This window comes from Palaemon carinicauda, chromosome 8 (genome assembly GCF_036898095.1).
Source record: "Palaemon carinicauda isolate YSFRI2023 chromosome 8, ASM3689809v2, whole genome shotgun sequence".
Classification (NCBI taxonomy): Eukaryota; Metazoa; Arthropoda; class Malacostraca; order Decapoda; family Palaemonidae; genus Palaemon; species Palaemon carinicauda.
The window spans coordinates 13,569,366-13,641,454 of NC_090732.1; the positions used below are offsets into that span (position 1 = coordinate 13,569,366).

Below are 72,089 nucleotides of genomic sequence, written 5' to 3' on the forward strand. Positions count from 1 at the left end.
AATAGTAACAGTACTGTATTGTATCTGAATCTGCGGCATCCTTATAAACATCAGTGCATTATATGTTCAGTATAACTTTTGAATTAATGAAGCCCTATAGTGCAAAAACAGTAATACTGTACTGAGAATTCTACCAACCAATGGATTTCCTTAACTCCTTTCATTTAGTTATTAATACTTAGAGAAAATAAAAAGTCCAAAACATGTATGAAAAAGTGAATAATTCACATTTTTTAAATCTTAATAGAAAAAGTTTTATCATTTCTTTTTTTATCATCACAAAACTATAAAATTTATGCCAACAGTGCATAGCAAGTATTTCGTTTAAATGAAATAAGCTTTAAATTTCTTAGAAAAGGATAAGAGGAAGAAACATGCTCTTATGGATGTGAATGCAATCCATCTGGAAGTATTAAGCATAATGTATATGAAGTTTTTAGCAAAGGATTCACTAGAATATGTTAAGAAAGGTTATTTACTCCAACAAAAAAAAAATCGGTAATTTGTATTATTCCTAGCCATACAAGCCAGAGTCCTTTAATTAGGGATATTGTTACTGCGCGAGCTGTCATCAGTCGTAAAAGTTGGATAACGAGCAGTTAGCCAACTGGTTAGGGAGTGGAATGAGGAGCCCCAGCCCCTTTCCAGTCGTAGATTCTTCACTTCTGATCTTTCGGCCCAGGACTGAGAGGGGTGGTTGAGGAGGGAAGTTGTATTAAAGAAATCAGGGTAGTGTGGTCAGAAAAAATACAAATTACTTTAAAAATTTGTGATTTGTTCCCATGCATCATACAAACCCTTTTCCTTTAATTATGGAGACTAATTGCTTGGTGGGCTTTAAGTCTCCTGAAACCAAACTGGAAGATTCAATTCTTTCCAGGAAGTGATCAATATTCTAACTGAATGGGCACGAAGCACGGACCCGTGCCACCTATTATCTGTCTATCATATGGATGAAAGATTGATAGGCCCTCCTGAGTTATACATGAGTACATGTACTCGATCAACAATGGAGAAGCCATTCCCCTGAAGGGGACGTCAGTTGGAGTCTGATACCAAGTACTGTATGATGACTAATGGATTAGTACAAGACCCATCATCTTCTCACTCATTACAGGAGAATGGGGAGAGCTACTGTACTTCCTTATATCTAAAGAATGGCCCTCGAAAGAGAAACTTACCAGCATCGGGTCCAATCCGCTTGTAACATTTCAACCACTTTATTCTCATATGGATCAAAGATTGATAGGCCCTGAGTTATACATGAGTACATGTACTTGATCAACAATGGAGAACCCTTTTCCCTGAAGGGGACATCAGTTGGAGTCAGATACCAAGTATGATGACTAATGGATTGGTATAAGACCCATAATCCTCTCACTCATTACAGGTACTTCCTTAAATTTAAAGAATGGTGCACGGAAGAGAAACTTGACAGCAGTAGGTAGGTAGTAGGTTGGCCAGGGCATCAGCCACCCGTTGAGATACTACTGCTAGAGAGGTATGGGGTCCTTTGACTGGCCAGACAGTACTACATTGAATCCTTCTCTCTCGTTACGGTTCATTTTCCTTTTGCCTACACACACACTGAACAGTCTAGCCTATTCTTTACATATTCTCCTCTGTTCTCATATACCTGACAACACTGAGATTACCAAACAATTCTTCTTCACCCAAGGGGTTACTGTACTGTAATTGCTCAGTGGCCACTTTTCTCTTAGTAAGGGTAGAAGAGACTCTAGCTATAGTAAGCAGCTCTTCCCAGAGAAGGACACTCCAAAATTAAACCATTGTTCTCTAGTATTGGATAGTGCCATAGCCTCTGTACCATTGTCTTCCACTGTCTTGGGTTAGAGTTCTCTTACTTGAGGGTACACTCGGGCACACTATGTTATTTCTCTTCCTCTTGTTTTGTTAAAGTTTTTATAGTTTATAAAGTTGTTTATTCTAATATTACTGTTCTTGAAATATTTCATTTTTCCTTTCCTCACTGGGCTACTTTCCCTGTTGGAGCCCCTGGGCTTATAGCATTCTGCTTTTCCAACTACGGTTGTAGCTTAGCAATTAATAATAATGATGATAATAATAATCTGGTCCGACTCGCTTGTAACGTTTCGACCACTTTGTCCCCGAGGGGAGGGACAGAAGAATGAAGGAGAAGGGCCAGTTATACTACCATTCATTCCAGACTTACATCTACATGGTTCCATAGACGAGATGCAATCTTGTTCCGTGTGGAAGCTGGGCTGGTTACACAAGAACTTGAGCATCCACTACAGTTCCAAGCACAAAGGTGTCAAGGGACTGGTGGGTAAACTAACGTAAGTAAAAGGCTGTGAAGGTGGTCTGTCTCTTCCACCTCTGCCCGCAAGGCCAAGGCTTTCGTAGATGTTGGACGCTCCAACGGAAACTCTATCAGAACTAAAGACAGGGGAGGCCAGTGGTCCAGGAAGGGTAGCAAGTAACCATCCCGAAAGACACTCACCACCCATGACTCAGGCCATGTCTTTGCCAAGTGACCAATGGTGAGGCAATCAATCCCTTACTCTTGGCTGCAGGGATGAGGGAGCAGTTCTCCATGATTCCATCGATGCATGCACAGGATTCACTGGTAGGAGAGAAATGGCACCTCGCACTGACGAGTTCCTCAGTGCCAATGCTACTTTCGGAGTAATTTGCCTTGAGAAGTGAAAAAGCAATGCATCTCTCCTCTTCAAAACTCAGTTAGCCCACAGGTTTGCCGACTGTTGAGCAAGGAAGGTAGCCCCCTTCCAACACAACAACACAAGACTTTTGTACAGTACTTCTACAAAGCCTAAGGTGTTGAGAACCTCTTTGACTTTAAGAAGTTCAGTAAGTAACTGCTCCTGATCACTGATTGAGCTAGGATACAGTATGGAGATAGGCCAAGGGAGAAGTCTCCATGGCCGCTGACTTGAAGACTGAGAAAGATGTGCCTTCCTCTTGAGTCTCCATGAGAGGACAGGCCGTACCATTTCCCCCCTGAGCTTCATTTGACGAACAAACTTATTCAACAGAGAGAGGTCAATAACTGGTCTCCAGCCCCCAATTAACTTCTCCATCAGGAAGTGTCAAATGTAGAAGCCTGGAGACTCATCTCAAACTACTTCAAGCACTTTATTCAACATACCATCCTCCTCTGTCCGCAAGGCCAGGGATTTTGGTGAGGTTGGAACATTGGACAAAAACATTATTGGTATATGAGGTTGGAGGGGTCAACGGTCCAGAAAAAGTAGCAAGTAACCATCCTGAGGGACACTCACTACTCATGGCTCAGCCCCCATGACTCTGATAGGTTGCCCAAATGCTAGACAGGCATCCCTAACTCATGGCAGTAGGAAAGGGGGAACTCTGTCATCAGAGTTTCCTTCTACCTCCGCTTTTCCTACCAACTACATTCCTGGAGGGACCAGGTTGGGTGCTTTGAAAAGCCTCTTTTTGAAAATCAGGACACCAACGTATCGCTCATCTTCAAAACCCAGTTGGCCCACTGGTTCATTGACTGGTGTACCAAGATCACTGATTTTCTACCAGACAATAAGAGGCTTTTGTACTTCTCCAAAAACTCTGGGGTTGATAACCCCGTTGACTTTGCAAAATACGTCACCACATCACACCAATGGTCAAAGCTGGCATGGGGTCAGGGCCCCTGCCCTGAGGATTAAAAATATGGGCATAGCCCTACCACTCAGGTGTTGTTCATCCACACTGAATGAGAGGTAACATCATAAAAAGCCCTCTATTTGCAATTACAACTACCCTTCCTGGACTTCTTTAAAAGCGCCAGAATCAGAATGAAAAGTCAAAGAGGCAGACGAGGAAGAGCAGAAGGAAAATGAATATGAATGAGCATGTTTCTTCCACTTACCAACACTCACCATTGAAGGTTCATAACATTGGTGTACACTGTCACAGGGGAAGCTGTAGGAATACTCACTGGGGCTTACAATACAGACACAGTGTCTGGGGTCACAGGCACAGAGAGAGAGGGAGCCACAAGTCCCAGTCTTAGGCACATGGCAGGGCCAGCATGAACAGGAGTGACAAGCATATTTGGATTAAAAGTGCTGGTGCAACACACTTAAGGAGCACTGTATACAGGGATCACCATAGGGGTTATTGGTACCAAAGTCACTGACCTGGAATCACTCGAGTCTTTGGTACTGGCACTAGGGTCATGGGAGATGTAATTTTAGCTCCCCGTTAATTCAAAAGACACTGAGTGCCTACCTCCAAGACCTAAGGAAGGTAGGTCATTTGTTGTCGATGGTCTGCAAGAAACAGCTTTCAGCAGATGGAGTGCGGGATCCCCTCACATTTCATAAAACCTGAAAACCTTCCCGATGTAGATCCGAGTTCTTCCTGCTCCTCAAGCCTACTTCCCTTGTCTAAGCCAGGGGTATTTAATATGCAGAAGCTTGAGCGAACGGTGAACTTGAAGAGGAGAACAGCATGCTAACAGTCTCTCTGGCAATCCAAGGGCTTGCCAAGAATAAAACTAAGGACGACAACATTCTCGCTCCTGGATGCAAAGGCCCGACTACAGGAGGCCATTATTTACACTTGGTAACAAAGGGGATAATTGTGACAATTAAGCCCCAAAGCAGTGATTGGATCTAATACTGGTTTATAAAAACAAAGAAGTGTCCAATACTGTACTATATACACTTGTAATCCTGCTTCGTTCCATTATTATATACAAAGCTGATATCACCATTGAAATTAAAAGTATAAGAAAAAGATTAAACAAGACATAACAGTACGTCTATACTTGTTATGGCCAAAGTTAAGAGTTTTCCACAGGCGGGTGGGTGGGGCTACTCAGCCGTGCTCACCATCTGTTAGTAACTACTGTACCTCATTAATGAACTCAATGGCCATTTCAGCTCTGCTGAAGATAGTCCCTATTTTAAAGGATGAAATGTTTGTATATGTGTAGGAACAAACTTATCAAAACTAAAACAGAATTTAATAAAAAAAATTTCTATACTCACCTGGCATTCACATTGCTTCTTTCTTGAAGCTGGTTAAATGTCGACATCTAGTATTAAACTAAAAATTTCCTGTTTTCTTTTCTTGTAATTAAACTGCCCATCTGGTGCAGTATTAGGATAATCCTGTTGTGTATGGCAACACTACCGTGTGGGTAAATCATATCCATTTGTCTTTCAGTCTCAAAGTGAAAACTAGTTCAACAACCTCTTGACATCACTAGTCAGTGGGGAGGAAGGGGTATACAATATACCAGTATATGAATGCCAGGTGAATATAGAAATAAGTGATTTTATCATTGAAATTCTATTCATTTCTATGAACCTCCCCTGGCACTAATATTACTGAATCCCGAATTAAGATGGAGGTGGCATAAAGAAGGAAATATTTGGGAAATGTAAATCCCCACACTACTTCCTTACTATAAATAACTAGAGACTCATCTCTCCATAACAACTAGTTGAACAGTAATTCACCATAAACTAGAGAAGAGTAATAACTCATACTTATACATTAGAAATCATAAAACTAAAAGCTTCCTAAGAACTTGAACTTAATCATTTCAAGGAATTCAAAAACCTAATAACTCCTCTCAAATACATAAACAACTTCATAAACCATATTTTACTATATCACTCATCAACATTAAATCTTCCATAGATAAAATAAATACAACAAATCAAAACTTACAAAAATGGCAATGAAAAGAAAATCTTTAATTACACCACCTGTAGCTACCGCAGACCCTAATCCCAAGAAATTCTTAAATATTGTTCAGAAAAAGAAAAAAAATGTGTACACTACTGAACTGCTGTCAAAACTCTTTCCAAGGAAAAAGATTCAAAGCAACAGAGCTACCTCTGGGCTGAATTGTTTTGAGAAGAAATAGGAAACCAAGGCATTCCTTCTCTTCAAAACCCATTTAGCCCACTGATTTTCTGACTGGGGTGCATGGAAGATTACTGCCTTCCTACTAGACAGCCTGAAAGTCTTGTAGGAACAAATCAGTAAAAAGTAAGTCTATGAAGCTCACTACTGTCTATTCCTGCAAGACTGATGTGGCCAGTGTGGCATCAGCATTCTCACTTACACTAGCATCAATAGCTTAGTCTTCTCTGGCTTTTACCCTGACTTAAAAGACAATTTTATTTCAGAACTTGAATCTTTGAGATGAACAGCTAATAACTGAAGATAATCCTTCATAAGAGGGTTATGGTGCCCCATTGGACATGCCCCTAAATCGCATTCTCTTGGACAGTAGTGTCTGCAACCTCACTGTCCTTGTGATCTAGCAAAGTCTATAGGTCTAGCTGCTGATTTATCAGCAGCCATTGCCTGGCCCGGCCCTCTGTTCCTAGCTTGATGAAGAGGGGGGATTGGGCGCTGATCATGAGTGACCTTTGAACCTTTAAGTGGAACCGAGATGGAATTACACTCTTCACAATAGATATTCAAATCATACTTTTTCCCCTGGCACATGACATGAAGAAATGGGGGATCATTATTACCTACTCATCAACAAATCCATAGAAAAACCCTAACATATAAACAGAAAAACCACAAGACATACCCTTAAATTGAAATAATTCACCACTTTATGTAATTTCCTATAAGCAACATCTCAATCTGGAGCGGGGGTAGCATGTACTCAAGTACCTTCAGTAGGATGATGAGAGAATTGAAGGAAATAGGGATATGACCTACCTATGCATTAGTGTTGTCATATACAGTACTGCAATATGATCCCAACACTGCAATAAATTAGTGCGGTGATTACAAGGAAAGAAAATGGAAAATTATTAATTTAAAGGTATATGTCAACATTCAAGAGTGAAGAAATATGGACACCAGATGTTCATAGAAATAGAGTTAATGAGTCTTCTTTGAAGCTACTTCAGAAGAAAAGAAACTACAATGAAAGCACATGAAGTGTGTACCTCCACATCAAGTAGAGTGAAAGATGAGACAACAATGATATAAACCCTTGCTCGTGAGCTATTGTGATGTCAAAAAAGTGATCAAAGTTACTATACATTATATACAACTAGATGGCAATTGCTATCTATAATCAAACAAAATATTTTGAGAGTTTCTCCTTGCAAATTAACTTACTTTTCATAAACATTCACAAAATGATTTATTATGCAATTCACAGCTCTCCTATTAAAAGGTCACAATTTTGATAAACATAACCAGTCCACCCCTAGGAAATACTAAACTAAGAACTAATTCACAAATATAGTAGTAACAAGAACCTATTATTAATCTACAGAACAGCATAATGGTTCACATCATAAACACAATGAATGAAGTACATGGGTTTTTGGTTTAGTTCAGACAATCTCTGGCAAGTAAATGCATCAATAACAACTAACCGTAATGGGACAGTGCAATCACAAAACTATGCCAATTGGCTGAAGTTCTAATCTAGTGCTGCAATTCTTAAACTTTCAAATATACACTACAGTATATAGATCTTATGTAATAAAATGCTAGATTGCATTGCATTAGATTTTATATGTTTACGTAACAGACTAGAATACGGTAAAATGTTAATACTGGATCTTCTATGTTCTACAAAATCATCTTAGAATATGAATTCTAAAACTTTCAAGTATAATATGTAGTGAAATTTTACTAATAAAACGGTGGTCTTGGAACTAACAATTTTGCTTTACTCATATTATAATGCACAGCCTCAAGTAATTTCTTTCTATTGATCCTCATACACATCGGAAAAGTCCCCAATGATTAGTATATGACAGCAGTAATCAATTGTTTTTAAAGAGGATACATAATCTACTTCAATGCACATAAAATTGAAATCAAAACTAAATTTATAATAAAACCTTGTGGATTATACATTACAGGTGGTAAGTCATTTCATCAAATCTGTTATCATATACAGTAAACATCCTAATTCAGATATCTTTAACCAATTTTTTTCTAACGGGGTTTAGAATTAGATGCTTTATTCTATGCTGATGCTATGGGATCAAGTATGATTTAAATGTTCAATTTTGCTTCTAGAAATTTCTAATTTTACTAATTTACAATAAAATAAAATAATCAAAACTAAAGATAGAAAAGAAAAAAATTAGTACAGTACTGATTAATTTTTAAGTTTCATCAGTAGCACATTTTTGCTTTACACATGACTACACTTCAAGCTGAAGGTTGAGCAGACTATGTAAAAAATAAAGCTACTATAGTCTTTCAAATTTAGAGACAGTCGTGGTGTACCTATGGACAAAACCACATGTTGCCCTATTTCCAACTTTGTATCTTAAAAACAGAGAAAAAAAGATTGGTCAGGTAAGACTGTTCACCTGCAACTGATGAAACAGTGGTGGTGTAATATCAGGCTTACTATTGTTAACAGACCCTGAAGGTAGTGGTTGCTGGCACAGAGCACTCACCAAGCTAAGGAACATTCCACCATATCAAGATAGGAATGCGAAAGGTGCGTGCATACACTCCCACTGTCCCCTGGCTTACTGTATTAATGGTCGGTCTGAGTACTTCTGTTCATCTGCTCCCAGTGCAACACTGGTGACTAAAACCTGCTCACTCTCCCTTGATTGACCTGGAAGGTACCAGTTAGCAGACGAGTACTGTCACTTCCCCATGAAGGAGGAAGGCGATTGCTTAAAGTCCCAAGGAACATTTAGCGAAAGACCTTCCCATATGACTATCTTCTTTGTCTTCTTGTTAAGGAAGTAATGAAGTCCTTCCTCTTGCCAACCATTCTTCCTTACTGCCATAAAGGAGTCACGGTCTGAGTGACCAATACTGACTGCACTCTCTCTCTCTCTCAGGAGGAAGCTACAAGAGCTTCCTCTACAGCAACACAATCCATTCTGCTGTTGATTTTGTCACAAGGGGAGTACTGTACTTGGAACACTGGCACTGCAACAAAGAGATCCTCTTCATGATCACAAGAGTGAGAAAAACTCTGAGAAAGGGGGCCTGCTTACCCTCAGTCCATCACAAAGGTAAACAACAGATGGAGTTTCGAAGGTTTGTATCCTCATAAGAACAAAATTCGATACACCAAATGCTTACCTTTACAAGCACTTACTCTTACATAAATACAAACAATTTATATCAAACAAACATAAGAAAAGATCTAACAGTCGAGAGAGGAGTGCGACAGTACATCTGTACCTGCTGCGACCACAGACAGAAGTGGCTATGAGAAAGGTGGACGTGAGGGGGAGTCTCACACCACCTATTGTTACCCATCTACCTTATTAATGATTTAATGGCCCTTCCAGTCCCGACGGAGACATAGCTATTTTAAAGGATAACTTTTTATAGGTGTATGTATCAAAACCCATTAACATGGGACATTTATTAAACAACCCTTTTCAGTTATACTCCTTTACAAATTCTACAATTCTGCAATCACCGTCAATTGCTTAGGTAGAGATTTGCACAGCAGCGTTCATCTATAAATTTACGTAGAAAGAAAAATATCATTTATGTTAAAAGAATGTTTGTCTCCTTTACATAGGAAGTTGTATTTTAATTGAGAAAGTAAGTTGGAGTAAGATTTCATGAAAATTAGTAAGTAAACCATATCCGGTAACTTCTTTTTAATAAAAATCTTCCCTCTAAAGATTATCCAATGAATTGAAATCTTTTTATTCTACTGAGCATAAGAATAAATTGCCTTAATTTCCACATACTGTACTGTAAAATATATTGCAGTTAGACCCATAATTTTTGCTATTTGAGAGCTCAACCTAACAGCAGTATCAGCACTTAGTGGAAGCATTTTGAGGTAAACCAAAATGACTGTCACCCAATTGAGTGGTAAAAAAAGCATTTCATAACCATTAGTCATTTAGAAAGTATTTATGATTTTTTAATACCTTTTGAAGTAATAAACAAGTTTATTATCATTATTACTAGCTAAGCTACAACACTGGTTGGAAAAGCAGGATGTTAAAAGCTTCAAGGCTAAAACAGGGGGGTCACAGTGCTGCACAAGGCCATACACACTTTTCTCGTTTGGTAACCAGGGTAACCAGAGAACCGAGCAGTGGGGTCATGCCACTGGGTTACGACCCTGGCTTTGTGCATCGGCCATGGGGAGTTAAAAAATGGGGCCGTACACACCTGTCCTTCTGGCTACTAGGGTAGTAGGGAACTGAGCCATGGCTCTGACTTCATGCATTGTCCTGGGGGCTAGAAACACCAAGGTGGGTGCCTTTCGGGTGCCATACACCCACACGAAAGAGAGGTGATGTCAAAGACCCTTTTCCGTACAGTTATGGCAGACAGCACTTCTACAACCTCAAGAGTCAGGGTGACAGCACAGGAAAGGGGGAAACAAGGGGTGCTTGGTTCTGGGGAGATGCACAGGGAAATACCCGGCACAGAGGTAACACATCCTTTTGGGTTCAGAGATGCCCAAAGCCCAGGGGGAGTTAACCACTCTCGACTTCCTAAAAGTCACTGACAACGGGGACACACTAACGACAACATTCACCACTGGTGTCACCAAGGGAGACAATAGTACTGGGGACTCCAGAAGAGAGGTAACCTTAGCTATCTGCTCCCTAATATGTCATAGAGGGCCTACCTTAAATACCAAAGGAGGCCTAAGCCTTTTACAGGTCAAACTTGTCGTCAGTGGTATGCACAAACGAAGAGGAGCCTCCAATCTCTGATGGGATAAGGTGGACACAGGAGGAACCCTACCCATTACCAGAAATTGAAAAGCACACTGACATACCTCCAAGAGCACCTTGCTACTGACGCATATTTCCTGTTGACCGAGCTAAGTGCGTAGGTATAGGAGCAGCAGTAACAGATGCACTCAATGATTGGAAGGAGGAATCAAAGCTCTCTTTCTCCCCATCAAAGCATATGCCAATCACTGCACAGGAGGCTACGACCTACACTTTACACACAGGCATAGAGACTGCGATCAATCATGCCCCTAGCAAGAAGCACAGCAAGAGTGTGGATCTACAATTGGTTTAACATTAACTAAATGTAAAGTCCGTCCTTTCGTGTTTGTACGAATCTCATGCACAACCATAGCAATCAGCATTCACTTCCTGAAAGAAAATGGAAAGCTTGATTAAAGGCACAAAAGTATGTTTATAATAGTTGCAGCTGAAAACATAAGTGGGAAGGTTTGACGTAGTGTGGTGGGGGTCCTCACCCTCACTCACTACCAGCTTGGTAATGATTTCAACGGCAGTGCCAGGTAGCGCTGAAAAAATAGTCCCTACTTAAAGGACGAAAGGTATGTATACACGTTGCAACTATCAAGTTAAGATTCCAGAAGTGGTAACATAGTCAGGATGAATATGATGGGTGAGAATGCAGATGTTCTTGGTCCACATCAATAACAGAATGATTGCTTGGCATTTCTAGTTGACTCAGAGAGAAGCAGTTCAGTGTACTCTTAAATTTGGTGAATGGGTGTGTATCCTGCTTGCTTTGATGCTCAAAGAGATGGTGGAGCAGGGATGGGGATGGCTATCATCAGATAGGACCATCTTTTCCATGTAATGAGATAAGGAAAGGACAGAGGTGGCCCTAACATGGCAGGCAAGGAACTGGGAAGGTAAACCCTCATGGTCAAATATTTTATTTCAGCATATGGAATGACTCCTGTTCCACTAATAGTTTAATAAATCTCATTAGAGGGAACATTAATTTTTGATTAAGAATGATTGATAGAAGCTGCAAAACACCCCTTCCACCCTGACATATCCTGCATTGCAGGTGCTAGACCTTGGGCGGTACTGATAACCAGCAACCAGTGAGTCAGCGGTGGCTATCACACCGTGCCCATGGTACGGTAGACTAAATGTTTGATGAGAGGCCTTCCTTCAAGATTTCTTTTTCTTGTGAAATGAAGCATTAGACCCTCATGAGAACAAGGCAAATGAGGAGGAATTGGTAGAGAAAGAGGAAGAGCAAACTCACCTCTTCTTCCTCTAGCCAACAATCATCTTCAAGATTATGTGCAGAGGCGTCTAGGTCAGAGCGACAAAAAACGATGGTGCTCCTACAGGGAATGTAGTTATGAGAGCTTTCTCAGTAGGAACCACTACACCTGGGTTTACCAGCAATGGGAAAGCACAGGGAACACTTACTGTCACTGACATCATCAGTGCACTGGGTTGGTGAAGTCACTGGTTAAGCCGTCAAGGCCTCAAAATCCTGAAAAAAAGATCTTTACCTTTCCTCTTCCATATCTAATGTTTTTCAGACTAACTAACTGTTCTCTTCCTCATCCCACATCCACACCAACTCAATCTTTGTTCTAAACTATTTTTACTGCTATGAATCTTCACATTATAAAAGTTCCATCTTATCAAAATCTCTTTCCCTTTCTTTATCAATGACAATGGACCATGTTCCTCCTGCAAAAGACAAGTATAGGCCCCATGTACTCCTCATAGGTCTTTGCTCTCTCTACCAACATGACCCTCTACTTACCAGTAGTTTTGTTAATTCTCTCCATTTCATTTATGCTGCTGCCACTCTTATTACCTTCTTAACTCCTACTTCACATTCTTTAAGTGGGTTTCCAATGTAAGATATGCTGTACCTCTTTTAAGATCAGCCCATCTATCGCCACATGGTTCTTCCCTTTTATGACTCATTCATTTGCTGTACATTTTTGGCATATAAAATCTACTTTGTGCAGATTTTCCCACCCAGAGCACACTTTGTGACACCATCTGCAGCATTCAGTACAATATAGAGTTTACCCTTAAAATATTTCCACAACAACCACATGGCCACTTTTCTGATTGTTTTTCAAAAACTTTGCTTCCTTTTCAGTGGACATTAGCTTAATCTTGCTTATGTTAATGTTCAATCCATTACTCTTCATTCCACTCAACATCTTAAACATTCTCAGCACACTTCCTTCTGAATCTGCTTTTAACATGTCATCAGGATATAGCAGCTTTCAGAGGGCCCCTATTCAGAAATCCTTTGTGGCCTCCTCCATTACTATGATAAACGGCATAATGCTCAGCACTGATCCATGACCGATATTACTTCTGACAACCATGCTACTACTGTAATTTCATTCTTGACGTACCATTATAGTAGAGTAACTTCAGCAACCTGGCATAGCGTTACAGCAAAATTACACCAATAACTTATTTCACAAATCTCCCTGGCACCACCTGCCTATGTATTATCCATTTAAATGTCTCAGAAATATCAAATGCCTTTTCAAAAATACAAATGTATGGTACACTTCCTTACTCTTTGTGTTGTATTTTTTCTTAATTGTCTCATTATAAACACAGCTTCTCTTGTTGATCTCACTGACATGGCATAGAAGTAACAGTTTCCTTCTTTTTCGAGTTTTCCTCTAGCACCTTTTCTATTATTTTTAAAGCAGCGGATATCCTTAATCTTTGTATACTATCAACATAAACTAAGATTTTTATCCTGCTCTGGTCTTTTCTTATCTTTTACATGTATTGTAATGTTTTCACTTACTAGTAAGCTTATGGATAACAAGCTCTCCAGTTTCTCTTATTAAGTTACTTCTTATTTCCAATGGTCCTGGAGCTTTTCTTTTATCCATCAGCTTGTGGGCGTTTTTAACCTTTTCAATTGATATTCTCTCTATTGGTACCTGTTATATCATTATCCTCCAATTCATATTTATCATCCCTATTCTGTAGCTTTTCTAAAATAAAGCCTCCATTTCTCATTTTCATTTACACTGATAATTAATCAACTTTTATATCTCTTTTCTAAGCCGCTTTGTTATGCTATTTGAAATTCCAATTCTATTTCTCCTTTGCACGGTCCATCTGCCTTTAAACTTCTTTCCTCTTTACCCTTTATGAATATCTATCCTCTTTCATGACATATCTTGAAGGTCTTCTTCTCTTCAACTGCCACCATCATGCCTCTCTATACATAACCTTTTCTTGATGTTACCTCCACTCACTTATAATGCAGACATTTGTATATCTTCCTTCAGTGTTTTTCATAAAATAATTCTTGTTGATCTATCTGTAGACATTTTGAGGTGGATTTTTTTCCAAATGAATATTATCAAATGGGATGTTGTAATGTACGTGAAGCAAGCAATGCTCACACAAAAATAGAAAAATTACCTCTATACGTAGTGAATGCAATAACTACCATAAGATTGCAACCAAATTAAACAAGAAGAGCCTCTAAATCTAACACGCTAATTTCAACTCATTTTCATTACCGTTATTATATTGTCAATCTTTATGCCAACGTCAACTTTAATGACAAAAGCTGTCGTAAGTAAACATGCAATTTTCCTCCTGATATGACCCCTTGGGATCTCTAAATACCCATTTGTCACCATGAAGAATTAGTCGTTCCGGAACTAGCCTAAAGTCAAGCGTCTTTTACTCCTGTCACAATGTGGATGGTAGTGGCTATTTCTCAATCTTTTTGAATGATACTTTTACATGCTTTCGTTCTGAGTGGATGAAGACAATTAAATTCTTATGGCTGTTTGGGTTGTTGAATGTGAGCTCATGAAAAGTCTTATACTTCTATCTGGTGCAAATTCTGGTCACCTTAGAGTTATACCCAATTTGTCTATTTCACTCTTTACTTATCTGTATTTTCATGTCCAAACTGTATAATAAATTGTTTTAACTGGTGTTTTGCTCTGCTATGCTTTGCTAATCTTCTCCTGCCCTTACAGTTGATTTATATTTGGCTTTACTTTCCTATACCTTTCATCATTTACTTAACAATCTTTTTTCATTTGCTTCACAATTCATTTATGGAATATCATCATTGTATAATACATATCTTTCACAGTTCAAGTTTTGAGTAGTGAGATTTCTTTCCTTTTTTATTTTGGATAGATGTTCACCTGAATCATGCGAGCTACTGATGTCTGCAAAATGCTTTACCAGCATAATTTCTTAAATGTATCATGGAATCCTTCCCCATTGTTGAGTAGTGTATGAATATGTCTAAGCTTCAACAAATAAGAAATGGTTTTATATGATGACAGCTTCATGATACATATACAATATAATTCCAATAAATCCTTTTCTTTAGCTCAACTAATAAAAGTTTAAAAGGTTAGCAGTGAAAAATTTAAGTTAGCAAGTTAAGTTGGTGACAAAATCTACCAGAACAAGTCAGACTAAATGTCGAAAAAATAAGATCAAGATACGAGTCACTAGAATTTAAGGAATCAATCAGAAAATGCTATATGCCTTTACTACAAAAAGATTAATCTTAGATTTACAAGTACTTAATCATACAAGAATTTGAAGCTGGTAACTCCAGCTATTCATAGAATATAAATTTACCTCTTAAAAAACTGGAAATCAGACCAAATAAACTAAAATTAACACACTGAATAAAAAACATTAAATATAAGTCAGTCATTCACACAAATAAAATGACCACATACAGTCTCCTTAAATTAAACTTTCAATGTACTTTCATCATCATTTGTTTTTGTCTGATTTTACCTTTACAGAGTCAGACGTGTAATACATTCCCTCTCCTCTCTTACATCTTGTATATTGTCCTTAAAAATTCCCATATATTCCTGGTTCCTCTTAGTAAGTATTCTCCCTGATTTCATGAGCCTTACCAGTGGTTTTTGTCCATGGGAGTTTTACAGCATCAAATCCTACAATCAGAGCACGGTATATCCATTACAGTATTTTAATATCGGTTGTCAGTGAAAGGAATTTAAATTTACAAATCTCCGAATAGGTAGCTTATTACAAAAACAATCACACCAGAGTCCTATCAAAAATGGAACACTGAAATTCATAAGTGGATATATCAGCAAGAACTCACAAATATAATAGAAATCCATCCCAATCACCTTTGTAGTAAAATGGGACCTTTCTCTTGCAACATACGGCTAAAATCTTGGACATGTCCACCTAACCTGTACAGATACCAAGTTAACCAATATCAAGAATGTATACCAAAGAAAAGATTTTAATTGTAATTATTCTATATTATAAAAGGTAGAAAAAAGAAAATAATTTGCTAATCTTAGCCAAGTCCGAGTTTCAGTTTTAAAATAGACTAAAAAATTTTTCTTGAATTGTATATTTCCTGAATAATGCTGAACTTTCAACATTGAAATGATATAGTCTTAGGAGGTAAAACTATAGCCATGAAGTTCTATAGCCATTAGGCAAAACAAAAATGCTTCTAATCTGAATTAGCATGTCTTTACTGTATATGAGGATTCAACCATAAAACTATTTAAACTCTGCTACGTTTCAGGATACGGTTTCTTTGGCCTTTGATATGGCAAAATATATATAAAGGGAAAGAGGTAAAAGGTATTCTCATGTAAACCTAAGCAGATGAATTTGAGGTGACTTCAACAGTTAACATAATTGTAACCTCTGTAAAAAGAAAAGAATGGTTACGGATGAGGTGCACTTGAATCCTGGCTCTCATCATCATTTTCCTCTTCAACTGTTTCAGTATGGTCACGTTTCAGCTTCTTGGCTCGTATGTCAGCCAGAGTTTCCTCAATGGTACGTTTGTCTTTCTTCAATTCACTGCGAACTAAAAAGAAGGCAACATCAAAAAACGACTTGCATTTTTAGATGCAGAACCTATAATACCATGTATAATAAATTTCTGATGGAGGGCACATTCTTTCCATTAATAATCAGAAAATCTTTACTCTTCACAATAAATTCAATATTTCAGTGCATAAAAATGATATTTTAATTATAAAATAAATTTTTGAATATACTTACCCGGTGAATATATAGCTGCAACTCTGTTGCTCGACAGACAAACTCTACGGAAAAAACTCGCCAGCGATCGCTACACAGGTTGCGGGTGTGCCCAACAGCGCCATCTGTCGACCAGATACCCAGCTCTTATGTAAACAAAGACTCAATTTTCTCCTCGTCCCACTGCGTCTCTATTGGGGAGGAAGGGAGGGTCATTTAATTTATATATTCACCGGGTAAGTATATTAAAAAATTTATTTTATAATTAAAATATCATTTTTAAATATTTAACTTAGCCGGTGAATATATAGCTGATTCACACCCAGGATGGTGGGCAGAGACCAGTAATATATGTTTACATTTTATGAGCTAAGAGTTTTTTATTTCATTTTAGAAGTTATCAAAATAACAAAAACAAAATAAATAGGTACCTGGTAAGGAAGTCGACTTGAACAATTACTCTGCCTTTTTAAGTACGTCTTCCTTACGGAGCCTCGCGATCCTCTTAGGATGCTGATCGACCCCTAGGAGCTGAAGTATCAAGGGTTGCAACCCATACAACAGGACCTCATCAAACCCCTAATCTAGGCGCTCTCAAGAAATGACTTTGACCACCCGCCAAATCAACCAGGATGCGAAAGGCTTCTTAGCCTTCCGGACAACCCAAAAACAACATTTCAAGAGAAAGATTAAAAGGATAAGGAATTAGGGAATTGTAGTGGTTGAGCCCTCACCCACTACTGCACTCGCTGCTACGAATGGTCCCAGTGTGTAGCAGTTCTCGTAAAGAGACTGGACATCTTTCAAGTAAAATGACGCGAACACTGACTTGCTTCTCCAATAGGTTGCGTCCATTATACTTTGCAGAGATATATTTTGCTTAAAGGCCACGGAAGTTGTTACAGCTCTAACTTCGTGCGTCTTCACCTTAAGCAAAGTTCGGTCTTCCTCACTCAGATGTGAATGAGCTTCTCGTATTAACAATCTGATAAAGTCTGACCAAGCATTCTTTGACATAGGCAAGGATGGTTTCTTAACTGAACACCATAAAGCTTCAGATTGGCCTCGTAAAGGTTTAGTACGCTTTAAATAGAACTTAGGAGCTCTAACAGGGCATAAGACTCTTTCTAGTTCATTGCCTACGATCTCCGATAAGCTGGGAATATCGAAAGATTTAGGCCAAGGCCGAGAAGGCAGCTCATTTTTGGCTAGAAAACCAAGTTGCAGCGAACAAGTGGCTTTTTTCCGACGAAAATCCGATGTTCTTGCTGAAGGCATGAATCTCACTGACTCTTTTAGCCGAGGCTAAGCATACCAGGAAAAGAGTCTTAAGAGTGAGATCTTTCAGGGAGGCTGATTGTAACGGCTCCAACCCGTCTGACATGAGGAATCTTAGTACCACGTCTAAATTCCATCCAGGGGTAGCCAAACGACGCTCCTTGGTGGTCTCAAAAGACTTAAGGAGGTCTTGCAGATCTTTATGTTTGGAAAGATCTAAGCCTCTATGCCGGAAGACCGATGCCAACATGCTTCTGTAGCCCTTGATAGTGGGAGCTGAAAGGGATCGTCCTTTTCTCAGGTATAAGAGAAAATCAGCTATTTGAGCTACAGAGGTACTGGTCGAGGATACAGAAACTGACTTGCACCAGTCTCGGAAGACTTCCCACTTCGATTGGTAGACTCTAATGGAAGACGCTCTCCTTGCTCTAGCAATCGCACTGGCTGCTTCCTTCGAAAAGCCTCTAGCTCTCGAGAGTCTTTCGATAGTCTGAAGGCAGTCAGACGAAGAGCGTGGAGGCTTTGGAGTACCTTCTTTACGTGTGGCTGACGTAGAAGGTCTACCCTTAGAGGAAGACTTCTGGGAACGTCTACTAACCATCGAAGTATCTCGGTGAACCATTCTCTTGCGGGCCAGAGGGAAGCAACTAACGTCAACCTTGTCCCTTCGTGAGAGGCGAACTTCTGCAGTACCTTGTTGACAATCTTGAACGGTGGGAATGCGTAGAGATCCAGATGTGACCAATCTAGGAGGAAAGCATCTATATGTATTGCTGCTGGGTCCGGGACCGGAGAGCAATAGATTGGAAGCCTCTTGGTCAGCGAGGTTGCAAAGAGATCTATGGATGGTTTACCCCAAGTGGCCCAAAGTCTCTTGCACACATCCTTGTGGAGGGTCCATTCGGTTGGAATTACTTGCCCTTTCCGACTGAGACAATCTGCTATGACGTTCAAGTCGCCTTGGATGAACCTCGTTACTAGGGAGATGTCTTGACCTTTTGACCAGATGAGCAGGTCCCTTGCGATCTCGTACAACGTCAGTGAGTGGGTACCTCCTTGTTTGGAGATGTACGCCAAGGCCGTGGTGTTGTCCGAGTTAACTTCCACCACTTTGCCTCGAAGGAGAGACTTGAAGCTTTTCAAGGCCAGATGTACTGCCAACAGCGCCTTGCAGTTGATATGCATGCTCCTCTGACTCGAGTTCCACAGTCCTGAGCATTCCCGACCGTCTAGTGTCGCGCCCCAGCCCACGTCCGATGCGTCCGAGAAGAGAACGTGGTTGGGAGTCTGAACAGCCAGGGGAAGACCCTCTCTTAGGTTGATATTGTCCTTCCACCAAGTCAGACAAGACTTTATCTTTTCGGAAACCGGGATCGAGACCGCTTCTAGCGTCTTGTCCATTTTCCAGTGAAAAGCTAGATGGCATTGAAGAGGACGGAGGTGTAGTCTTCCTAGTGACACAAATTGTTCCACGGATGACAGCGTCCCTACCAGACTCATCCACAGCCTGACTGAGCAGCGTTCCTTCTTCAGCATCTTCTGGATGGGTAGCAGGGCTTGATCTATTCTGGGGGCTGATCGTCTTGTTGTTCAGCAACGTCCTCATCAGAGGGTTCCTCATCCGAAAACTGATGAGGAAACGGCAACGGAGTGGGCAACGTCTGGCTCGCTGAGTCCGGTCGCACTGGTGCAAGCGTGACGGAGCCGGACGCAACATCATGGAACTGCTGCACAGTCTGTGAACTGTCAACAACCATGGGTGCGCGAGGAAGCACAGCGTCCACCCGAGACTGTCTAGACCGTCTGGGTTGTGCAGTCAACACCATACCGGGTTGCTGAGGTTGACGCACTGCGTCAAAACAAGTCACCTCTGCTGGTTGTTGAACGTCCTGAACGTCAACAACCACCTCCGAGCGTCGCTTAACGTCAACGTGCGGCTGGCAACCCACACTGGGTCGCATCGGTGGAGGAACCACCTCAACTGGCAGACGCGAGAAGGTTACCTCAGCGTCAACAGGGCGCACAACCGACCGGTTGGAAGGTTGTTGGCCAGAAGGTTCGGCAGCAACCTTCTCCGCATTAAAGTCCTCTATCAAGGACGCAAGCTTGGACTGCATGTCTTGCAGCAAAGCCCATTTAGGGTCTACGGGAGCAGGTGCGGCAACAGACGGGGTTAGCGACTGAGGCGGTACCGCTTTCCATCCCTGAAAGCCTTGTTTATGCATGACATAATTGTACAGCAAAACTTCAAAGGCTCGAAAACAGCTGTGAAGTTGACCCGTAAAAAACTTGGAGCGTCTCCTGGCCAGGCGCCAGGGAGAGTCTACGAGATTTTAGAAGTCTATCTGGGCAGAGGCATGAACTCCCAAGCCGAGAACTTCTCTCGTGTCATATCAGACTCTCGCTCTATAAGCCAGTTTAAAAGAAGGGAAAGCAAAGGCTGTATCCCCCAAACTCCTCCTGGTGATAAACCAGTCGCCTAGCCAACGTAAAGCTCTCTAGGAGAGCGAGAGAGCACTAGCTTAAAAACAACAGCTTCGAAGTAGCTAGGCCTAGTGTAAGCTCTGACGTTTAGGCGAACGAGGAGCAGCAGTTACAAAAAGATCCGGACAAAGATCCTTAAAAAAAAAAAAAATCATCATGATTTAATTAAAGTCCATAGAGGGCTAAGCAGCTTTAGGCTCCTCTCCATCTGACAGAGTCCTCAAGGGAATATCAGTAGGAGGGGGAACAGCAACTTCCTCATCTACAGGAACCTTGTCCGATAAAAGCTGAGTCTCAAGCAAGGGAGAGACCTACCGTGGTGGCAATGCTTTACAAGCAGAGTCCACACTCACTGGTGCATTAGTAGCGGACCAGAACGCAACGTCATGTAACTGCTTGACAGTCTGTGAACTGTCAACAACTGAACTGTCAACCACAACAGGTGCGTGAGGACGCACAGCGTCCACTCGAGACTGCTTTGACTGCCTAGACTGAGCAGTCAAAACAACTCTAGAATGCGGAGGTTGACGCACAGCGTCAAAACAAGTCAACTCCGATTGTTAGCGAACGTCTTGAACGTCAACAGGAGCATCAGCAAGTGGCCTAACGTCCAAATGCGGCTGAAAATCCACACGAGACCGCATCGAGTGTGGTTCTAAACAACCTGACTGACGTGACTTAGCTACGCCAACGTCAACAGGAAGCACAAAGGAACGTTAGGTTGGCTGAAAGCCAGGATATCGATGAGATAAACGGCTAGACTCAACGGACTAATCGGCAGAATAGTCTTCCATAAGGGAGGCAAGCATATTCTGCATGTCTTGCCATACAACCCATTAAGGATCAACGGAAATGGTTGTGGTAAGAGACGAGGGTAACGTCTGTGACCGCAACACTTTGCCAACAAAAAAGACTCTCGGAGTCTGTGTTACGCTTTTGTTAGGCGGCGAGCAGTTATCCGATGACTGCATAGGGTCAGAGCTGTCCTAATGGCTGTAACCAGGACGCTGGACCTGTCCTGAAAGGACTGACTTTCGCTTAAGGGCTTCGAAACCTTGTGACAGGTTTCTTATGCGAAAAGCCTTCGGATGACGAGGAGAAAAAACGTCTCTCTCGTCTTATGGTAGGGGAGATCTTGGTAAGATACACCCGATACCATAGAGGGAAACGTCTGTTCGTTGATCAAGGCCTCTCGAACCCATAAGTCGTTCGACATTACTTCTCCCCTGTTTGGGAGCTTGCAAGAGGTCCCGGACTAGGTGAACGACAGGCACGAACAGACGAACCCTCGGACGCAACACTGTAACACTTTGCGCAATATCACTTTATCACTTCGATTTTCTGTTTTGCACTTATTTCACTGAAATCGAAACTTTTACTGATTTCTACCTGAAGCACGCAATTCTACCCTTATCAAAAGGTAGTAATTGCGAAATCAGTCGTATAATGCAAGCTCATTAATACCAGCAAAAAACAGAAAACATATTTTAAGATAAAAATTTCAGTGGCTGGGGAAAAGACTAAACACTAGTTCCTTCAAAACTACGTTTTCAATCTCTAACCGCACATAGCCTGGGGACGAGAATAAAAACTAAAAACGTTTTATCCTTTCTCCCCGTACCAAGACTAGTGACGAGAGCAACTCGAGAACAACGTTACCCGCTTGAACGGAACGTTTTCTCTCCTCTCTCTCCCTCCGTCTCTATCTTTTTCTCTCTTTCTCTCTTGATTTTGCACCTAAAAGAAGAGCCCAATTACATTTCGTCAAAAAAAACATGTTATTTGACCAAAGGAAAAAACTGAAAGGTTTTTCAATTAAAAAGTTCCTTTAAAATAGAATTTAAAACATTTAAGCTTAGAAAGAATGAACTAAACGTCAGAATCGATTTACTCTTTCTGCAAAGTGAAACCGTGATACACTCTCTCTCTATCGTAACGATAGAGCGCATGTTGAACGTCCTGAACGTCAACAACTGCGTAGCATAAATAAACTAAACGTTAATTCATCTTTGAAAAAGGTACGAAGACTATTCAAAGAAATTCTTTCATAAAATATTTCATTTAAAAAGTTTTAAATCCTTAGCTCTTTAAAAGCTATTTACGATATAAAGGGCTCAACGTTGATTAACTTCGGTTTCCAAGTTAGGACCGCCTACTCTCAGGAAAGGTCGCATATAAACAAAACATTAAAATTTATTTTTTATGTTTATTATAAATGGAAAGTTAATCGAAGAGGAAAATCTATAATTAATTTATAACGTGATAAGATAATTACTAAAAGCCTAAACACACTTCCGTCTAAGGGAAGGGTCGGCCATTTAAAAGTGAAAGAAAGTCCATACTCTCTTTGTCACCAAAATTAAATCTATCCAAAATGAGTTCAAGATTTAAGATGAAGATAAAACACCTGCACTGCGAAACCTCAAACCAGAATATAGTACTTCACCAGATATGATGGGAAAAACTCCAGGTTTCAACAGCGAGTAAAGTACGTCTTGTCGACACGTCGACAGAGAGAAAATTGAGTCTTTGTTTACATAAGAGCTGGGTATCTGGTCGACAGATGGCGCTGTTGGGCACACCCGCAACCTGTGTAGCGATCGCTGGCGAGTTTTTTCCGTAGAGTTTGTCTGTCGAGCAACAGAGTTGCAGCTATATATTCACCGGCTAAGTTAAATATTTAAAAACAACAATTCTGATTATTATAGTTAATTTTTGATGAATTTCATTGCAAACTTGGTTAACATAATAGAAAGCTAAGAATTAAACCTGCCCACAACTAGTATGCAAACAAAATGTAAAGCAGTCACTTTTCAACAAAAAGGCATTTGCAACTTCCTGCAATTGAAAAATAACACTTTTAAGAGTAATTTGTCCTTTAAATAAGGAGATGATTTAGGTGCAAGCTTGAACAGGTGTTGAATTAATTAATAAGTTAGTTAACGGCAGGTGGCGAGTACAGGCGAGATGCCCCATCCCACCACCTATTGGAAGTGCCTCACTTTGCAGTTTTTGCTCAGGACTGAGAGGGGGCATTTGAGGAGGAAATTTTAATTTAAGGACCCTAGATTGTATATGCTAGGAAAAATACAAATTGCTTCTATCATGGGGAATGAGTAGATTGATAGGGCCTGACCTGCCAAAGATATTGTTCATGGTCAACTGAAGAAACATTTCCCCAAAATGGAAAAATCATTCAGGAATAATAAATATGGTGTATGATGATAAATGGGTGGGTATAAATTCCACCATCCAATTTCTTGGTAGGAAGGATGGAGGAGATATTTCTTTAGCCTTAAAGAAAGGAGCTCAGAATCAGGCCAGACCTAGCCATTTCAGCTTCATGAAATGGCTATTGAGGGCCAAAAACTTTTTAGGAAAATATCATCATCAAGAGGGCCCAAAGTTTTTGGGAAAATATCGTAATCAGCCATGGACTGGTCAGAAAGAGGGATGTCTCATGGTTTGCACAAATGTGAATCCTCACTACGGGAGATATCAACAAATAAATAACTAAAGCTACATTAATAAAGGTTAAAGGCATTCTTCTCCTTATACTTACTTGAAGAGGACCGAGGCCAAGGAGTAACCGCAGGAGAAACATATGAGGCCTTCTCCTTACACTTACTCGAAGAGGACTGAGCCCAAGGAGTAACTGCAGGAGAAACTTGTTGCAAAGTTGGGAGTGGGGAGAGAAAGAAAAGCAAAAAGGTTTTTCAGCATTGATGAAGAATTATTTCCATCAGAGGATGCCAGCAAATTAATTTTTTTCCCGTTTTCTCTTTCTAGACAACCTTTTTCACTACACAAAGAGACCATGACATACATTCATCACAAGGGGAACCTTCCACACAAGAATGCCCCTTGAAAAATTAAAAAGAGAGTGGGGATCGACACACAAGTCTGACATGAACCTCCCTAATGCCTTACTTTCTTTATCAAGACACTTTTGCATTACCTTGCGATCCTCCATTATGATGTCCAAAAGTCAAGACTAACCAAATTAAATCAAAGAAAGAAAAGGTCCAACAGCAAGAAGAGAGAGACAATGAGTAGCAATACAGGTCCTCACTTGATGCAGCAAAAGACAAAGTGACTTAACTCACTCAGGCAGGTAATAGAGCAGGTACCTCAGGCAGGTAATAGAGCAGGTACCTCAGGCAGGTAATAGAGCAGGTACCTCTCACTTGTCATTACCTATCTTGTTAACAATTCAACGGCTATTGTAGCTTGAACTGGAGAACACTTTTAATCATATGGACAAAAGGTTTGTATTTGACTAGAAACCACTTCTAGTTTCAATAAAATAACTCTCAAAACAAAAGACTGCCGATAAAAACTTACCAAACCCAAATTGTTTGTTAACTTCTAAAATTCTGGCAGAATCCTTTCCAGTTTCTTTACCAACTAATCTTTCAACTTTTTCAATAAATTTATTAGAACCAGGATCATTCTTCAGTTTTTGAGTTCTGATTTCATCTTCCAAACGCTGTTGTTCTTTCTGTTGGAAAATTGGAAAAATTACTTTTATTGAATATCCCAGTGTATATAATTTACTCGCCACAATCTCATCACTTTTCTTAGTATTTTGAGCAACTATGTGCAATTCAAACACTTCAAATCCTAAAGTCACTCTGTAATACCCGTGGACCAACAAAGTTTGCATTTGGGTTCCAGAAATTACTGAAAATCCTAATCAAATCATGGAAAAAGTTAACAATTCTCCCTAGTTCAGATTTTTTTCAGGATTACCCTTTATTTCATTTTACCATTTTATATCAATTCATAGTGTTAGGAATTTTTAAAATCAATTTAGTCTGGTGATTTTTAAATTTACAATGATCTGGAGATGACCTTAATATTTTCATTGATTTTCTTTCAGAAGTGTTGTCTAAATTTATCTGACTGACAAAAGAGCAAATGAAAGGCATCAAGTTATGGAAGCATTCGATTCTCCACTAAAGTTCAGTTTATTTTACAAAATTTCCTGCATTTCTTGATAACTGTTTATGATTTTCAATTTCTAATAGTTTATTTGTATTCTTTGATAGTTTTTTTAACCTTAACTAGCTTATGGTTGTAGCCGATTCAAATTCTTGTTAGTGAAGGTTTGTTTTTATATTATATTTGATATCATGATGTAGGGTGTTAGCGCTAAGCATAGTAAGTCCCTACATAAGAATAAGATGCATTCCTAGAGGATTTTTTTTAAGTTAAAATTTGTAAGTCCAACATAATCAACTCAAGAGTCCACCTCAAAACCTCAATCCTTTATTCTTCATTATTTTCATTAACTGATCTTTCTAGCCCTTATGAGCTAGTCTACATATGTATCAAAAGTTCCTACTGCTAATATTATTATCATCATTATTATTATTATTACTTGCTAAGTTACAACCTTAGATGGAAAAGCCGGATGCTATAAGCCCAAGGACTCCAACAGGGAAAATAGCCCAGTGAGGAAAGGAAATAAGGAAATAAATAAACAAGTGAAATAATGAACAATTAAAATACTTTAAGAATAGAAATATTAAAATAAATCTTTCATATATATACTATAAAAAACTTTAAAAAACTAGAGGAAGAGAAATAAGATAGAATAGTGTCCACGAGTGTACCCTCAAGCAAGAGAACTCTACCCCAAAACAGTGGAAGACCATGGTACAGAGGCTATGGCACTACCCCAGACTAGATTGCAATGGTTTGATTTCTACATAATAAAATACTTTTAATTTGTGAATGTTTTGCACTTTTTAAATTTTTTATTTATCTATTACACACAAAGGTTCTTATCTTTGAAAGTTTAGTAGGGATGTACTTTATTTGATCTTCACTTATCTTTTCTTTTGCTATAGTTGAATTTTTCTTAAAATAAAGGAAAGCACACATTAATTTCAGGTGAGATATTAAAATAATACTAACCAGTTTTGCCTCTTCTTTAAATTTTTCGGGATCCCATTCTTCACCATTTTTGTATGCTTCTAATTCTTCTTCTGACAATGGATATTCTTTCTTAAAGACCATCACATGCCGATCAACATCCTCAACACCAAAAACGTATGTAGTGAGTCCAGCGACATCTGCAACGTCTCTCCTAGAAGTAAAATCCAATTTTAATATTTAAAGTTATCACTATAAATGTACGATATGTACGATAAGCTGTTTCACATAAATTCTTTTATTTTTAATAGCACATAGTACTGGTGGCGCCAAGTATCTAGTTTCTGTGAAGAGAAGTTCATAGACAAGTAAATTAATACAGGTAAGTGTGTACTTCTCCTTCCTGAATCCATAGTGTATAGCAGCCAGTCAGTTACTCTTTATGTTTATCAAAGAGTTCCCAAAAATGACAAGAGGGTCATTTTGCCTCTTGTTTTAGACCTACTTCAAAATAGTGCGTCTGGTTAGAACTAACAGAGGACCACATGATGGACTTTGAATAAGAACAGAACTATTCAGATAAAGCATTAGCTATGTCACAGGCTCTATTATTCTAAGCACTTGAGAAAACGTGATACTTCTGACACTGTTGTTTCCATCCAAGGAACTTGCTCTGAAATGAGGATTCTGCAAAGTAATAAATCTATAAAACTTCTCATAACCTCAGAGAAGTTAACCATTACCTCAGGTGACCAAGAAGTCTAACTCATGGCCACAGATTCCTTTTTGAAAGGTTAATCAAAAAGGCAAAGCTGAGGTTCCCAACGGTGAGCACTCAAAGAATCTCATGTGTGCGGTGAGACTTGGCTATTTTGTATTCATAGCCAGTGTCAAAATGAAATGAAAGAAGCTGGTAGTTTGGAAATGAAGAATTTATGTTAATTTTCTTGTCATCATATCAAACTTTTTGTTTCTCATAGCCCTTGGAAACCTTGGGACAAATGAAAAATGTTATTTTGATAATAAAATAAATTTTTGAATATACTTACCCGGTGATTATAATAGCTGCAGCTCTGCTGTTCAACAGAAAACTCTACGGAAAAAATCCGCCAGCGATCGCTATGCAGGTAGGGGGTGTACTTCAACAGCGCCATCTGTCGTCCAAGTACCCAGTACTCATTGTAAACAAAGAACTCAATTTTCTCCTCGGTCCACTGCGTCTCTATTGGGGAGGAAGGGAGGGTCCTTTAATTTATAATCACCGGGTAAGTATATTCAAAAATTTATTTTATTATCAAAATAACATTTTTCAATATTTAACTTAGCCGGTGATTATAATAGCTGATTCACACCCAGGGGGGTGGGTAGAGACCAGCAATAAATGTTTACATTATTATGAGCTAAGGATTTTTTATTTCATTTTAGAAGTTATCAAAATAACAAAAATAAAATAAATAGGTACCTGGTAAGGAAGTCGACTTGAACAATTACTCTGCCTTTTTAAGTACGTCTTCCTTACGGAGCCTCGCGATCCTCTTAGGATGCTGAGCGACCCCTAGGATCTGAAGTATGAAGGGTTGCAACCCATACCACAGGACCTCATCAAAACCTCTAATCTAGGCGCTTCTCAAGAAAAGAATTTGACCACCCGCCAAATCAACCAGGATGCGAAAGGCTTCTTAGCCTTCCGGACAACCCCAAAACAACAATAAAAAAAACATTTCAAGAGAAAGATTAAAAAGGTTATGGAATTAGGGGAATGTAGTGGTTGAGCCCTCACCCACTACTGCACTCGATGCTACGAATGGTCCCAGAGTGTAGCAGTTCTCGTAAAGAGACTGGACATCCTTAAGATAAAAAGACGCGAACACTGACTTGCTTCTCCAATAGGTTGCGTCCATTATACTTCGCAGAGATCTATTTTGTTTAAAGGCCACTGAAGTTGCGACAGCTCTAACTTCATGTGTCCTTACCTTCAGCAAAGCTTGGTCTTCTTCACTCAGATGTGAATGAGCTTCTCGTATTAACAGTCTGATAAAATAGGATAAAGCATTCTTTGACATAGGCAAAGATGGTTTCTTAACTGAACACCATAAAGCTTCTGACTGTCCTCGTAAAGGTTTAGTTCGTCTTAAATAGAACTTAAGAGCTCTCACAGGGCATAAGACTCTTTCTAGTTCATTTCCAACCATATTTGATAGGCTTGGAATATCGAACGATTTCGGCCAAGGACGAGAAGGTAGCTCGTTTTTGGCTAGAAAACCAAGTTGTAGAGAACATGTAGCCGTTTCAGATGAAAATCCGATGTTCCTGCTGAAGGCGTGAATCTCACTGACTCTTTTAGCTGTGGCTAAGCAAACCAGGAAAAGAGTCTTTAAAGTGAGATCTTTAAAGGAGGCTGATTGTAGCGGCTCGAACCTTTCTGACATGAGGAATCTTAGTACCACGTCTAAATTCCAACCAGGTGTAACCAAACGACGCTCCTTCGTGGTCTCAAAAGACTTAAGGAGGTCCTGTAGATCTTTGTTGTTGGAAAGATCTAAGCCTCTGTGACGGAAGACTGATGCCAACATGCTTCTGTAACCCTTGATAGTGGGAGCTGAAAGAGATCGTTCTTTCCTCAGGTATAAAAGGAAGTCAGCTATTTGAGTTACAGAGGTACTGGTCGAGGATACTGATACTGACTTGCACCAGTTTCGGAAGACTTCCCACTTCGATTGGTAGACTCTAAGGGTGGATGTCCTCCTTGCTCTAGCAATCGCCCTGGCTGCCTCCTTCGAAAAGCCTCTAGCTCTCGAGAGTCTTTCGATAGTCTGAAGGCAGTCAGACGAAGAGCGTGGAGGCCTTGGTGTACCTTCTTTACGTGTGGCTGACGTAGAAGGTCCACCCTTAGAGGAAGCGTTCTGGGAACGTCCACTAGCCATCGAAGTACCTCGGTGAACCATTCTCTCGCGGGCCAGAGGGGAGCAACTAACGTCAACCTTGTCCCTTCGTGAGAGGCAAACTTCTGCAGTACCTTGTTGACAATCTTGAACGGGGGGAATGCATAAAGGTCTAGATGTGACCAATCTAGGAGAAAGGCATCTATATGAACTGCTGCTGGGTCCGGGATTGGTGAGCAATATATTGGGAGCCTCTTGGTCATCGAGGTTGCGAAGAGATCTATGGTTGGCTGGCCCCATGTGGCCCAAAGTCTCTTGCACACATCCTTGTGGAGGGTCCATTCGGTTGGAATGATTTGTCCCTTTCGACTGAGGCAATCTGCCATGACATTCAAGCTGCCTTGGATGAACCTCGTTACTAGCGAAATGTTTAGACCTTTTGACCAGGTGAGGAGGTCCCTTGCGATCTCGTACAACGTCATAGAGTGGGTCCCTCCTTGCTTGGAGATGTACGCCAAAGCCGTGGTGTTGTCCGAGTTCACCTCCACCACTTTGCCTTGAAGGAGAGACTTGAAGCTTTTCAAGGCCAGATGAACTGCCAGTAGCTCCTTGCAGTTGATATGCATTGTTCTTTGACTCGAGTTCCAAGTTCCCGAGCATTCCCGACCGTCTAATGTCGCGCCCCAGCCTGTGTCCGATGCGTCCGAGAAGAGAACGTGGTTGGGAGTCTGAACAGCCAGGGGCAGACCCTCTCTGAGGCTGATACTGTCCTTCCACCAAGTCAGGCAAGACTTCATCTTCTCGGAAATGGGGATCGAGACCGCTTCTAGCGTCTTGTCCTTTTTCCAGTAAACAGCTAGGTGATATTGAAGAGGACGGAGGTGTAGTCTTCCCAACGATACGAACTGTTCCAAGGATGATAGTGTCCCTATCAGACTCATCCACTGCCTGACTGAACACCGTTCCTTCTTCAGCATGTTCTGGATGCATAACTGGGCTTGGCTCGTTCTGGGGGCCGACGGAAAAGCCCGAAAAGCTAGACTGTGAATCTCCATCCCTAAATACACAATAGTTTGGGATGGGACCACTTGAGACTTTTCCATATTGACAAGGAGACCCAATTCCTTGGTCAGATCTAGAGTCCACTTTAGATCCTTCAGACAGCGACGACTGGAAGAGGCTCATAGAAGCCAGTCGTCCAAATAGAGGGAGGCTCGGATGTCCGCTAAATGAAGGAATTTGGCTACATTCCTCATCAGCCTCGTAAACACAAGAGGAGCTGTGCTTAGGCCAAAGCACAGGGCTTGAATCTGGTAGACAACCTTTTCGTAAACAAATCTCAGAAAAGGTTGGGAGTCTGGGTGGATGGGGACGTGGAAGTATGCGTCCCTTAGGTCTAAAGAGACCATCCAGTCTTCCCTTCTGACCGCTGCTAGAACGGACTTTGTGGTCTCCATGGAGAACGTCTGCTTTGTGACAAAGACATTCAGCGCACTGACGTCTAGCACCGGCCTCCACCCTCCTGTCTTCTTTGCCACTAAGAAGAGACGGTTGTAGAAGCCCGGGGTTTGATGGTCCAGGACTTTGACTACCGCTCCCTTTTCTAGTAAGAGAGACACCTCCTGTTTCAATGCTCGTCTCTTGTCTTCCTCTCTGTACCTGGAAGAGAGATCGATGGGAGACGTTGCTAGAGGGGGTTTTCGTACAAACGGGATCTTGTACCCCTCTCTGAGCAACTTCACAGATTGTGCATCTGCGCCTCTCTTCTCCCAGGTCTGCCAGAAGTTCTTGAGTCTGGCTCCCACTGCTGTCTGAAGAAGCTGGCAGTCAGACTCTGCCTTTAAAGGACTTGGTTCCTTTCTTCTTTCCACGTCTCCCTTCGGCACGAGCACCTCCTCTGCTGGAGGCTCTGCCACGAAAGGGCGGAATAAATCAGGACGCTGGAGTGTCCATCCTTGGTCTAGCTGACAAGGTAGGCAAAGGGGTGGCTTTGCGAGCAGAGGACGCAACCAGGTCATGAGTGTCCTTCTGTATCAAAGAAGCAGCAATCTCCTTAATCAAGTCCTCTGGAAAGAGGCACTTAGAAAGAGGAGCAAACAGAAGTTCGGATCTTTGACAAGGTGTCACTCCAGCTGACAGGAAAGAGCAAAGGTTCTCACGCTTCTTGAGGACTCCGGATACGAACGATGCAGCAAGCTCACTAGACCCGTCACGTATGGCCTTGTCCATGCAGGACATGATGAGCAAGGAAGTTTCCTTCTCTGACGGAGAGATCTTCCTGCTTAAAGCTCCCAGACACCAGTCTAAAAAGTTGAAGACCTCAAAGGCTCTAAATAACCCTTTCAAAAGGTGGTCTAGGTCCGAAGATGACCAACATATTTCCGAGCGTCTCATGGCTAGCCTGCGGGGAGAGTCTACAAGACTTGAGAAGTCGCCCTGGGCAGAGGCAGGAACTCCCAAGCCGAGAACTTCTCCCGTGGCATACCAGACGCTCGATTTAGAAGAGAGTTTAGCAGGGGGAAACATAAAGGCTGTCTTCCCTAGACTCTTTTTGGACTGCATCCATTCTCCTACCACTCGTAAAGCTCTCTTGGACGAGCGTGCGAGGACGAGTCTAGTAAAGGCAGGCGAGGATGACGGCATACCTAATACAAACTCTGACGGAGGAGAGCGCGGAGCCACAGACACAAACTGGTCCGGAAACATCTCTTTGAACAGAGCTAGAACTTTTCTAAAGTCCAAAGAGGGTTGCGTGGACTTAGGCTCGTCAAGATCCGAATGTGGTTCATCAACGTGAGCGGCACCATCATCATCCGAAAGTCCATCATCCGAGTATTGAGGAGGAAGCGGCAATGGAGTAGGTAACGGCTGGTTAGCCGAGTCCGGTCGCACGGGTGCACGCGTGACTGAACCGGACGCAACGTCATGGAACTGTTGCCCAGTCTGTGAGCTGGCAACAACCATAGCAGCGCGGGGACGCACAGCGTCTACTCCAGACTGTCTAGCCTGATGCGGGTGAGCAGTGGCAACCACTGGTTGCGGAGGTTGACGCACCGCGTCAAAACAAAACAACTCTGACTGTTGTTGTGTCTCGCGAACGTCAACGGAAGGCTCCGTGCGTCGCTGAACGTCAACATGCGGCTGGCAGGGTACACTGGAACGCATGGGTGGCGGAACTCTCTCAACTGGAGTGCGCAAGAAGGTTGCCTCAGCGTCCACAGGACGCACAACCGAGTGTGTGGTTGGTTGTAGGCAAGAGGCTGGTGCAGCAGCAACCTTCTCCGCACGAAAGTCCTGCATCAGAGACGTTAATTGTGACTGCATGTTCTGCAGCAAAGACCACTTGGGGTCTGCAGGAGCAGGTGCGGCGACAGACGGTGTAACTGTCTGCGGCGGTACCGCTTTGCCTCTCTTAGGAGGTGAGCAGTCATCGGAAGACTGCAGCGAGTCCGAACTGACCCAGTGGCTACAACTGGGCCGTTGGACTTGCGCGGAAGGGACCGACTTGCGCTTAAGCGGTCGTGAGACCTTGGTCCATGGTTTCTTGCGAGAAACCTCTTCCGCAGACGAGGAATAAATGGGCTCTCTCGTCTTTGTGTGGGTGGGGCGATCTTGGGTAGATACGCCCGAAACCACGGAGGGAACGTCTGTTCGCTGATTAAAGCCTCTCGAACCCATTGGTCGTACGACATTGCTTCTCCCCTGGACTTGGGAGCTTGCAAGAGGTCCCGGACTAGGAGGACGACAGGCACGAACAGACGAACCCTCAAGCGCAACACTATCCACAACACTATCACTCACTTTATCACTTCCCACTGCACTTTTACACTTCAGCTCCTTGACGTCCGCCATGAGCTGGTTACGGTCACTAGCCAGGGACTCAACTCTCTCACCCAGAGCTTGGATGGCACGCATCATATCAGCCATCGAAGGTTCCTGAGTGCCAGAAGGGGGATTAGGAGCAACCACTACAGGGGAAGGAATAGGTTGTGGGGCATGAGGAGAGGAAAAATCAACAGAACGAGATGAACTTCTCCTGACTCTATCTCTCTCTAGCCTACGTGTATATTTTTGGAATTCGATAAAATCGAATTCCGAAAGCCCAACGCATTCCTCACATCGATCTTCCAATTGACAGGTTTTATCCCGACAATTGGAACAAACGGTGTGAGGATCGATAGAGGCCTTCGGAAGACGCCTTGAACAGTCTCTAGCATTACACTTCCTGAATTTTGGGACTTGAGAAGGGTCAGCCATTTTGAATTGGTCAAAGGGGAATTCAAAAACTATCCAAAGTCATCAACAAATAATACGAAATCAAAAAAAAAGAATGCAAGGATTTATTGAAGAGAAAGCCTGCACAGCGAAAGCTCAAAACTAGAAAAGTGTACTTCACCAAATAGTTGTGAAAACAAATCCAGTTAGCAACAGCGAATTAGTAGGTCTTGCCGGTAGCACGACAGAGAGAAAATTGAGTTCTTTGTTTACAATGAGTACTGGGTACTTGGACGACAGATGGCGCTGTTGAAGTACACCCCCTACTTGCATAGCGATCGCTGGCGGATTTTTTCCGTAGAGTTTTCTGTCGAGCAGCAGAGCTGCAGCTATTATAATCACCGGCTAAGTTAAATATTGAAAAATAAAAGTTAGGATGGATCATTTACTACTTCATATACTATACTACCTGAATGTTACTCTTGGATTAGTTTGTTAGGCTTACTTAGACTAAGAGTCACGCTCTTCCTTCAAAATAAAACATCTGATGACAGGAGGGGAATTTGATTTCAAAATAAATTCAACAACCTCCTGAAAATTTTTTGCCTCAACTGTCCAAGTCAACTTACTATCAGAAGCCCCTGATTTATGATTTATAACTGAAGCAGCAGAAATAACAGCTTTTATATGCTCTACATCTGTAGAAAGTTCAAGAAAGGGCATTCTTTTTCTAATTAACTGACTTTCCTTCCTTAATTGGCTATAGATTAATGGTACAAGAGACTGAAAACTCAAGTGGCAGGCACAATGAGAACTCAACCCCTATGTGCTAGAAGCGCAAAACAGAGTGGAACAATTGTCATCAGAATTACTGGCATGATTGACACTGTTAGAAGCGCAACTATTGAGAGATTAAGAGGAACGAATGATAGAGCTATCAGTGCAAAATTTAGAAGCTCTATACGAGGCCTGTCGGAAAACTATCCGACCTTAATCCAGAAAAAATAATTTATATACCTGACAGGATTTGGACCCTAATCCCCTTCAAAGTAGGCCCCTTGTGCTTGCACACACTTAGTCCACCGATCCATCCACTGCTGGAAACACCTCTGGAAGTCTTCTTTTGGAATGGTGTTCATCTTCGCCGTCGCGTTCCGCATTATCTCCTCTCTAGTCTCAAAACGGGTTCCTTTCAGTGGCGTCTTCAATTTTGGAAACAACCAGAAGTCTCAAGGAGCCATGTCTGGAGAGTAGGGAGGTTGGCGAACAACTGGAATTCCATGTTTGGCCAAGAAATGTTGGATCAATTGTGATGAGTGTGCGGGGGCATTGTTGTGATGCAGTTGCCAATTTTTCGCCCTCCACATGTCTGGCCTTTTGCGCCGAACTGCGTCACAGAGACGACGGAGAACATCTTGATAGTACTCCTTTGTCACTGTTTGTCCTTCCAGTGCGTATTCATGATGTACAATTCCACGGATATCAAAGAAGACAGTAAGCATCACCTTCATTTTGCATGGCACCTGTCGCGCTTTTTTCGGCGTTGGAGACTCGGGATGCTTCCATTGCGACGACTGTCTTTTTGTTTCTGGGTCGTACCCATACACCCATGACTCGTCTCCAGTTATCTCGGTGTTCAGAAACTGGTTGTTTCCAAAATTGAAGACGCCACTGAAAGGAACCCGTTTTGAGACTAGAGAGGAGATAATGCGGAACGCGACGGCGAAGATGAACACCATTCCAAAAGAAGACTTCCAGAGGTGTTTCCAGCAGTGGATGGATCGGTGGACTAAGTGTGTGCAAGCACAAGGGGCCTACTTTGAAGGGGATTAGGGTCCAAATCCTGTCAGGTATATAAATTATTTTTTCTGGATTAAGGTCGGATAGTTTTCCGACAGGCCTCGTATATGCAAAAACCAAGTGTTACATGTTAACAAATTAGAAGTGTTATTGGCGTATCTGTTGTGCGATCATGCAACGGTATTGGCGAGATCGTGTAAATCAGAGGTTCTTACAACACCAGACTAACAGGCGCCAGCGGCATGAGCTTTCTCTGCTTTGTAAAGATCAGCGCAAGAACTGAGGCTCAAGAAATATCTCAAATTTTCAATTAATTTGTGCTTTTCCTATACGTATATACAAACCTGAGACCTTCAACCCTCAAGTGATCCAATGATGTGATCTCACGTCAATAAATTTTTTTCCCCAAGGTGTTCCGATAACGTGAGTACTACAACGTCCAATATTTATTTCACAGAATTATTCACTCAAAATTGCTGTGTCTTCCAAGGAAAATGAGATTTGCATCTGAGTGATGCCCTCCCTGAAAGAGGCATCAGATCAAAACAAGAGGCCTGGAAGGACCCAAAAGAGTCCTGTCCCATCATTAAGTCAGTCCCCGAACAAAGAAAGAGGATTTCTCAACACCAGAGAGAAGGAGCGACAAGAGACTCCTTGGTCACAAGACCCAAGACTGACGAAGGGCCACCGTAAAGGAAAATCTTCCTGAAACAAATAACTGCGATCAGCTGGATCAGGAAGGCCAAGGGGACGAGGGGGGACCTCCACAGGGAGGAATGCCTGACAACGAAAAAACTAACTCCCCAGCTGGAGACTACTTTAGAAATGAAGAATCGAAGGAATGCACTGCTTCATAGAAAAAAGGGAGAACCAAAAGGAAAGAGAAGAGTAAGCCACTCCCTCACTTATACTGTCCCCTGAAGGAAGGTGGTTGAAGAGACGAAAAAGAAAAGAAAATCGGAATGAGGAGGTCACTCAAAACCTTCATTATCCACTCGACCAACCCAACTCCTCTGCCAAGCAAACCAAAGGTGGGGGAACAAAAACGCAAAGGCCATCCCTTTCTCTGAACAAATCAATTCATGTTCAATAAAAACACAAACAAATATGGAATTGGAGGCTCCCTAGCAAAGCGCTGAGAATCTCCCCGAATGAGGGAAATATATCAACAAGAGAGCAGTGGCATCAAGAACTGAGAAGAGGGACCAGGCAAGGAGAAAAGCAAGAAACAAGATAAAAGCAATCATAGGAAAGTTGTTGGAAGCCCTTGGCATCTGGGAAAATTTCATAGCGTGGGAAGCTCTCATGCCATGGAGCGATTCCTTGAGTGCTGGAAGATCTAGTTCATGGAGTAGTGTCTACCCATCAGATCATGAGCAATGAAAGACCTCTGGGTTAGATTGCTTGCATAATCATGGTTCCCGATCAAGGGGCTTCTGGTTGCTAGATTCCTGATCCTGGTGCAAGGCCGAAACCATTGTAAATAAGCGCAAAGACACCTGTCTTGTGGGGAGAGAACATACTTGCATCTTATACCTGAACACCTCAGGGGGGGTTGGGTTTGTTACAGCACTTTTTCCCACAAAACCATGCAAAGGATCCAGAAAAAAACTTTGGAGTCAGACTGATCAGTTGTCTAATAATTTGGTGATCCCATGAAGTTCTATAACTGTGTGAGCTAGTGTGGTAGTGCGCTGTTGTTGTGTACGTCACAGGCTCACTATGTTAAGGGTGCTAGTGTGAGAGCGCACCATTGTGTTTACGTATCAGAAGCGCAGTGAATACAGGTCTGGTAAGGCAGGGTTTTCTAATTTGGTTGGAGAAGGCTGCTCTTGTGAAGCAGTGCGTTCATCAGGAAACGATGATTCAGAGTCCAAACACCCAGTGCAAACAGAAACACATTACTCGCGAGTGCGCACAAAAGACATAGTTCTTTCAAACTCGTAGGGGGTTAGACAATCAGGGAAGTTTGACTCAAAGGCGGAATATTAGCCGGTCATTCAAGTTCAGGCCCAATGACGATGTCATAAGATGAAGTTTATTCCCCTTCGAGGGATTAAGTCTAAAGACAGCACAGCGTCGTTAACAGGAACAAGAGATTTGTCGAAGAGTTAAAGTAAGAAAATCTTTATGATAAGTTTGAAGTGAAGCTAAAAACATGTATGTATTATTAGGCAACAGGAATCAAAGTGGCTGTTCAGTGTACTAGCGTTTGAATTAATCTCCTATTAAAGGACTCAGGTTTGTATTCGTGTAGGAACAAGTGTCAATTAAACACTACACACAAAATAAATTTATATTTTGCTTAAATCACCATTCAATTTCCAAAGATGATCTCTAGTTTTAGCAGACAATTTAATATATATTGTATGTAAAGAAAGAAGACTGAACAAAATTTTGGTTTTCAACATTAACTGAGATTTATTTAGGCATTCCTGTATTTTTCTATCATAAATTTAAGATATATTTTAACAACAGCAATTACCCAATTGTTTGCTTTATTTTAGTTTGTCGTCAGCTGATCTCAAGTAGACGGTATCAAGAATATGCTCAGATATAATCAACAGAGTATCGTTGATATAATTTTCTAACTTATACAGTATCTTTTTCTGATTTCTAAGGCTAAAGTTCATGTTTTAATCTGCACTTTGAAACATTACACTATGTTTGGCAATTTGTTACTAAATTTCATGTTTTGATTTGCATTCTTTGGAGATTTTTATTACTCTAGTATTATCTTTTATTTCTACAGTAAAACTAAATTTCAAGCGTTGCCTTGTATTTCTTAACATTACCCTGTATTTAGCAATTTCTAACTCTAAATTTCTTAGGCAATTTTTCGGGGTTAAAAATGTTATTTTCATTAGTAAAATAAATTTTTGAATATACTTACCCGATAATCATGTAGCTGTCAACTCCGTTGCCCGACAGAATTCTACGGGAGGGATACGCCAGCTATCACTATACTAGAAGGGGGTGTACTCACCAGCGCCACCTGTGGCCAGGTACTGCAGTACTTCTTGTTGACACCACCTCACTTTTTCCTCGGTCCACTGTTTCTCTATGGGGAGGAAGGGTGGGTCAATTAAATCATGATTATCGGGTAAGTATATTCAAAAATTTATTTTACTAATGAAAATAACATTTTTCAATATTAAACTTACCCGATAATCATGTAGCTGATTCACACCCAGGGGGGTGGGTGAAAACCAGTGTACATGACTAAAGGATAGCTAAGTATCCCGTATTTCATATAATCAGTTATTTCAGAATAACAATGAAATAATAAGTACCTGGTAAGGAAGTCGACTTGAACCGTTACTCTGCCTTTATTAAGTTCGTCTTCCTTACTGAGCGCAGCGTTCCTCTTAGGAGGCTGAATCAACTCTAAGGTGCTAAAGTATACAGGGCCGCAACCCATACTAAAGGACCTCTACACAACCTCTAACCCAGGCGCTTCTCAAGAATGAATTGACCACCCGCCAAATCAAAAAGGATGCGGAAGGCTTCTTAGCCTACCGTAACAACCCAAAAACAACAATAAAAGCATTCAAGAGAAAGGTTAAAAAAAGGTTATGGGATTAAGGGAATGTAGTGGCTGAGCCCTCACCTACTACTGCACTCGCTGCTACGAATGGTCCCAGGGTGTAGCAGTTCTCGTAAAGAGACTGGACATCTTTAAGATAAAATGATGCAAACACTGACTTGCTCCTCCAATAAGTTGCATCCATAATGCTCTGCAGAGAACGGTTCTTATTAAAGGCCATCGAAGTGGCTACGGCTCTCACTTCGTGGGTCCTTACCTTCAGCAAAGCAAGGTCTTCATCCTTCATGTGAGAATGGGCTTCTCTAATCAGAAGCCTTATATAATACGAAACTCCGTTTTTGGACATGGGCATCGAAGGTTTCTTGATTGCACACCATAAGGCTTCTGACTGTCCTCGTATAGGTTTTGACCTATTAAGATAATATTTCAGAGCTCTGACAGGGCAAAGAACTCTTTCTAGCTCGTTACCTACCATGTTGGAAAGGCTAGGAATTTCAAACGATCTAGGCCAAGGACGTGAAGGAAGTTCATTCTTAGCTAAAAATCCGAGCTGTAAAGAACATGTTGCAGATTCGGATGTGAACCCAATGTTCTTGCTGAAGGCATGAACCTCACTGACTCTTTTAGCTGTTGCAAGGCAGACGAGGAAAAGAGTCTTGAGGGTAAGGTCCTTGAAGGAAGCTGACTGGAGAGGTTCGAACCTAGGAGACATAAGGAACCTTAAGACTACGTCTAGATTCCAGCCTGGAGTGGGTAAACGACGTTCTTTAGAAGTCTCAAAAGACTTAAGGATGTCTTGAAGGTCCTTGTTGGAAGAAAGGTCCAAACCTCTGTGGCGGAGAACTGAAGCCAACATACTTCTGTACCCTTTAATCGTAGGAGCCGAAAGGGATCTCTCATTCCTTAGATGTAATAGGAAGTCAGCTATTTGGGTTACAGAGGTATTGGTAGAGGAAACTGCATTGGCTCTACACCAGCTTCGGAAGACTTCCCACTTGGATTGGTAGACTCTACGAGTGGATACCCTCCTTGCTCTGGCAATCGCACTGGCTGCCTCCTTCGAAAAGCCTCTAGCTCTAGCGAATCTTTCGACAGTCTGAAGGCAGTCAGACGAAGAGCGTGGAGGTTTGGGTGCACCTTGTCTACGTGAGGTTGACGTAGAAGGTCCACTCTTAGAGGGAGAGTCCTGGGGACGTCGACCAGCCATTGTAGTACCTCTGTGAACCATTCTCTTGCAGGCCAAAGGGGAGCAACCAGCGTCAGCCGTGTCCCTTCGTGCGAGACGAACTTCTGAATGACTCTGTTGATGATCTTGAACGGTGGGAATGCGTAAAGGTCGAGATGGGACCAATTCAGCAGAAAAGCATCCACATGAACTGCTGCTGGGTCTGGAACTGGGGAACAGTACAAAGGAAGCCTCTTGGTCATGGAGGTGGCAAACAGATCTATCGTAGGCTGACCCCACAAGGTCCAAAGTCTGTTGCACACGCTCTTGTGAAGGGTCCATTCCGTGGGGATGGCTTGATCTTTTCTGCTTAGGCGATCTGCTGAGACGTTCATGTTGCCCTGAATGAACCTCGTTACTAGAGTGAGGTTTAGACTTCTTGACCAAATGAGGAGGTCCCTTGCTATCTCGTACAGGTTCCTCGAATGGGTCCCTCCCTGCTTGGAGATGTAAGCCAAGGCTGTGGTGTTGTCGGAGTTCACCTCCACCACCTTGCCTAGCAGGAGGGACTTGAAGTTCATTAGGGCCATATGAACTGCCAGTAGCTCCTTGCAGTTGATGTGGAGCGATTCCTGTTCCCTGTTCCACGTTCCCGAGCATTCCTGTCCGTTCAAGGTCGCGCCCCAGCCCGAGTCTGATGCATCCGAGAAGAGATAAAGATTGGGGGTCTGAATCGCTAACGATAGGCCCTCCTTGAGAAGGAGGTTGGTCTTCCACCACAAGAGAGTGGTCTTCATCTCTTTGGTGACCGGGATAGAGACTGCTTCGAGCGTCAAATCCTTGTCCCAATGAGCTGCTAGATGGAATTGGAGAGGGCGGAGGTGGAGTCTCCCTAACTCGACGAACAGGGCTAATGATGACAGGGTCCCTGTGAGACTCATTCACTGTCTCACCGAGCAACTGTTCCTCTTCAGCATGCTCAGGATGCAATCTAGGGCTTGGCTTATCCTTGGGGCCGATGGAAAAGCCCGAAAATCCTGACTCCGAATCTCCATTCCCAGGTAAACTATGGATTGGGAGGGAAGAAGCTGGGACTTTTCTAAGTTGACTAACAGACCCAGTTCCTTGATCAAGTCTAAAGTCCAGTTGAGACTCTCCAGACAGCGACGACTCGTGGAGGCTCTCAACAGCCAGTCGTCTAAATAAAGGGAGGCTCTGATGTCCGATAGGTGGAAGAATTTTGCAATATTCCTCATCAGATGCGTAAACACCATAGGAGCTGTGCTTAGGCCAAAACACAGGGCTTGGAATTGGTACACAACCTTTCCAAAAACGAATCTCAGGAAAGGTTGGGAGTCTGGATGAATAGGAACGTGAAAGTAAGCGTCTTTCAGATCCAACGATACCATCCAGTCCTCCTGCCTGACCGCTGCTAGGACCGACTTCGTCGTCTCCATAGTGAACGTCTGCTTGGTGACATAAGCATTGAGCGCGCTGACGTCCAGCACCGGTCTCCAACCTCCTGTCTTCTTGGCCACCAGAAAGAGACGGTTGTAGAAGCCCGGGGATTGATGGTCCCGGACTATAACCACTGCCTTCTTCTGTAACAGGAGCGACACCTCCTGGTGCAACGCTAGCCTCTTGTCCTTTTCCTTGTAGTTGGGAGAGAGGTTGATGGGAGAAGTGGTCAGAGGGGGTTTGCGGCAGAATGGTATCCTGTAACCCTCCCTTAGCCACCTGACAGACTGGGCGTCTGCACCTCTCCTTTCCCAAGCTTGCCAGAAGGTCTTGAGTCTGGCTCCTACTGCTGTCTGGAGAGGAGGAGAGTCAGTGTTTGCCTTTTGAAGTCTTAGGACCTTTCCTAGACCTGCTCCTGGAAGAGTCTGGACGGGAGCTTCCTCGGCTGGGGGCTCTGCCACGAAAGGGCGGAATAAACCTCGTAGCAGGAGTATCAGCCACTGGGGTGCGGTAAGTCCTGGGAACTGAGGGAGCAACCTTAGTCTTACGAGCTGAAGAGGCCACAAGATCATGAGTGTCCTTCTGAATCAGGGCCGCAGACAAATCCTTGATAAGCTCTTCGGGAAACAAGAACTTAGAAAGCGGAGCAAAAAGGAGTTGAGACCTTTGACAAGGTGTGATGCTGGAAGAAAGAAAGGTGCAAAGTTGCTCCCTTTTCTTAAGAACTCCTGACACAAACATTGAAGCAAGCTCGCCAGACCCATCCCGAATTGCTTTATCCATGCAGGACATTAAAAGCATGGCCGAGTCCTTGTCCGCAGGGGAGGTCTTCTTGCTCAGGGCCCCCAGGCACCAGTCTAGAAAATTGAACATCTCAAAGGCACGAAATACACCCTTTAGGAAGTGGTCTAAATCGGAGAAGGTCCAGCAAACCTTAGAGCGCCTCATTGCTGATCTACGAGGAGAGTCGACCAAACTTGAGAAGTCAGCCTGGGCAGAGGCAGGGACTCCCAAGCCTGGTTCCTCTCCTGTGGCATACCATACACCCGCCTTAGAAGTGAGCTTAGTAGGTGGAAACATAAAGGAAGTCTTCCCTAGTTGCTGTTTAGACTGCAACCACTCCCCTAATATTCTTAAAGCTCTCTTAGATGACCTAGCAAAGACGAGCTTAGTATAAGTTGACTTAACAGGTTGCATGCCCAGCGAAAACTCAGATGGAGGAGAGCGGGGGGTAGCAGAAACAAAATGGTCCGGGTATACCTCTCTGAAAAGAGCCAGGACCTTACGAAAGTCAATGGGTAGAGGAGAAGACTTGGGTTCTTCCACGTCTGATGAGGGATCCAGGTGCGCAGCTTCCTCCTCAGAAACCTCATCACCAGAGTGTAGCGAAATGAGAGGTAATGTAACAGTGGTATGCTGAACAGCAGAATCTGAACAAGCGGGTGCATAAACGCTTGTGGTTTCATCCTCAAGTCTCTGTTGCTGAGGTTCAGGCTGCAAAGACTGGTCAAGAAGAGTAGAGGAAGGTAGGCACATGGGTTGAGGTGGCTGACTCCTAGCATGAGTTAGTTGCGCTTGCTGTAAGGGTTGCGGATGCGCAGTAGCAGGTTCCTGAGGAACGAGTTGAGGTTCCTGAGGTGTGAGCTGCGAGAGTTGAGGTAGCGGCTGCGCAGAACGCAGTTCTTGTCTCGCGAGTTGAGGTTCCTGAGGTGCTAGCCTAAGGAGTTGAGGCTCTCGCCTTGAGGAGGGTTGAGGTCGCTGCAGCGAGTGCTGAGGTGGCTGCCTCATGGATGGAAGAGGTTGTCGTACCTCAAGAGATTGTTGCCTCGCTGGTGGAACCGCAAGCGGAAGCGGAGGAAGTAAGGCATAAGACTCCTGCTCCCATTGCTGAGGTTGCCTTAAGGAAGGCGGAGGTTGCTGCACACCGCTGGTAACTGGCAACTCAGTACGCGGTAAGGTATCCTGAGGAACCTCAACATCGTACGCCTGGCAGACTGGACTGCGGTGAGGCGGAGCGATCGCAGGAGGAGGTGTAACCTTCTCAGCCTGACACTCACGCATTAAGACCGCAAGCTGTGACTGCATGGACTGCAGCAAAGTCATCTTGGGGTCGACAGACGCTAAGGTCTGCTGAGGCAAAGCCTTAACAGAAGATGAGGTCTGTTGCGGCATCACCTTACCTCTCTTAGGAGGTGTGCAGTCACCTGATGACTGCGGAGAGTCAGAGCTAATCCAATGACTGCAACCAGGTTGTAGAGCTCTTGAGGTCTGGACTTTGCGTTTAAGAGGTCTTGAGACCTGAGTCCAGCGTTTTCTCCCTGACATTTCTTCTGCAGACGAGTATAAGACGGGCTCAATCGTCTGCGGGTGGGAGTGACGGTCTCTGTAAGACACGCCCGCAACCACCGAGGATACTTCTGTGCGCCGATCAAGGCCTGCCGAACCCTTTTGCCCTTCGACATTGCTTCTCCCCTGGGCTTGGGAGCTTGCAAGAGGTCCCGGACTGGGAGGACGACTGGCACGCACAGAAGTACCCTCACGCACCACACTGACACTGACACTAGCACTTGGCACCGCACTGACACTAGCACTTGGCACAGCACTGGCACTATCACCTCCCACTGCACTTTTGACCTTAAGTTCTTTGACTTCTGCCATAAGAGACTTATGGTCACTAACCACCGATTCCACTTTGTCACCTAAAGCCTGAATGGCACGCAAAACATCGGACATATCAGGTTGAGCACAAATAGAAGGTTCGGGGGTAGCCACTACAGGGGGAGGAAAAGGTTGAGGATCATGAGGTGAGGAAAAAAGTGAAGAGCGAGAAGAACTCCTCCTAACTCTCTCTCTCTCTAACTTGGTTGAATATTTCAGGAATCGAACAAATTCAAGTTCCGAAAGTCCGGCGCATTCCTCACATCGATCTTCCAACTGACAGGGTCTTTCCCTACAGTCAGAACAAGCGGTGTGAGGATCAACCGAGGCCTTCGGAACACGCCTATTACAAGACCTACATCGTCTATGGGGTGGGGCTTGTGAAAGGTCAGACATCTTGAATCAAAGAGTTAGTCAAGGGGGATTCCAAATCAAGCAAAAAGATCGTTAACCATTAATCAAAACCAAATAAAAGCTATCTAAGCTAATTAGAAAAGTTTCCAGTATAGCGAAAGCTGAATCTTAGAGAAATACTTCACCAAAAACCGTGAACAATACTCCAAAATCATAAGCGTATCCCAGAATGTCTTGCCGGAAGCACGACAGAGGAAAAAGTGAGGTGGTGTCAACAAGAAGTACTGCAGTACCTGGCCACAGGTGGCGCTGGTGAGTACACCCCCTTCTAGTATAGTGATAGCTGGCGTATCCCTCCCGTAGAATTCTGTCGGGCAACGGAGTTGACAGCTACATGATTATCGGGTAAGTTTAATATTGAAAAATTTTGGTGCCAAAATTTAACATTTTTGCGTAAAGAGATATTTACAAATACCAATCATACGGAAAATAAGAGTTGATAGCACAGTACAGTACGGGTCCTTTCCGACTATACATTTAGTACTGTGAAGGAGTACTATCCTCCTTTACTAAAACCTTTTATCTAATCAACTGAGGAATTAGAAGGTCTTATTTCAATTTTCTGCCTTCCTCAAAGTGAAGCTGTAATGATCAATTAAATGGGAGAAGAAAAGCCTATATAAGAAACTACAGGTACTTCACTGTGCCCTGATACAATTAAATATTTTATTACCAACTTAATCATTACAGAAAATTAAATACAGAGAGCAGTACACATAAAAAATATTACAGATAATAAATGCACGATATTCAAACATTAAAAGGAATTTTGAATCAATCAACCAAAACTTATCCTACTTGCCTTCTATTTCCTATGGTACAATTAGAGAGAAAAAATTGAAAAGTTTAATACACTACCTAACCAATTTTTGTTTCCTATATAAGAAAAAATGCTTGAACAAAAAAAAAAACCATAAAAAATCACTTACACAATGCTGCGAGCCACTCTATCCATAGGCTCAAATTCCTTCTTTGTTAGACTTACATTCTGGATAAATCTGTTGATTCGTTCTTCAATCTGTAAAAAGAGGAGAAAGTGTTGTAACTTGTTGGTTGATTGGATAACATTTGCCAAGGTGAATGACACTAGTTCTCACTGTATATGGATCTCTTTGGGAGAGAATTCATAAAAGTATTGTATTTTTTACTTAATAAATAGTTAAAAACAAAAATGAAATAGATAATACAATAAAAGACATTACTATACAACAGAAATTAATAACAGCAACAATACAAATAATGCAAAAAAAATACAGTGGAACCCTTGAGATTATACTTAATCTGTTCCAAATTCCCAATTGTTCACCGATTTGTTCGAAAATCAAAAAGGGACTAAAGCATGGTAAATCCCAAATATAACTCATTCTACAGCATTTTTACAGAATGTTTACAATACTGTACAAATAGGAAAAGTTACTGAAACTCTTATAGCCTTTCCTGGCAAAGACTTTGATATTTTCAAAAGATGAAGTGACCTTGAGCTTAGTGAAATTAGTGGAAGGCAATGACCTCTCTTCACTACCGAAAGAGCCCATGTATCTAAACGTGTCTTAAGCCTTATCCTATGGTATTTTGTATACAATTCAATACTGTAAATACACTATTAGTACTTCCTTTTCAATGAACGTATGAATATTTATCTTACCACAAGCCAAAAATGATTATAAAACATCACTAACATTTACAAAGTTCTATGCAGTAAAATCTGTGATGCATGATGCAATCTTAAGTCTTTGAAGTAAAATCATAGCATGATGCAATCCTTAAATCACTACATCCTGAGGATTACGTTAATTGAACACGAAGAGTATGCTACACGTACAGTAGTGTATAGTCAGCCCTCAATATTGGCATGTTCTATCTTCGCGGATTCAGTCCTTTGCAATACAGAGAACGCGCGAAAGGGTGGTCATCACGAGCTGGGGAGTGCCCATCAAGCATTGGAGAGTGGCAATCATGAACAGGAGAGCATTTAGAAGATTGTCAGTCTTTAGGATCATCGGGGTAGAGTCTCCTGATGAAGGATGAAGGAGAGCATCTAGAAGGGCAGCGAGGACTACATTCCCTCGACGAGGAGTAGCGATCCCTATGGTGGAGAGGGCTCCTGCCATCAACAGAATGCCAGTGAGGAAGTGGAGTGAAGTGTCATCGGCAGCGAAAATCCTTAGCAGGGGAGACATGCTCTCAAGGGCTGGATGACGTCTGGAAGATCTATTCAATGGAGGAGTATCAGGGGAGGACCTCACTCGTGAACGAGGGAGGCGAACACCCGTAAGAGAAACGTATCTCGGACTTTGTTCCTCCCCGAAGCAGGGTTACCATGCGTAACAATTCAGGGTCTGTGTACCATGTACCATAATCTCAACCTTCCTTTTTTTTTTTTTAAATTAAGAACAGTCGGAACTGCATTCAGCGGACAATGAAGCCCTGAATGAAGAATCTGACCTGCGGATTAACGGAATAACTGATTTAGTATGTCGGTGTGTCACACCTTAGAGGAGTAAGTAGGCCTAATGGTATTTCCTCCAATTGTCAGACTGATCTTGCTTTTGATCTATAGAGGGGTTTGGAATCCAAAACTTGACCCTTCGGCCATGTCTGACCAAAATGGCAAAGCAATCGACAACAACAACTCTTCTAGTTATTTCTTTTTCCTATAGTTTTAGTTTTCAGTACAGTACACTAGAATTATTTGCAATCACATTAGTTTTAAGTAAATTTTCATTCGCTATAAAGTACTGTCAATCGATTTTCTGTATCAATAAAACATGATGCTACAGTATATATAAGGAGAGAAGAAAAGCCAAATATAAACAAGGTTTGCTTGAATGACTTTCACGGCTCTCAATGACACCATTGGAATCATAATCTTATAAGCTGAAAATCCATTCAAGATATAGATGAATTTATGACACTTAAGGCACAGCCCAAACATTAGGCCCTTTAAATGTCATTCATCGCTATAATGAAATGTTGAAATATTATATAATGAAATAACAAATGTGTTAATCAACGGTGGCAGGGGAAGAAGACACTCTAAGGGGGTGAAGCTCAGCACTCCTCGGTGAAAGGGCTTCAACCTCTGATGAGAATGGAGCCCTTCTCCTCTCAGCACCTAGCTGAAGAAGCTCCATCAGCGCCTTCTACAAAGGGGGACAGGTCATACCCAACGAAGGCCAAATCTGCAGAACGTCAGAAAGTGAAAAAGAATCCCCTTGAGGAAAGGGGCTGACCTGTTTTTCTAGGGGAAGCAACACTGTCCCTCAAACCCTGGGGTTGACCTGGTGTTATCTGGTCTACGCTCCTGTTCAACGGTTCTCTAAAAAAGACAGATCGAACAATAGTCTCACTAAGGTATCGGGGGATCAAGAAAGAAGTCTGAGGTTTCTGCGACTTCGAGGAAAACTCCTAAGGCAAAGATTCTCTTTGGACTTCTTCTTGCACTGGCGCCTTCATCTCTCCCACTGAGAGGAAGACTACTCTCTGCATTCATCCTAATAACAACGCCGTACTTGGCAGACCAGACACAACGAATGGGGTCGGTCTCGGCGAGGACATGAAGGTCCCACAGGAGCATCCTTCAGGTCTTGGACAGGTCGGCATGATGGACGGTAAGGAGAAACAACAAGCCAACCTGTGAAAGAAAAAGCGAAAATGAATTAGCCAAAATAACAAGTAAAAAAGTTGGAGAGACAGAGAGCGGTAACGTTTGTTCTTGGCCGAGCTGAAAGCAAAAGTGACGAGACAACACTAGTGTGCGAGTGAGCAGAGTCCACCCTTAAATCCCCGCTAACTAGCAGGCAGGTAGTTATACCTCAGTTAAAAGTCATCATGGCTAGTCTTCCAGCTTCACCAAAAGTATAATCCCTATAAATACTGGAAGGGTTTGTATTTAGCAATGGAACAAAAGTTACATGATTCTTCAACACATTTCTAGCACAGACTACATACACTATTCTATGATTACAAACAATTAAACCTCATAATTTCAAAGAATAAGTTTTCACTACAGGAGAATTCAAATAAGTAGTAGGTAGATTTGGAGCAACTCACATGTTTTCTGAACTGAGCCAACATTTTCCTTTCCTTATTTTTAGCTTCCTCAGCTGCTTTCATTTGTTCTGCAAGTATAGAAAAAAAAATACTTCAATACCAATCCAAAAAGAGCAAATACCTCAAAATTAATCTGTATTTTTCATAACTATACAAACCTGAGACCTTTAATAGAGTAGGACTTCACCAAAGCTGGAGCAGATGTTTAAAATTTTAACGAAGTACTATACTACTATAGTAGCTTGCATGTGAAGGGTTGACTCCGCCCACTAGCCAGGTAGTGTAACCTTCACTTTGACCTTAACTTCGGACTAGCGGGGTGTTGAAGCAGGGAGTATAACTTTGAAGGTCTGAGGGTTGTATGATTAGGAAAAATACAAATTACTTTTAGAATTTGTGAATTGTTCCTACACTTATAACTTTTTGTAGGAGGCTCATCCTTAGGAAGGAGGAAGTCCATAAAACCAATATGACTGGTTTACAAACCCCAGAAATTTCAATGCAGAAGATCAAAAGATTTGACTCCTGTCAAACGTGGATCGATAACCTTTAATACATGGGGAAGATACCACTGTTCTGATGGAGATAAACTGGAAACTCCACAATCTTAAGCATGGAAGGTCTAGAAGATGAATAACCTTGTGCCTGAAACCAGTGCCTAAAGACCTCTCATTTAGCCTGATAAGACTCGGTGAGTGGAACCTTGTCTGGCTAGAGCCAACTGATCTGAGACCAGAAGAGAAACCTTCCTGCCTGAACAACCTCCTGACAGTCTCCAGACATGAAGCCAAATCGCGTGGAGCCCCCTCATAGAATCGATGAATGGGGCCAGATTGGAGATTCTAACAAGAACTCCAGCAGTTCTGGGAACCACTCCTTCTGAGGCCAGAGGGGGACAAAAACTGGACAAAGTCAAATGACTGGTATTTGACTGGTTATTCTCACCTTGTTGTTGAGGACTGCCCTCACCAAAGAGAAGGAACGAAAGGCATAGGTCTGGAGATCTTCCCAATCCTGCAGAAGAGCGTTGGTCACGGCACTCTGGAGATCTTGAAAAGGAGAGAAGAATACCTGACATCAGAAGTTAAGAGAAGTAGCAAGCTGATCGACCGTTACTGGCCTCATATCATCAAAGACCTCCTAGCATAGGGTCCATTTTGAGCCCTGAGTCTGATTCTTCCTCGACAGGGCATCTGCCAAGATGATGTGATGACCCAGAATGAACTGGGGTATCAGAGTTGTCCCAGTCCTTTTCGCCCAGCGCAGAATTGCACGGGCCTCCCGATTGATACTATCACTCCCTCATGCTTCCTCAGGTAATAGGTGGCCGTCATACTGTTGACAAAGGCTGCCACTACCGAGTCTGTCAGATGGTCCTGGAATGCTAAAAGATCTAGACGAATGGCTCTCAGTTCCCTCCAATTTATGGAGTGAGCCTTCTCTGTTCAAGACCAGCCAACTACCCAGTAGGGCAGCCAGCACCGCCTGGGATTGTGTCTGTTGACAAACCCAAAAGGGTTGGAAGGTTCTATTGGAGAGGAACAAGGATCATTAGACTTTCAGGCGAAAGATCAACTCTCACCAGAGTGCCAGAAGGTGCTCTGAGGTTCCTTAACAAGTAAACATTTCAAGACAATCGCTGTTGAGGCATGCAATCGGTTGCAAGCAAGCGTTTCTGTAAAGGGATGGTGAACCCTGTCCTTCAACTGCCTTTGCTACAATGAGAGTTGGTCGTGTATGTCCGCTTACGGACTGGTAAACACCAGAGTAGTCAGTCCTGTCAAGCAAAATCGGTCGTAAGCAACTGTACTTCCGTAAGAAAAGATTGAGATGTATCTTCAATCATATTTGTCAGACAGGTTATTGTGGACATAAGTGTAGCTATGGAACAGTAAATACAGATAGAAAAATTTTCTCTATAGAAGGTAAATTTCCTCCAATCTTATGGCAGGAATCCCATGTGATGGGTATCCTGGGGCAGAAGAAAGATCCAGGTGCAGCCCAAAGGATTCGTTGCGCACGAAACTCGATTGGAGAAGGTTGATAAATGTTCATAAGTAAAATCTCTTTCTCCCTATAACAGTTATGTCTTAGAATAGGGGAATACGTTTCATATCTCTCTATTCCCGATTGGAAAAACTGGCATAAGCTCCGATTGTTCCCCCTTGCTTATGCAGTTTCGCAGTCTAAGTACCTTTGATACTTAAGACATACAATCCGAAGATATTAGGGGGAGGACCTGACTGGGATGAAGGAGCCTACTTGAGGGCAGACTACGTATGTCTGGTTACAAGAAGGTAGAAGGGTCATGAATAACCTGACTTTCCCCACGGAATACAACCATCGACTGAGAAAGAGATCTAATGATGTAGTGGAACAAGGTTTCAAGTTTTTTTTGCTACACCTTATAGGCATGAATTTGCCTGCTAGGATAGATTATGTAACTGGCAAAATGAACAGCCTTCATCGGCAGTAGTAGCTCGCTTTCCCAAATTTGGGTGTGTCTAATTGTAACTTCCCTGACTCAGGGTAAGTACTCCTACACGAGCCTGAGCATCATGAACACATTATGTGTGTGAACACACCCGAGGTAGCTCGAGGAGTCACTTGCGAGAATAAAGTGTGTGTGACAAAGTGCAACATCATTGCTTAATAGAAATTGATCGTTGACTAGCCATAGCATTGTGAACATGTTCATAAGCATGCATGCACTTACGAGCACATGCAGCTAGTGAAATGATCGGACCTTCACTGGTAGTAGGAGCTCACCCACCCACCTCATGGGTGGGACCAGCTCACCTGTAAGCGAATACTTGTTTGCTATCGTTCATAAACGTAAGCATGAGCTGATTCCATCCTTACACCGTGTGAGTGCTCCAATGAGCTCTCTACACCTTAGGGAGGAGAAGTACGAGATAATAACCACGAAGGAATATGTTTCACGAGAATCGTCTTCCGAGACTCATTGTACCCTGTGGGCACAATAGTAGAATGCGGCGGTCGGCAGCCATTCCCATATGCATCAATAACCCTGCAGGATTATGTCTAACGTGACACTTTGTGCCCTTGGGGCACAATGGTGGAATGCGGCCAGCAGGCATCCTCATTTGGGGTAACCACGGATGGTTCTGTCTTACGAACCTCATTGTATCACCGCAAGTTTCCACCGAGCACGCGAAGTCTGGCGGTTGTATAGGCAAGTGCGCATGCACAACTGAAGTAGTGTGTGCCAGAACATAACCAAGGGGGTACAGTATTAGCGAGTAACTGTAGTTGCGCAGACCTCGTCAGCTTGAGGAGTTTGCCCGGCATCTCACTAACGATAAGTATCTGGGTGGGCTGTTTCTCATAAACAAGAATAGAAAAGAGGTGCTCGCTGGCACACCTCGCTAATGCTCAGGTTTGCTCTCTCACACGAAAAGGTTAGTGGAGCTCGCCTAGACCCTCATCAGCAAGCTCTAGTGGGTAATGTTTCGTTCACTCTCTCGCATGAAAGGGTTTGTTTGCCCAAGCATAAAAAGAACAGAACACTTGCCAGCACTCCAAGAGGAGGTTGGCGAGTTGTCTAGCAAGGCTGAGATTTTCCTGTGTGCTAACGCACGAGAAAAACAAGCTCTTCCCTGTAAGGGGAGGAAAGCCCAAGGCAGGGTCTCAAAGGACATGGCCTCACCAAACTCCATGAGCTTTGTAGTGGAATGCAATCATCACTATATGTGGCAATAACCCTGAAGGGTTATAGCCTAAAAGACTCATCGATGGTAGAGGCAGCAACTGCAAGTGGTTGGCAGGTATCACCATCCATGGCAATGGCTGCAAAGGAAAATTGCTCATGAGACTCTTTGTACCCTGGGGGCACAATGGAAGAGGCGGCGCATCACTATCAGCAGCAATAATCCCAAAAGGTTATAGCTTACAAGACTCAATGATGGGAGAGGTGGAGACCACATGCGGTCAGAGAGCATCACCATCTGAGGCAATACCCCTGAAAGGATAATGCTCACGAGACTAGTGTAGAGGAACTCCATGCATCATACTTTGCACACCCTCAACATGCTGAGCAGGCTCAGGGTGGGGGCACACATTGTAAGCTGCGAGGTGTGAAACGTGACATAAGTAAGTTTCTTGTTTCTCCTCAAGAGGATCGCCCGACTGGTAAACCCGAAGGGAACTAGTCTGCAACTGCTCTCTTTTGTATGCCAAAGCTGCAGGAAAGAAGGGTGAGCAGATGCAGATGTTGCAACCAAGGGCACAAGAACTCGGTGCGTTTCCTCCAGAGTCTCAGAGGGGAAGACTGTGGTTAACCCCTAAGAAGGCAGGTGTGATCTCCCCGCTATGCCTCTAACGGTAGCACTCTCGTAAGCCATTCCCTTACAAGGACACCTAAACGCCCCAAGGTAGGCAGGAGTTGCTGCAGGCAGATACAAGAGAGGCTCCACGAGTGGAGGGCAACGTTGCTTAACTAGGGGAAGCGACGACATCCGCACAAAAGGGTTGTCCGGGGTCAGTTGCTCATCGTTTTATTTGTTTGTCCTCCGGAGGAAACCGAAAGAGTAGAGACAATGTGGAGGGAACAAGACGACGGAGTAAGATGCCATGATTTTTCCTTCCGCCATCCATTGAACCACTCCCACTGGGAGGATGAGCACTCCCTGAAAAAATATATCAATATCCAATTTATCAAGGGTTAACGGGAGAGAGAAGGAACGTTTACTCTTATCCTAGCCAAAATAAAAAGTGACGTCATTTTACCGGTGCGTGTGAGCGGGGTGACTGGTCTAACCCATACTACCACCCTGCTAGTGAGTGGAGGGTAGTTATATCTTACCAAAAAGTCTTTTGGCTAGTTTCAGCTTTTGCCAAAATAATATACACTATAAATAGCAAATTTGTTGTATTAGGTGAATGAAAAAGTAGTGGTTGTGGCTGAGCACCCCAAAATAGTTGGGAAAAGGAAGAAGTAGAAGAGCCTGTCATTCTATCATTCATTCAAGGCTTATGCCAGAACACTACCTTAGATGAGATGCTTACCTGTCCCTTCAGGGAGCTGAAAAAACTACCGTATGTAACATGTTGAGCAGCCACCACTGGACACAAAAAATAGTGACCAAGGAATTGTGGGCAACTTCCCATAGATAAAAGGAGGTGAAGATACTCAGGCATTTTCTAAGACAAGACTTCAGTACCTCATTCAACAGATTCTTCTTAATGGTTAACTAAGGGTCAATGCCCAACTCCATAAGCTCTCACTTGGCTGGGCAATTAACTCCCTCACTCGACAAAGAATATGCTTGCTTGATTATCTCACAGGGCCAGATGAATATGGTGTTCCTAGACACTTTATTTTTTTTCCTGCCAGTTCTATGAAAGAGCCTATGACTCTCAAGCCCGAGTGTCATAACGACCACCCTTACACTGCGGTATTCTTAGTCGGCCATCATCATACATACAGGTGGCCGCTATTGTACATACACCCCCACATCCTATTTACTAAGAGAGGATTATTAGTTACTTATCAATGTTTTCAGACAAATGCCATCATCCGAAATTTTCCCAAACACTTAATATTACATCAGATATACCTCATTTTCTCCATTTAGATTATTGGTTATTTATCCAATTCTACGGTGCCTCATTCCCGTTCATCTTCAAATGGCCTCATGTTTAAAACTCATTTTTGTTAGAAATTAACATATTTGTGAACAGCACACATTCATGGAAATAAAAGCCTTTTAATATCTAAAATTCATCCTAGACTTAAACTTTGCATTTACCATTTATCGTGTAACCCTTGATATGTATATTAGTAATGGCCATGGAAAAAAAAGTGGACCACTAAAAGTACAAGTCAGATATGCTTAAAATATTCGGTGGGAAATATACAGTATAGAAAGCTTTGGAATAAATATATATATATTTTAAGGCAAATTAAAGTATCCTTATAATACCCAAGTTGCTGAATAACAGCATAGACCAAACCAAATCTTTTTTATTTTCAGTTGATTTACAGTATTAAGATGCCATAATTTACCGAGCCAGGCTATGATACGGTAATCCAAATGAAGTTGTAAAGGTCACAACTTACCTCTCATCATCTGTTTATGTTTATCATTAACAGCAGGGGGTTTGTCCATCTTGCTCATAATTGAATCTAACAAATCCATTTTGATACAGTAATGGTGACACACACAACAGACTGAAATGTAACACACATATACAGGTACAATGTAGAAGAGATCAAAACAATAACAAAGGCGCACTAGAATTTTGGACTGACTATCTTCTTCTTTTAAGATTATGATTAAATGCGTATCCAAAGGTCAATTTATTTACGTATAAGTTCTAGTCTTAAAACTTTAAATATATGAAATAAAAGTAGCTATATATACGATAAAAATACAAGAACTTTGCACTATGATTCTTCTAATTTATCAGTTTTATTTACTGCATATGTAAAATAAATGTTGTGGCCCTTGTGGCGCGCAGTCAGGCAAGTGTAAATAGATAAGAATAGATAAAGTATATCGATGCTTATAAAACTTAAAATAATTGAAATACAGGCGTAACCGAAAGACTATAAAATCCTTCAAATGACAGGCATAGAAGAAAAGTCAATTTCCAGCCAGCATAAAATATGTTTATTAAATGATAAAAGCATGTGGCTAAACAGAGGATTCCCTGTTTTCTTGGGGAAAAGATGAACTTTAATAAGAAATAAAGGAAACAGAATAAAATTTTATTATGTGGGTAATATGCAAAACATTGCAGAATTATAGGGTGTACAGTGCCGTAGGTGACAGGTGAAGGAAAAGATTAAAAAGTATTGCATAAAATGAAAATGGGAGAAAATTCAAACCCTATATAAGTAATCTTCTTTTTTTAGCCCTTAGAACTAGGTCAAAAAGATTAACATAATCTAAACTGTATTGGTGAGTAGATAAGGACAATTGATTTAAATGTGGGAGCTATTGCATGCCGAAGAATTTGGTAATGAGCGACTGATGAATATAAAAATGAAGCATTTAACACATCGGATCAGTAGGAGATCAAATTAATATGGAGAATGTGAATAATTATTTTCATGCTTTAAATTTATTTCTCTTTTCTATTTTAATTTACCTCTTGCATGATTCATTTTCGTTACCCTCCGTTTTCTAATTTTTTTTCATCCTTTCCACGATTTTTAAGCTACTCCCTGAGCTGGTCTTCTGTTTTCTAATCCTATCTGTCGATAGATATTCTATGCTTGTGACGTCACGATATATAGGAGATTTCCATAGTAGTCTTTATATGTTTGCAGGAAATTGTTGGATGGTTCCTGTTTACTCAAGCAACATACGTATTCTAGGATTGGTTTATTTACTGATATTGAAGTAAGTTGTTCATTAGAATTTATATATATTTTATTTAAACCATTGTGCGATATCCGTAGCTGTTTTTCATAGTCTATTCTCTACTAGTGTACGCGACCTGTCAAAAAATATTTAGATAGATATGCACACGCACAGCGGCTTTCACCGGGGTATGACTACTCTTTCTCTCTCCCTCTTACCAGAGAGAGAGAGAGAGAGAGAGAGAGAGACCGAATAGTTATCCCTCTGGTAATGTCGCTGAGCGTGACCGAAAAGAAATATAAGTATAAATATACTGTATATATGTATATATATATATATATATATATATATATATATATATATACATACATACATATATATATATATACATATATATATATATATATATATATATATATATATATATATATATATGTGTGTGTGTGTGTGTGTGTGTGTGTGTGACCAGACACGTTGCTCTTTTATCATATAAGGGCGATGATACTCGATATAGTTTTGACATGTCTCTCTGCTGAGAATTCTAAAAATATTAATGATAAAAAATAAAAGCAATGAATTATCTCTGAAGATTACGGATCGTAATTGAAATAAATATTATACTTATCTTGTCTCCTCACATAAGAAATTCCCAGTAATTGAATATATCAGTATCTTTTAGACAAGGCAGTAACTATATTTAATCTATTTACTTTTATCTGACTTTTTTTTTTTTATCACGTGAACGCTATGAAAACCATTGTTTTTTTTTCGCTTGGTTTTGATTTTTGGAAAATTATTGTCCCTTCATATTTTTTTTTCTTTACTTTTATTATCTTAGGGGTACTGTACACAAATGTGGTAGGTTAACAGTATATTATTTAAGCAATGAAGCACAGTCTATGTAGTTGTGTGTAAAATTTACAATATACATTTCTAATCAAAGAAAAACAGTATAATCAGAAATAACACAAATTCCTTTTATTTTCATCTTATGCTATGACCAACTTTATGTTGAAGTGTAAGAAACTAATCATACATTTGTATCAAATCACAATATCATAAGCAGAAAGTTTATGCTAGAAAACCTCAAATCAATCTATCAATCAATCTATTTCTCATAAATCTAAGAGCAATCGTCGTATGTCATAAACTCGTTAATATACTCAGAGTTTATTAATCTAATGGCGTACACGAACCCTCCAATGAAGATGACGTCAATGACAATTCCGACAGCAAGACAGGAAAGATTTACAGTTCTAGGTGAAATGAAAGTCTTAGTACTAGAACTTTCCATCATCCACGTATTCTCTACGTTAATGGCGCAATTAATCCTGCCTTTTTCAGCACCACTCCGGTTTCCGAGAGCGAAAGCTTGTCCTAAAAAATCCTTACGAGGACGCTTTGATATTTTGTTGTTTTTACGTTTCTGGAAACCTGATTGTCTTTTGTTTGTTGTATAATCCTTAGAAAGTTTCTTCAATCGCGTCCGCTGAAATTCTACCAGGCAATGAGCCACGAAGAACAGGAAGAATCTCAGAGTGAAGAAGAAGAACCAGACGTCGACAGCTTTCGGGGAGGCAGATTTGGGCATGATGGTCACTGACTGGAAAACAGTTATGTCGATATTGTTAGCAAATAATGAAGATAGTCACTGTGATAAAAAAGAGATTATATATATTACTAGTTTACCAGAGCCGTCAAAATGACGTCTAGATATTCATATATGTAGGCTACACTCGCACAGATTCAACCCTTCCCACCCCCTCCCCCTTTCTTAAGTACAATCCGTGGGTTTGGCAATTTGTGGGAGAGTGCGGTTTCTAAGTTTACCTCTTGGGGTATCCCTCTCACCAGAGTATAACTACTCCCTCTCCCCATTGAGCGCTTCAGTAAAGAAATATATTCTGTATATCATCATCATCAGCCGTAACTAATCCTTCCACTTGCATCTGCTAATGGTTTTTCTGTGCCAGTTCACGCCCCAAAACTTTCTTAGTTCGTCAATTCATCGTCTTCTCTTCTTTATCCAGCTTCGTTTACTGCATTTATATAGTCAGATCGGACACTTGCTCTTTATCATATAGGAGAGATTACACATCTTTAACACAAATTGCAAACATTCAAATACCACCCATTACCTATGCTATTGATCATCTCAAAACCAAAAGGATAAACTTTCAAACTTTCAGGAGACTGATACGAACCTGTGAAAACAAAGAAGCCATGACGATCAAAAGGGAAAGGGCCGTCGAGGCTCTCTGGTAGAACTCGTCAACAGGGAATGCTAAGAATGAGATATGTCCCAGAATCTCCAAAACCAAGCAAGGACCCAGAGTCGTCAGGAAGAAGCCTTCACTTCGCCTCCGAATCAACACTGCTATCACGACTTGATCTCTTGGAATCTGAAAGGGAGATTGGACACGTCAATAATTTTTTGTACATGATTGTAATAAGAAGACATTATGATATTAAAGTTACACCAGCAGTGAAGAATCTACATTTCACATTAATAAGAACTGTAGGCTATAGATCAAATTTTTAAAGGTAGGCCTTAAAAGGTGTCCCACCTCGAGAAAGGATCACTTCTATACTTATTTATTTATACTGACTGCCGATTAAAGCGAGAATTGAATTTGAAATATGTACAATAACACACCAAGTTATCAGAACCGGTCGTCCAAAATATCTATGAGAATTGCTACATATTGTATAGCCAACAAATTGTGTTGACACGAGAATAGTTACAGATAGTTTCAAACTATTAGAACCGAGATATATGTCTACTGTAGGCTCTAGAGCCTTTAAATATGCGGCCCCGAGACTATAAGATAAGCTTCCACTAGACATCCGAATGATTGAAGATATTAAGGCTTTCAAGAGGAAATTGAAGACTTTCTTATTCTGTGAGCCCTTCGACAGTGGCGAGCAATACGTGATATGAAATGTTGAATGCTTTCGAACGAACGGGATAAAATGACTGTGGAGGTCCTGTAGAGAGTAGGGTTCCCCTGTTATATAGGAAAGGAAAAACAGTCGTCAAAGTAAAGTAAAGTAAAAGAGACAAAGATTATATTAAACTGAAGAATCATCTAGGTTCGTTTGAGCTGAAAATTGGCCAAATATTTATAATTATACTTTAATCATTCAGACTGTTATACCTGGAAGAAAACTGTTATGAACTATCCCTTTATGTCCCTGTTAATGCATCGACGATTGATTTATATTGTTCAGCTATGGCAAATAGCTTACGAATCTTCAATTTCAATGCACTAAGATTAATCGTGTGAACATATTTCAAATTTTGTTCTTTTTAATGTCAAAATAATGTTAGCCTCCAAATAAGAACTCTCTAGAAAGAGGCATGTGGATGTGGAAAGTTTGATATAGGCTCATAATTGTCATTTATTTGTTTATGATAACGTAAACCATCTAATATCCATGTAAGTTCCCTGAAACCCCTCTAAGCAGAATACTCCTTCCTCATCAGTAGCACCAAAGTTGGCGTCTAAAATGTCCTTTAAACTTTTAATTAAAACGTATACTTATTGCTGATTAGGCTTTAGTAGAAAAGAATAAAGATATATTTTAGAATGCCAACATACACATGTCAGGTTTTTTTTTCTTATTGTTTTGTGAAACGAACGTACAAAAGTTTTTTTTATCAAATAACTCCCAAGTTGCACCAATTCCTTCAGCTATGAAGATTAGTTTGTATTATGTTGTTTTGACAAAATTATAACAATGTTTTCATAATCTTAAGAGCTGTCATCAGGTTTCATATTTCTGTCAAGATATTTATGTAAGCATTTTTACTTTCAAAACTTTATATTTCGCATTATATCATCATATATGTATATAAGACTTTTAGTGTATTTTTAAAGAAAGAATATAATAATTTCATCTATAATTGACTGAATTTTCCCATGTTTTAAAGATACCCCATAGATGGCACCAGAGAGGCCTTTTAGGAAGTAAAATGCTGGAAAAAATCTGTCTTTGAGGAACATTTGAGGCGTTTCTTCTCTATCGTCTTAGCCAATAGCAAGATCTGATTTAGACCTTGGCCAATAGGAGCACGCCATTCGGGTAAACAAGAGCCAAAGGACAAATCGACAAATAACGTTTAAAAACTTATTTTTTATATGTTATTTGGTCATATAGAGTGGATACACTTATTATTATTATTATTATTATTATTATTATTATTATCATTATTATTATTACTTGCTAGTTGGAAAAGCAGAATGCTATGTATCCGAGGACTCCAACAGGGAAAATAGCCCAGTGAGGAAAGGAAATAAGGAAACTACAAGACAAGTAATTGACAATTAAAATAAAATATTTTAAGAACAGTAACAACATTAAAATAACTATTTCATATATAAACTATAAAAGCTACAAAAAAAAAATAAGTGGAAGAGAAATAAGATAGAATAGTGTGCCCGAATGTACCCTCAAACAGAAGAACTCTACCCCAAGACAGTGAAAGACCATGGTACAGAGTCTATGGCACTATCAAAGACTTAGGTATTTAAGATTTTAATATATCAGATATTGTAATTATTCAAAAAGACAAAAGCTGAGTCAATGTGCATTGATTAAACCTTTTTATTGTAGGCGAACGCTCTAAAGGAAAGGCCACCCACATGAATCCATCTTTATATATTTATTTATTAAGATTTTCTTAGCCTTTTTATTTCCAGAAAGAGTCGATGGCCTTTATAAAATGTCATATGAATAAATAAGATAATAAAAAAAAGTATTTCATATTTATATTAATAGGAAAGAGTAGACTTTAAAAGTTTTTGAATTTTAATCCTATGACCCTGAATTGTTTTTTCTCAAGAATCGCCATTTTTGTTAACGTCAGATACCCTGAAACGATGAAATAAACATATTAAAGGAATATACTATATACTATATATATATATATATATATATATATATATATATATATATATATATATATACACATATATATAAATGTGTGTATATATATACATATATATAAATGTGTGTCTGTGTATATATATATATATATATATATATATATATATATATATATATATATATATATACATATATATATACATATATATATATGTATGTATATATATATATATATATATATATATATATATATACAGTAAGTAAACTTCTAATTTAACGGAATACTGGCAGTTTATAATCATGCATTGCTTCAGGCCCTTCGTAGAGGAGATTTGAATGCATCTACTCCGTATTGTTGAGATAGGTATAGAATGACCTCCTCCTTCCTTCCTCCTCCTCCCCCCCCCCCCTCTCTCTCTCTCTCTCTCTCTCTCTCTCTCTCTCTCTCTCTGAATAAATGTGAACACAAAACCAAAAGGAATTCCAAAATGCTGTAAGAATCAAACCTTCTAGTAATGGCATATTTTCTAGATATTTTCTACAGGTCCTATCAATATCTTTTACCCATTTCATAATAACAGCAACATACCTCATCAATTGAACGGTTTCGTTATTCAAGACATCGTGAAGAACTCTTTTCAGTTATTATTATTATTATTATTATTATTATTATTATTATTATTATTACTAGCCAAGCTACAACCCTAGTTGGAAAAGTAAGATGCTATAAGCCCAAGAGCTCCAATAGGGAAAAATAGCCCAGTGAGGAAAGGAAGTAAGGAAATAAATAGATGATGAGAACAAGTTCACAATAAATTATTCTAAAACAGTAAAAACGTCAAAACAGATGTGTCATATATAAACTATTAACAACGTCAAAAACAGATATGTCATATATAAACTAGAAAAAGACTCATGTGTTTAGAGTAATACTGCGTATGAAATAACATTTCCCAAGAGTATCTCAGGAAGACCTCTAAGTTCTCAAACCATTTCTTATACTTTGTATCCAATTTATTCATTGATACAGAAGACTGACAATGATGAGATTACAAAGCAACATGTAACAAATTAGTTCAAACTTGCAGCAAAGATTTTTATGTTGAACAGGCTAACATAAGTCTCTTCATAGTTTATATATGAAATATCTGTTTTGATGTCGTTACTGTTTTTAAAATATCTTATTAATTATTAATCATTTCTCTTATCGTTTATTTATATCCTTATTTCCTTTTCTCACTGAGCGATTTTTCTTGGAGCTCTTGGGCTTATAGCATCTTGCTTTTCCAACTAAGGATGTAGCTTAGCTAATAATAATAATAATAATAATAATAATAATAATAATAATAATAACAATAATAATAATAATAATAATAATAATAATAATAATAATAATAATAATAATAATAATAATAATAACAATAATAATAATAAACTACGAAGGGAGAGGTGGGGAGAGGGAGAGGCAGGATACTCTTTGGTTTTGTTGCTGCAGCGTTGCACTTGTGAGAAGACTGTTTACATTACATGTATAACTGCGACCGTATTTCAGATGTCAGATTAAATATTTAATGCTTGAAACACCGCGCTGTCTACAATTTTTTTCTTACTAGTTTTTAGAAAATTGAGAACTTTAAAACATATAGTAGTCGGCATTGCGGTATCATTTATTACGTGCTACAATTTCAATGGTGTTTGTGGTTCTTTTATTCTTAGACTAGTTCCTCTTTTGTGTTTTCCTTTATATAAGAAATTACGTCTTATGCCTCGTTGATGCCTAAGTTTTCATTAAATTACAGGTAGGATACTTCAATCTTTTTAGGTCAGGCATTACTCATGTCCTCAATTTGAAATATATTGCTTTTTCAACAAGACGAAGAGACAGCAACAGTATGTTTGCTATGTTGCTGCACTCTTTGATTAAATATATTTGAAAGGAATCCATTGTCCCAACATAAATTTTGAAGAGTTCCATACCGTCTCACAAACCCTCATTGATACACTTTATGACCTAAATTTACCTCATAACGAATTCAAAGGCCCTTTGCGTCAATAGGCGTAGGAGGAGGAGATGCTGATGATGCTGATGAACGAATTCAGGGAAATATATTTTGAAATGAGTGACTTGAGTGGCTGAGGACTATGAAGAGCCAAGTAGGAGATGATGAATATAGAAGTATTGAATAAAAGCTCAAGATAGAGACGACTGGCAAAATCTAAGCGAGGCCCTTTGCGTCAATAGGCGTAGGAAGAGATGATGATGATGATGGGATCTAGGTCGGGGAAAATTATCATCATCATCAGCACCATCTCTTCCTACGCATATTGACGCAAAGGACCTCGGTCAGATTTCGCCAGTCGTCTCTATCTTGAGCTTTTAAATCAATGCCTCTCCATTCATCATCTACTTCACGCTTCATAGTCCTCAGCCATGTAGTTCTAGGCCCTCTAACTCTTCTAGTACCTTGTGGAGCGCAGGATGGTGAATTCAGGGAAATATATTTTGACTTGAGAGAATCTAGGTCGGGGGAAATAGGATTCCTTTATTATTAAAATAATTAATGAATGATAGGTTCAGAATTATACAGAGACAATCTCTCCTACTCACTGTTTCATTAGTTACTTCTATCCGGCAGCGTATAGGATCCATGTTGTATATCGAGAGGTGCTGGGGGTCGCTGGAGACCTTGAGCTGCTGTCGGTCGACTTTAAGGTACCCGAAAGCTTTTAAAACCACTGGCATCAGGCATAGCTACAAGGTGGAAAAAAGTTATAAGAGTACGGTAGAATGTTACATTATATGAAAAATATATGGTTATACAAAGAGGAATTAGCTTAATAAATCATACGTACATATACAGACACAAATACACATGGAGGTTCTTTCACTTTCTAGAGTCGTCCTGATACCGCAAGTGTTAGTGTTTCCATAGTTCTGAATTTACATTATCAAAATTATTATTATTATTATTATTATTATTATTATTATTATTATTATTATTATTATTATTATTATTATTATTATTATTATTATTATTATTATTATTTCTTCCAATCTTCCTATGACATATCCTGCCAATAATGTCCCTCAGCCTTGGGATATGTTGGTGTTAAGCAAAAAATGTATTGGTAGAAGGTTACGGCTTATTGCATATGTGTATATACGATAGTTCTGACACTGATATACTGGACTTTGATACTTTTGAACATTAAACCACAAATAATTGTAATAAAGTCCCAGGAGATTTTTTTTTTCTGATATGTGTTTCTGCTAGAGCTAGGATTCAAGCCTATGCCCTAGTCGCTTAAAAACTAATAGTAGACTTTTAGTCCGCTCAGCTGTTACTAGATGTCCCTGCTGTACACATTTCTGTCAAATTCATTTCCCTCATGATATTATTATTATTATTATTATTATTATTATTATTATTATTATTATTATTATTATTATTTAATATATAACTACTATTAGTAAATTATTATTAAAGTTATTATTGTTATAATTATTATTAAAATTATTATTATCATTATTATTATGATAGTTTTGCCAATAATACAATTAATTTTCATACTTTCTAATAATAAGCCAGAAATAGTTTTTGATATTGGATTCACGCTGCCTTACAAATGAAAAATATAAAATGATTTATTGTAATGAGGAAGTCTTCTGCATGGTGATGGAAGAACACATAAAATAATCTTTACTTACTTAATGCCAATATTCTATTTTGAAGTAAACTTACCTGAATGTCAAAAGGAAATGTAGTGAATTTGAAATTGCACCGGGATGATATTTCCACGGGTCTCGTTACCTCAATGTGGACGTCTTCTCCTTGGTATTCTAAAACTAAAGGGAGATGTATGAACACATTATGAAAACAATAAGCATGCGCGAGTTCATCATTATCTATCGTACACTTGAAGCTCTTTTCTGGTTCATTGAGAGAGAGAGAGAGAGAGAGAGAGAGAGAGAGAGAGAGAGAGAGAGAGAGAGAGAGAGATAAATTCTGTATTTTACATCATTTTTAAACAAACAAAATCTCTGTAAATTCTAAATAAATTTCAATATGACTGCAACCACAAAAGAGAGAGAGAGAGAGAGAGAGAGAGAGAGAGAGAGAGAGAGAGAGAGAGAGAGAGAGAGAGAGAGAGAGAGAGAGAGAGAGAGTAATAATAATAATAATAATAATAATAATAATAATAATAATAATAATAATAATAATAATAATAATAATAATTCCTTATTTCCAATATTTACATTGGGTATTCATAAAATATAAGGCTACAATTAGTAAAGTCATCTTACAAATAGTTCAAATATTTGTTATTTTAGACATACAAAAGTTGTTTTAAGAATCAACAAATCGGCTAAAACTTTGTAATTGAAATAATTCATCAGTAATAAAAGAATATCATGAAATCAGAAAGTATTTACTTAGAATATAGTGAGTAAAAATTACTCTTGCCGAATATTGAAATTCATTGTCATAGACCACATAAGTTGTGTTAAAAACAAGTCATGTACAAATCGTATTAAAATAACACATAGTAATCAAATAAGCATACTAGATTATAAGGAAATCTTAATTTGTAAATAAAAGCCATCTTATCCATAAATATTATCTAAAACTAATTCCAACATCTATAGAAGTACAGTAGTGCCTTCAAAAGCACTTTTAATAAGGCAATTAAGCATAACGTTCTAACATTAATCGGGACCATTTAAAATTAGTTTCTTTAAGTGCATATTAAAAGCAGCGAGAGAGGATTTTTGTTTAATTGTGCCAGGTACTTTATTGTATAATGCTGGGCCTCGAACTCTAAACTGGCGGGAGCCTATCTCTGTTTTCGCCCTTTCTACATACAGATTTTCCTGCTGTCGAGTAGAAACCCCATTAACTGCGTGTACTGTTGGAAAATCGTATAACCATTCAGGAGTTATTTTACGTATTGTTTTGAATACCAAATTACAGACATCTATGGTATATTTGTCTTTTATCTTTAACCATTCTAATTTCTTGAGGTAAGGGGATATGTGGTCATGTTTTTTTACATTATCAACAGCCACTCGGGCGGCAAAGTTTTGAAGTTTTTGAACCCTTTTCATTTGTGTAGAGCCAGTTACTCCCCAAATTCTTAAACAGTAGTTGATTATACTCATAGCCAGCGACTGAACAACTATTTTACGCGTAGAGGAATCAAATGAGTCTTTTACTCTATTTAAATAAATTAAAGTGCCCATCACTTTCTTATAAATTTCATCTATATGCGTTTCAAACGTCATATATCTGTCAAAATAAACCCCTAGATTTTTTACAGCTTTCATGGGTTTAATCATATTTCCATTAAAATCTATTTGTACATTATCTCCAATTTCTGATATATATTGTCGGGAACCTATAAAAATGAATTGTGTTTTTTTCTCATTAAGAAGCAAACCATTAGTTAAGAAGTAGTATTTGGCCTTCTTTAGTATGCATTTTGCCCTATGAATTAGTTCGTCTATTTCACTTACATTTCCTTCAATTAAGATCTGGGTGTCGTCGGCATATTGGATGACAAAACAGCCGGGTAGTGATTTGACCAGATCATTGACATAAATTGCAAAGAGTATTGGGCCAAGAATAGAGCCCTGGGGCACATCAAACTCTACAGTTTTTTGGGACGACACAGTTTGACCCATTCTAACTGACTGGGATCTGTTATGTAGGTAATTCATAAACCAAAGTGGATCTATACTTAGTGATGTACATTTATCAAATAATATATTATGGTTCACGCTATCGAAGGCTTTTGAGAGGTCAAGTAAAAGGAGTAGTAAGACTTAATTATTATCCATGTTATTATAAATCTTATCTGATACTTTTAATAGAGCCGTTTCAGTTGATAATTTTGGTCTGAAGCCGTGCTGACTTTGTGAGATTAGACCATTTGTCTCTAAAAAATCAGTTAATTGAATAGCAATTATTTTTTCCAGAACTTTTGACAATACCGGTAGCAAAGATATAGAACGATAATTGGAGACGTCTTCCATATCACCACTCTTAAAAACAGGAATTACGTGGGGATTTTTCCATAAGTCCGGATACTGTTTAGTGGCTATGGATGTGTTAATTATAACTGTAAGGTAAAATGCAATAATATATAACCCATCCCTAATGAAACGCAAGCTAATCCCGTCAGATCCAAAAGCATTTGTGTTTTTAAGATTTTTTATAATTAAGATGACAGTATTACAATCAACAGGAGTAGGCTTAAAACTATCTAATTCTCTAACTGGAATATTACGTACTGTTTCAGTAGAGATATTATATTTCATAATTTCCTCTTGGGTTTTTTCGAAAGTTTTTTTCCCGACCTCAGCGAAAAAATCATTGAATTTTTCAGCCTTAGAGTGTACATCAGTTACTGCTGGCAATAACATAGAGCTCTTATCTGTTTGGTGACCATTAAATAGCATATTTTTTTTGTTTTAATTGTGCCAGAGAGAGAGAGAGAGAGAGAGAGAGAGAGAGAGAGAGAGAGAGAGAGAGAGAGAGAGAGAGAGAGAGAGAGAGAGAGAGAGAATCTGAATTCTACATGATTTTTAATAAGAAAAAATTCTGCAAAATCTAGGTGAATTTCAGTGACTGCATCCACAAGAGAGAGAGAGAGAGAGAGAGAGAGAGAGAGAGAGAGAGAGAGAGAGAGAGAGAGAGAGAGAGAGAGAGAGAGATCCTGAATTCTTCAAAATTTTTAAACAAATAAAATCCCCGTATAATCTAAATAAATTTCAGTTTGACTGTATTCACAAGTGCAACAGACTATTTCTGCAATGGTAAATAAAGCATTTATAATTGATCATGTTTCCCACCAAGCAATACTTAAATACTTAACAAAAAACAAATTTAAGTGAATTAGTAATCAGATGTTTCCTTTGAATTGCATACAAAATTGTGGAATAAAGAGGGAATAAAGTGGAGATGAATAATGATAATAATAATAATAATAATAATAATAATAATAATAATAATAATAATAATAATAATAATAATGATAATAATAGTAATAATAATGATTTTATTTCAATTTGTTGGTCGTCCAGTATACTGGTTGTGGCATTCTGTCTTACTGTATAAATGAAATGTAAATTCTCCTGGTTTCCAAAAATGTTTTTTTGTGTTCACAGTTTAGATGATTTTGTTCAAGAAGGAACTATCATACTCATTACCGCACAGGCATCAAAAATGGAATATATCTGAGTTTCCCAATATTTTGATGTTTAGTGAACTGCAACAGTAAATGATAAACAGATCATCTCTACAGCGACTTTCGTTAATATTACTCTGAAGACAAGACTGAAGGAAGAGATGTTCTAGGTTTTAACTGAGGCCCTTTGCGTCAATAGGAGGAGATGATGATGATGATGATGATATAGCCAGACAATTGCTCTTTATTATATAGATATGTTCGTATTTGTAAAACCTGCCTTACCTTCAAAACTGTCTCTGATATTAAATTTCCCCCGCTTCTGAGGAATGAGTTGTATCTTCCCGATATTGGCATCGTTGTTCGTTTTCCTATTTTCTTCATAGGAGGCGCTGGGGATATCAGTAAATGGATGCCACAAAGACTCCATGTGTCTAGTCTGTAGCCAATTCGGTGGGTTGTTGGAAAGCCTCAAATTGTAGAAGAGGAGTCGGTGATCACGCCAACGGAGTGATAGGCGAATTAACACCTGTAAATACACAGGACTTGATTATTTACAAAATACACTGTTCAAAATTTGCTGTAAAAAAACGGTAAAAATCCTGGAACAGATGTTGCCAGGCATTTGCGGTTTTAAGAACGAATATATGGACGTCGAGGAGGGATATTACGGTCACCAACCCGTGAAAGATAACAAAGTAGAGCAAAAATGACGGTCGCCTGTATTTTACTGAAATACGGGTGGGAACCGTATATTTTTTACGGTAAATTTCCGATTGAAATTAATTTTTTTTTCAACAGTGTATGCAAAACCTACTGTTATGGTAAAAAAAAAAAAAAAAAAAAAAAATTCATGAACTAGCAAATCAACGACATCTTTCTCCATTGTCCATTTCTAAACATAGGCGATTTAAAGGGAACGTAATCAAATGTATATTACGAGAAGCTCAAATATATTTAAACCAGTAGCCTATCATTAATTTATATCATATTCTCCTTATATGGCATTCTCACTCAGATTATTCAGATTAGTGATCATCTTTTCAACTCGACACTAAAAAATTGCCGAAAAACGGTAAATTCCTGGTAACATTTATTGTGGGAGTTTTACAGTTAAAAAAAAAAAAAAAAAAAAAAAAAAAAACAGGTATATTGACGGAGAGTGATATTATGGTCACAAACTCTAAAAGATAACAAAGTAAGGTAAAATTACAGTCGCCTGTATTTTACTGAAATACGACTGAGAACAGTATATTTTTACGGTGAATTTCCGATTAAAATTACGATTATTTGTAACAGTGTACTACTTGAATTAAAACTTCTATATATTTTCACTTTTCCCTTGCTGTCGCTCCGAGTTAAATCTCTTAACCAAACTTGTGGGAATTGAAAGATATACTAGTTCTAATGGAACAGTCAAATAGTTTAAAATATCTTCTTTAGATGGGGATGATAATTAAGTTTAAAACTGGTGACTGAATATAAAAGAGCAAGGAAGAAAGGTAAGGTTTTGAAATAATGTCTAATTTTATCCATAACCATTTTCATCTCCCATATATAATAGAGAGCAAGTGACGTTATATATATACATATATATATATATATATATATATATATAATATATATATATATATATATATATATATACATATACCAAGGCACTTCCCCCAATTTTGGGGTGTAGCCGACATCAACAAAGGAAACAAAAACAAAAAAAGGGGACCTCTACTCTCTACGTTCCTCTCAGCCTAACAAGGGACTCAACCGAGTTCAGCTGGTACTGCTAGGGTGCCACAGCCCACCCTTCCCCGTTATCCACCACAGATGAAGCTTCATAATGCTGAATCCCCTACTGCTGCTATCTCCGCGGTCATCTAAGGGCCCGGCCAGACCCAGCGCGGCTAGCGGCGAGGTTAGCGGCAAGAGGTTATGGCGGCAAATTGAAACAGGTATCTTATGTAGGTGGCCAGATAGGAGGTGCGGGAAGCCTCGCGCCTCCTATCTGGCCACCTACATAAGATACCTAAGGTTTCAATTTGCTGCCAAAGCCTCGCACCTCCTATCTGGCCACCTACATAAGATACCTAAGGTTTCAATTTGCCGCCATAACCTCTTGCCGCTAACCTCGCCGCTAGCCGCGCTGGGTCTGGCCGAGCCCTAAGGCATCGGAGGAAGCAGCAGGGCCTACCGGAACTGCGTCACAATCGCTCGCCATTCATTCCTATTTCTAGCACGCTCTCTTGCCTCTCTCACATCAATCCTCCTATCACCCAGAGCTTCCTTCACTCCATCCATCCACCCAAACCTTGGCCTTCCTCTTGTATTTCTCCCATCAACTCTTGCATTCATCACCTTCTTTAGCAGACAGCCATTTTCCATTCTCTCAACATGGCCAAACCACCTCAACACATTCATATCCACTCTAGCTGCTAACTCATTTTTACACCCGTTCTCACTCTCACCACTTCGTTCCTAACCCTATCTACTCGAGATACACCAGCCATACTCCTTAGACACTTCACCTCAAACACATTCAATTTCTGTCTCTCCATCACTTTCATTCCCCACAACTCCGATCCATACATCACAGTTGGTACAATCACTTTCTCATATAGAACTCTCTTTACATTCATGCCCAACCCTCTATTTTTTACTACTCCCTTAACTGCCCCCAACACTTTGCAACCTTCATTCACTCTCTGACGTACATCTGCTTCTACTCCACCATTTGCTGCAACAACAGACCCCAAGTACTTAAAACTGATCCACCTCCTCAAGTAACTCTCCATTCAACATGACATTCAACCTCGCACCACCTTCCCTTCTCGTACATCTCATAACCTTACTCTTACCCACATTAACTCTCAACTTCCTTCTCTCACACACTCTTCCAAATTCTGTCACTAATCGGCCAAGCTTCTCTTCTGTGTCTGCAACCAGTACAGTATCATCCGCAAACAACAACTGATTTGCCTCCCATTCATGGTCATTCTCGTCTACCAGTTTTAATCCTCGTCCAAGCACTCGAGCATTCACCTCTCTCACCACTCCATCAACATACAAGTTAAACAACCACGGCGACATCACACATCTCTGTCTCAGCCCCACTCTCACCGGAAACCAATCACTCACTTCATTTCCTTGAATTACAACACTCATGCACATCTCCCTTACCCTTATATAGTGGTACAATACATGCATAAACCCAATCTACTGGTACCATTGACAACACAAAACACACATTAAACAATCTCACCAACCATTCAAGTACAGTCACACCCCCTTCCTTCAACATCTCAGCTCTCACACCATCCATATCAGACGCCTTTCCTACTCTTGTTTCATCTAGTGCTCTCCTCACTTCATCTATTGTAATCTCTCTCTCATTCTCATCTCCCATCACTGGCACCTCAACACCTGCAACAGCAATTATATCTGCCTCCCTATTATCCTCAACAATTAGAATAGCGCCAACGTTATCCCTGCGTGTCGTAAGAGGCGACTAAAAGGGACGGGATGAGGGGGCTGGGAACCCCCTCTCCTGTATCTACATCCTGTGAGACATCGACAAAGATATATATATATATATATATATATATATATATATATATATATATATATATATATATATATATATATATAGATATATATATACATATATATATAGATATATATATATATATATATATATATATACATATATATATATATCCTTGGAATGGGGGAGGAAGTAGTCAAACCCTGGTGAGATGGGGTGCGTGTGCACGTGTGTGCATATCTAAATATTTAGTCATTCTTTTTTTTGCTAGGATGCGTACACTAATTTGCAAATAATGCATATGGATTTGTCTACGCTCACCTGGATATTGTTTTCGTCTTCTCTGGCGATGTCGATATATCTAAATTGAAAATCCAGCGCCACTCTTGAATCTCTTGGAGACTGGAAGATACTGTAAGATTTTGGTGGTCCATAGAAGAAGACGCAAGTTGGATCTTCGTCCGAGAGGTCGGTGCAATCGCCCTCGTGAGCGTCACAGCGTTTTTCAATAGGTATGCATTGGCCACTGTTACAAGAGAACTCCTCTAGATCACAGACGGAGAGACTGAGAT

The 72,089-nt window shown here is 40.3% G+C and overlaps 1 protein-coding gene across 1 annotated transcript; it reads right to left on the reverse strand.

Moving 5' to 3' along the window:
• Positions 1-15,217: 15,217 nt before the first annotated feature.
• Positions 15,218-54,851, reverse strand: LOC137645664 (sperm-associated antigen 7 homolog). Its single transcript, XM_068378500.1, has 6 exons — positions 54,653-54,851; positions 48,571-48,638; positions 45,447-45,535; positions 26,421-26,592; positions 24,843-24,999; positions 15,218-16,560 (listed from the first exon to the last, which is right to left on the reverse strand). The coding sequence occupies exons 1-6, from the start codon at positions 54,729-54,731 to the stop codon at positions 16,415-16,417; spliced, it is 711 nt and encodes a 236-aa protein (XP_068234601.1). The 5' UTR covers positions 54,732-54,851; the 3' UTR covers positions 15,218-16,414.
• Positions 54,852-72,089: the final 17,238 nt, after the last annotated feature.

Excerpts from the sequence above, each read along its gene's own strand:
- LOC137645664 (XM_068378500.1), bottom strand. The coding sequence starts at position 54,731 with ATGGATTTGTTAGATTCAATTATGAGCAAGATGGACAAACCCCCTGCT. Across the intron at positions 45,536-48,570 it reads TGGCTCAGTTCAGAAAACAT|ATTGAAGAACGAATCAACAG; the intron begins GTGAGTTGCTCC and ends CTCTTTTTACAG. Across the intron at positions 16,561-24,842 it reads TAACAAACAATTTGGGTTTG|TTCGCAGTGAATTGAAGAAA; the intron begins GTAAGTTTTTAT and ends CCTTCTTTTTAG.